The 60,948-nt window shown below is 42.1% G+C and overlaps 2 protein-coding genes across 8 annotated transcripts; one reads left to right on the forward strand and one right to left on the reverse strand.

Annotated features, from left to right (window-relative positions):
- Positions 1-19,243: 19,243 nt before the first annotated feature.
- Positions 19,244-40,874, forward strand: YTHDC1 (YTH N6-methyladenosine RNA binding protein C1). Of its 5 annotated transcripts, XM_074589309.1 has the most exons (19): positions 19,285-19,375; positions 20,979-21,113; positions 22,325-22,401; positions 23,323-23,424; positions 24,042-24,370; positions 24,499-24,853; positions 26,119-26,208; positions 26,707-26,760; positions 27,367-27,461; positions 29,410-29,518; positions 29,617-29,734; positions 30,948-31,032; positions 32,954-33,120; positions 35,658-35,740; positions 37,191-37,227; positions 37,320-37,359; positions 37,464-37,526; positions 39,044-39,178; positions 39,877-40,874. In XM_074589309.1, the coding sequence occupies exons 5-19, from the start codon at positions 24,065-24,067 to the stop codon at positions 40,099-40,101; spliced, it is 1,962 nt and encodes a 653-aa protein (XP_074445410.1). In that variant the 5' UTR covers positions 19,285-19,375; positions 20,979-21,113; positions 22,325-22,401; positions 23,323-23,424; positions 24,042-24,064; the 3' UTR covers positions 40,102-40,874. The 5 variants fall into 5 exon arrangements, with proteins under 5 accessions (XP_074445408.1, XP_074445409.1, XP_074445406.1 ...); XM_074589305.1 differs by lacking the exon at positions 22,325-22,401 and having other exon boundaries at positions 19,260-19,375; XM_074589307.1 differs by lacking the exons at positions 20,979-21,113; positions 22,325-22,401 and having other exon boundaries at positions 19,244-19,375.
- A 2,622-nt stretch (positions 40,875-43,496) lies between these two features.
- Positions 43,497-59,448, reverse strand: LOC141744059 (UDP-glucuronosyltransferase 2A2-like). Of its 3 annotated transcripts, none has more exons than XM_074589311.1 (6): positions 58,713-59,448; positions 50,649-50,797; positions 46,791-46,922; positions 46,170-46,257; positions 45,197-45,416; positions 43,497-43,872 (listed from the first exon to the last, which is right to left on the reverse strand). In XM_074589311.1, the coding sequence occupies exons 1-6, from the start codon at positions 59,446-59,448 to the stop codon at positions 43,596-43,598; spliced, it is 1,602 nt and encodes a 533-aa protein (XP_074445412.1). In that variant the 3' UTR covers positions 43,497-43,595. The 3 variants fall into 3 exon arrangements, with proteins under 3 accessions (XP_074445412.1, XP_074445413.1, XP_074445411.1); XM_074589312.1 differs by lacking the exon at positions 58,713-59,448 and adding an exon at positions 56,251-56,980; XM_074589310.1 differs by lacking the exon at positions 58,713-59,448 and adding an exon at positions 52,792-54,614.
- Between the last annotated feature and the right edge of the window lie 1,500 nt (positions 59,449-60,948).

The following is a 60,948-nucleotide window of genomic DNA, read 5'->3' on the forward strand; positions in this document are numbered from 1 at the left end:
GATAAGCCAGCTCTTGTGTTGCACCCGTGCAGCAACAAGTCAGCAAGATCATTTCCAAGCCCATCTAGGTAAGGTTGAAGACCTTGGTGAAATAGTCCTCTGACATCTGCAAGGGATGCAGGGACAACAGGTCTGAGCCAAATGGGCACAAGTCATTCCTCACTTCTCTGCTCCAGGTTGACAGAGGAGCAGAGCTGGACTTAGTGGATAGTCAAGGGTCTGCTGAGGGGCCTGTTGCTGCTGCAGTCATTAACCCATGTCCTCCACTGACAGCAAGCAAAGACGGTATACACAACATCAGAGACACTGAACCCTCCATCCTTTCTGGAGGCACAGCCCTCAGTCATCTGCTTGTAAACTTACATCCTAAAGACCTTAAAGAGGTGATACACCTAACTGTACAGCCCCACCAAAATAGTTACTACAAGTAAGGACAGAGGAGAAAAAAAGTCATATCTGAAAGCTGTCAGACTTACGTGAGAGTACAGCAAGACTGAAGTGGGTCCTAGGTATGTGGAAACAAATCAGGATTTAATTCAGAAATAAATCAAGCAACAAATACAATAGTATACAACCGGGTGAAGCAGAAGATCAAACACTTGTAGACTAAACAACAGCGCTTAAATTCTCAAAGATCATCCACTGAAAAAGGGGAAATACATGACCGTGCTGTAGGCAATCCAGAAATGGCTTGGAGCCAAAATTGTGATTCAGCCATTAAAAAGGAAAATACAACTCTAGCCAGTACTGCGGATGAGCTACTATGAGACAGTAGTACGCCATGCACAGCAACACAGACTGCCTCTGGAGCATCATGTACAATTCTACTGCTACAGATGAACTACACCTAGAACACATACAAAGAAGGCTGTCAAGAGAATGAAAGCAATGGAAAGCTATTCTTACAAGAGGAGAGTAAAAGCTACAGAAGACAGAGCTCACGGTCTATTTTAAAAAGAACATGGAAGACAAGAGCCAGACAATCAAAATCTGCTTGGGCTGTTACTCTGAGACTTGGCTGGAATTAGAAACAGCTGCAGTGTTGTAAACACCAAGCCACCCAGTGGAAAAACAGCCACGAACTACATGGCAAGCCATGCATTTTTCCTGGAAACAGCCATGCTTTTACATTCACCTGATGCAATCATTTTGTTTATGACACTTTAAGAGCTCTTTTGCCTGGCATTACTCACATTCTGAAAGACAACAGTCTTCAATGGCAGGGGGAAAACACTCCTTGACTGGTTTCAGGAGATTAGAAGGAGGAGAATGTCTTACTGGCCCTCCTGGATGGTAGCTCATCCTTCAGTAGTCAGCTTCCTCTTGACTAGTCCTTTTTTCCCTAAACTCTATGGACTTGAGTGGAGTGAGCAAGAGGAAGCAGAGAAAAAGAAATACATTTGGAAGGGAACAAACTGGATACATGATGTTTAAAGAAAACTGACTGCATGGTTTCTAATTATATAAACTATCTTTCAGCACACAGCTGATAGCTTGAAGCCACAGGGCAGAAAGAAACCACTCCATATAAACCCATCTCAGCTCATCCAGCAGTTTTCTTTCCTGGGCCACAGACAAAAGTGCTCTGAGCTTTGACAGACTAACTACAGTGCTTTTCAGGAGAGGAAAATATGCACAAAGGGTGACTTTTTACCCTTCATCTGTAGGCTGCCTCTCTAAAAGGCTGGCTTTCCTGTAGGATGACACACAGAAAAAAAAAAAAAAAAATCAATTTCCCTGCAGGGTGAGCTCAGGCCATCACATAGCCTCACAGTCTGCTGAGCAACAGGAACATCTGTAGAGCTCTCTCTTAAAAACTTTTTACACACTGAGATAGTCTTGAGGTGAACATAAAGGATTTGTCAGGGTCGGTGCATAATATTCATTAAAAACTGGTCTTGCACCCATTCTAGAAGAAATGCTTTGTAGGAACATCCGTTGCAAGATATGTTCTAGCCAGGAGCATTCACAACTGTATGATTTAGTTGCTAATATAAACAGGAAATCCCTTTCCCTCCACACTGAATGATGCTTAGTAAAGATAGCCAGTATTGTTAGAACTTGAAGGCATGCAAATGCCCTCTGTGCCTGAACCAAAGCTTGTTAACACTAGCAGAATGCAAAAATCTAGAAATTTGCATAATTTTTAATTCAGGAAGTCAGTAAGACTCACTCACACTGACATAGTCCACAGAACAAACACTTTGCAATGATGGTGACTCTACAAGGGTTTGGCAGTTGACTTTGCACAGGCTAGTGTTCATCTATTGCAAACGCAAATACGCAAGAACTCCCCCAGCCTAAATGCTTGGGAAGTGCTTGGCAACCCTAAATCTTACGCTGGAGATGAGGAAATTTATTCAAGATGTTCAGCCATACAAGACATTCCCACAGGAGTCAGCAAGACATGGGTTTTGGAGAAAGAAAAGTCTTCAACAGAAAGTCTTCAATAAAAAAAAAAAAAAAAAAAGAGACAACTTTTCAAAAATATCTTAACTCAAGTTGTCTCTGCTACCAGCAAGACCAGAATGAGTGTTAATCTGTTTGAAAAGGAAAACTGACATTTCAAACATCTCCAGCAGCAGAGGAAGAGAGAAACTGTCTTACTATTAGCCATACTTCAAAGATTGACACACTTATGGTAAAACTACTAGTAGTTGACACGCACAAGTATCAACTCCCTCCCTTGCCCCCTTAGCCTAGCAGTCAGGTGCTGCTGTACTGGCTCTTCTGCCTCTTTCTTCAAGACAAAGCAGCCAACAGCAGGCAGCTCTATGCCTGTGCTGACATCCGTATCATGCACAGGCTCCAACTGCTGCTCAGGAAGGGTGAGGTTCTGCCTAAGTCCTGTGTGTGAGACTCAAGAGGACATCTCAGATAACCTAAGGTGCCTCAGACAGCGTTAGAAGCCAACATGATAACAACTAAGTCCAATCCAAGGGGACACTGCTCTTTCCAGTGCAGGGACAGGGATCTCCATTATGCTGGTGGTATAACACGCTTCAAGTATTCTCCCTGAAAGTTCAACGCTGCTGGAAAAAAATTAATTCCCAGACATGACCAGGTAGGAAACTGCTGTTTATACCTTAAGTAATTCAGGATCTTTACACTGAGAGCAACCTGTGGCTAAAGTCATTCAGGCTTATATTTCCACCAAACCCAAAAGCCTTCACCCGGTAGGCATTTAAGTACACATTTGTATTTACACAAACAGCTCCAAGGACTTCTGAAAGAAACAGCTAGCTCCATGCCTAGCACCTTTAAGAGCCCTGTCTTTGAACACATAAGCTTGCCTTTCGAAGCTACCAATCTTTAACCCCCGATGTTGGCGGTTAGGGTCACAAGGGACAAGTGTTGTGAGGTGGTCCTGTAAGGAGCTGAGGCTAAGGAGAGATGACTGCTAACAGTCAAGTCACCACATGTTAGCTAGCTACCAATTATCTCCTAAGCTGTATTAACCAGTCAACTGCCAATTGCAGGGTAACCTGCACTTGCTTCCAGGTGATTTATAACAACATGTTAAGCTAATATAATCTTGCTTTGTGCTGTGATGGGATAGAAACAAGCATGCAGTCAACATGACTCAGCTGAGCTGTACCATGTTTAACAAAAGCAATCCAAAGGTCACCCCTTTTTCCGGCGTCCCTAACCATCCTTCCTGTAATGCTGGGGTGCCGCACCTTTGCAGCATTACCAGTGGTTCACTATTAACCCCTTCTCCTATCCTGATGGAGCACACACTTTAAAAAAATTAGAAGAGAACCTAAGAAACCTGTTAACCATGCATCTTATCTTCCTTCCCTCTCCCCTCCATGTCCTGTATCTTTGTGGTCATCCGCAAAAATAGCCCCAGGACCAGTTTACTTAAATTGTATGTAACCTGTCCTAATTAATGTTGGAAAGAGGTGGAGCTGCTGTTGTAACAGCAAGAGGCAGTCTGTCACTAGCCACAAGATTTAAGATAAAAACCTAACAGGTAGAATTCTCCCACACACTCTACCAAGGCCTGACAAAAATCTAAATATAGTCAGTTCGAGGAAATGTAAGCTCGTGTTACTCTACTCCAAGTATAATGTTTGCCAATAACATGGAAAACTTAATTGTGTGAAGAGTGAAGACTCATTTATATAATTTAAGCTACGAGGTCTTCATTAGACATTCCTAACTGTTAAGTAAAGCAGCCTGCTTTGTTCTAGCTATAACCCATGACTGGAATAGCATGTTATACTTTTTTATATTCCAGATAAAGGTCTCCACCTTTCTCTCCTGAAGGACAGTTTCCCTTGACCTTCCCCCTACCTCCACTTCTGGGGACAACCACACTTCTTTCCTCTGTAAATTGCAGGTTTTAAAATGACAGCTTGATTACCAGCTATATCCAGTTGCCACCTCCATGATGGAGAGGGCTAACTGCCTGAATGTATGTCTAAGACAGGGCATCCACCTGTGCTTACCTGTCCTCAGCCGCTCTAAATGGGTATTTAAAACCTGAACTCGCACAATATGTCTGCAAAGGATTAAGAAAGACCATGTTTGCTACTGACACAGCTCACACTTACTGTTGCACAGCCACAGCTTATAGAAGGAAGAACTGTACATCCCCCATGGTCTGAGCATCTTATGCACACGGTAGAGAAGTTTTCATAGGAGCAAAAAAAAAAAAGTTCGGACATATTGTGAGTCCCATCTGCACCTAAATGAATATATTAACTTTTTCCTTCCCAACACAATAGATACAAGGCAGTTTCCTTGCTCAAGTTCTCCAGTGCCACACCAGCCATGCTCTTCCTGTTTCCTCCAAGAGTCACCCCTTCCTCCTGCACATGGGCTACCACCAGTAATTCCTTCCACACCCTTATGAAGCAACCAAGATTGTCCACGGCCATCTTTTGCAGTAGTTTTCCACAGCAGGCATGCTGCAAAGCTGTCTGGAAGGCTAAATCAACCTTTGATTCTTCCTAACAAAGGAGAGAACAGGAAAGAAACAACAAAAAGACAGTGCTGGAGACAAACCCCTCCACCCCCATGAAGACTTTTCCAAATATGAGACAGTGACTGTACAGATCATGTACCCATGTGTGTGGAGAACTTTCCTTAGGCAGCTACTGGTACCTAAACCAAACCATCTCAAACCACAGTGGCTCAACCCAAACAAGAAAAGAAGCAGACACATAGCACCATTGCATGTTAACTGCTCCATTTATTCCCTCAGGCTCTTAGGCAGCTCTGGCAGCTTCTACTGAGCTTAGCTGGTCAGACATCTTCCAGAATGCAGTTTAACCAATTTAATGCTACCTGCAGGATGTCTGCCACACATCCGGTCCCGTGAGTGACAGCAGCGTGGGCGTGTTAGACCTATTCTTAGTCTCTCCCATCAAGTCTTGACAACTAAATGGGTTAAATATTTATAAGAAGTACGAAGGTTGTTTAAGGTCACCAGGCTGGAAGCCTGGACCAAGTTTATTCTCTTGTGACAAAAAAGGCTTTAGAAACAAGGCAAGAAAAAGACAACACAGAGAGAGGAAGATACAGATGCAGAATGCAGATGACAAAAAAACCCCTCTGGTTCATAAAATGCCAACACAACATAACAAAGGCTGAGGTAAATATTCAAAGAACAGTGTGATCAAGACATAATCTGAGTAATAAATCCTTTTCCAGCATGTCAGAGCAGGAAGTGCATAGGATCAATAGACTATGAGACTATTAAAGGAGTATTGACGGAAGATGCATTCAAAACAAAAAGTTAAGGAAGTTCTTCACACCAGCCTGAGGAAATTCATACTCTGGTACCTCTCTTTAGAAACAGATTATGTCCTCTGTTCTCTCCAAACTAAGTGTCAGCAGAACAGAATTTGATTTTATTCATTCTTCCATTATTACTTGCTAAGGTCAGGTAATATTCGCCCAAACATTCAAAGAGAACTCCTTCAAAGATAGCAGGAGGAAGGGGAGAACAGAAGCTTCCCCTTCTGAAGACTGGGACTAGTGAGGGCAGCTAGGAGAGAGAGTTACTTGAGCTGGTTCTCAAGATACTACTTCCACGCATATAAGGCAGCTGGCAAATCACAGAGACCACCAGCATATGGCAATAAACACGAGAACAGTAGTGGGACAGGCATCAAAATTTGTCAGGTTCTTAGCTAAACCTCAAGAGGGAATGAGATGAAAAATAAGAGGCCTGAAAATCTCAGCAGTTCACCTAGCAAGGTGACAAGCAATCAAATGGGCCTCCAAAACAGCATGGGACCATACAGTGTGACAGTTTTAGTCAGTCTGTATTTTCTGCTATCTTTGACAACATTTCTGAGCACCTGTAGTCAGAACAAGCCTCACCCTTTCTCAAGAAAAAAAGGAAGTACCTCCTTTCAGATTTTTCTCCTTAAGAGAGCATGACAGACAGGCAGACACACTACACTGGAGAGGAGTTGGGGGAAATGCACACTAACTCCACTAGGTCAGAAACTGTGCTGATTTAGACAAGCCTGTACAGCATCTGGCCTTTCCCCAGACTGTTGAAGAGGCTGCTTCAACCTACTGCAGTATGTGCAGCCACAGACTTGCCTTGTCCAGGATAGGGCTGGGATTTCCATCTAGATGTCATAGAACAAAGTTAGCATGGAAACACTATCAACTACATACACAGCCCAACAATCTCATTCCGAGCATAATTCAGAAGAGCTAGTAATGACCAAAGACCAAAGAATTATTATTATGATTCTCATTTTTAGGTCTTGTGCCCCCAGATGAATAGAGCCAATATGAATTCCCACTGTAACACTAGCTGTGTGGAAAAGGGGAAAACAGCTTGCCTGCTCTTTTATGTCCTTTAGTCTTTCTAGAGGATGATTATAGAGCTGCAGTATGACAGAATCACTCTCTCTTTAAGTGGCTGAACTGTTTAGACTGAGTTTGCCTCAAACATATTACTGGTATTAAGACCAGACAGGGAAATAAATCACATACAAAACTGGAAGACAAGTGACTCAATATAGGCATTTACAATATGAAATTCTAAAGTGCCTTTATCTGAAACACTGAACGCTCTGCTTTGTCTCCACATACTAGCGAAAGACACAACTTAACCATCTACAGACCAGGTTTGAGTTCTAGCACTTGGAAAATTATCAAACAATGCAAATGCTATGTGCATTTAGCAAAATTAAAAGTAATGAGTTTACAGTGGTTTTTTTTTTTTTTTTTTTTTTTTTTTTTTTTTACACAATATACAATTACAACCTTGCTGCAGGATATGAATGTGACAAGCAGCTTTGTAATATTTATGAAAAATATAAAGCAGTTGACTATCGGGCTTTAAATAACAGGCCAGATCTGGGCTGACACCACTCTTACTTGTAACTGGAGGGAATTTGTCTCCAACTGTGGTAATACTGCAGAAATCCTCACTTAGCCTGTTGCAAAGCAATCAGCAAATGGGTCATAAAAACAAGGATCTCCCAAGGACATAATCTCGTGCACAACTGGTATTGGCCACTGAAAGACAAGCTACCACATTAGTTAAACCTGGATCACTGTAAGGTACAACCTGCACTTAGATTAATGCATTACAAAGCTGTAGAGGAAAAGAGAAAGAACAAGCAACAAGCCTATCCTTACAGTATCTCCCACGGCATCACTCCTGAAATGACTTGATCATTCCACTACATCCACCTCTAGTATTTCCATTTTTCTTTTGAACTGCAAGTGAAATAGCAGATCTGGTTTTGAATCTGTACCAGACTGGTATCGTACCCATCCTATGTGGTATGGGAAGAAAGATATACCACAGCCTGGTTTCTTATAGGAAAAATTCTTCTGCAGTCACACTTCCTCTGTATTTACCCTCAATAGTTCAATGCCACCACATGTTAATGAAAGGGAGATGATATTTACACCTTTACTAACAGACAGGCGGGAGTTTGAACTTGGGTCTTCTAGACACCAGGGAACCCTCATGAGTGATGTGATCAATGACACAGCCAACACCACTGACCAAAAGCCAGTCGGATAAAGATCTGTACATACCCAACTTTCTCAGTCTCGATGCACACAGCTGGTGTTTTGAGAAAGTAGCAAAAATCCTGACCTTGGCTCTGTGAGCAGTGCTAGCCACCTGGAGAGACAGACAACAGAAGCTAGGACACGTATGATGGTATTGCTTACTGGCTAAAGCCTCCAATCCAAGAATTAAGCAAAAGCCTCTAGTTTGTTCATACACTAATAGTGCCTAGCTTCTAATTTGGAAAAAAGCCGAGTCCTACTCTCCTGTACCATAGCAGAAGGGAAAGCCATCACAGTGCACCATTCCTTGCCACCAGCTTCTCAAGAAGTCAGCGTCTATGCACCCCAGGCTAGCTGGGGCTGCCAACTGTCTGCTGCCATCTGTAACAAGTCTCACCTGGCGAGATAACCTCTCTAGCTGCACCTGTCTAGACATCTCTTGGGTAACAAGCTCTGCAGAAATTTAAGAGACTTTTCAACTCAAAAAGACAAGTTTCACTAGAACCTAAATTAACTTTTTAAGCAGGAAAAATGAAATGCCTATGCAAATCACAACAGAAATCAAACAGATTTATAGACAGGTCTCTCCTAAGAGACTTCTCCCATTCTGCAGGTTTGATTCTGGTCACTCTAGTAGGTTTCTGGATCCCTCCCCAAAGAAGTTGCTTTTTCGATCACAAGAGGTCTGGCTATCTGCTTTCCAACTCTATAGCGTCTCCCCACTGGTGGCAGGCTCCAAGGGCTCTGACATCCTTTTTGCCACTTACCAATCAACCAGAGATTATGTCCTAAGCATTAGGCTTCATGACCTTGTACTGTTCCCCTCTTTCTTTTAGGAAAAATCAATCTTCATGTCATCTGGGTTGCCTTGATACTGCCCATATTTGGTTACACAATCTAACTCCATCCATTTAAGAGTTTTTAATTCACTACCCAAATTAAACTACCTGGATGCGATGTGATCTGCTTGGTGGCACAGGAACTGAAACCAGTACCTCCCAGAATCCCATATGCAGTGTAAGATGGCTGAACCACAAAGTAGGGCCCATGCACTCTACTGCAGAAAAAGGGCAGCTGAGAACCAAGGCGTCCCCCAAAAGCTAGGGAAGTGTCCATTCCTAGGAGAGACAGCTGTCATCCAGCCTTCCAAGATGGGGCAAAACACCGATCAGGAACCAAGTCTGAAGGTTCCTGGCTTCCTCAGGGTCACAGCCTCCTTGTCACACTTGAGGCTAGGAGATAGTTACTTAAGTTGAACAAAATATCCTGCAGCCACATCTCAAAATTATAGGCATTACAAGCAGAATAAATGGAATTGATTAAGTTGAAGTGAGTAGCTCAGATATTGAATTTTTTTAAATGCTTTTGCCCAGTAGAACAGCTTAAAAAAATAAAATACGGTTTAATTTTGTTTTGTTTTTAAGTATAGAAGCCTTAAAATTGAAGTAATCTGAATGACCTTGAACAAAAAAAAAAAACCACCCAGACTTTTTTTTGTTCCCAAAATTGTCAGGTTTATCTCTAATATATCCACATTTGAAACAACTGTAATACCCAAGGAAGCCATAATTAAGATAATTAACCCATCATATACACATAATTAATATTTCTACTTCAATAATCTGAGGAAGAACTAACATGTTGTTACACGATACAAATTTAAAGAGAACTTCAAAAGTAGCTGTTAGTAGGCTATAAAATAAAATAGGAGGCAATTAAAACAGCTTAACTCTCTGCAGAGACTACTATCACAGAAGAGTATACTTGGTCTGGTGGGTATGGAATTAATTTTCTTCACACTAGCTCATATAGTGCTGTGTTTTGCATTTGTGACCAAAATAGAGTTGGTAACACACCAATATTTTAGCTATTGCTGAATAGTGCTTGCACAGCAACAAGGTCTTCTCTGTTTCTCACTCATTCTTCCCTTCCCTGCCAGCAAGTATGTAAAGGTAGGCAAAAGACTGGGAGGTGTCACAGACAGGTCAGCTGACCCAAATTGATCAAGGGGATATTCCACACCACATAGCATCGTGCTTGGCAAATAACTGGGGGGTAGTATTTTCTGAAGCAGTCATTGCTCAGAGACTGGCTGAGCATCCCACCTCTTGTGGAAAGTGGTGAGTTATCGCCTGTTTAATCACTTGTTGTCTTCCCCACCCACACCCCATCTTTCATTTAAAGGAACATGCCTTGATCTTGACTCAAGAGTTTTTCTTGCTTTTGCTCTTCTGATTCTCTCCCTCATCCCACTGGGTGGGCCTCAGCCATCAGCTGATGGGTGATTAGTTACTGGCCAGGGTCAGCTCCCCTCAGAGTCGTGCAAGACAGAGTTATCCCTGACAAACCAAGAAACTGGGAGTCATGCAGGTCAGATTAAAGAAAGTTTAGGATTACTTAAGGTATCAGAAAGAGAAACTACAGGTGAACTGAAATTTTATTGTAATAGCTACGGATTTAAAGAGCAGAGAACAAGAAGAGCATGTAGTTTTTCTATTACAACAGAAGCCAGCTAGCTGAATGGTTTCTAAACTACCAAGACAAGGATAAAGCAGATAAAGTCAGTGCGGTAACACTAGATATTTCTGCCCCTGCTTTCACTTTAGGAGATGCGGAACAGAAGATCCTCAGGCTTGTGTTAACGGTTTTCAGGAAAATGCAAGCGAAATGAGCGAAAACTCAAAGTACCAAAACCCACAAATATGCTCATTTGGGTCCTGCAGTCCATGCCTCAGGAGTCCAAGACCTGCAAAAGTGTCCTAAAAAATGAAACATTAAATCCTACATCAGAAACAAGCAGACAAGTGGAGCTTCTGACCCAACGGTTCTGACAAACAAAAAAACCCTGCAGATTAAATTAGACTTATGTATTATGACTCATCTGAATGATTGCCCAGCAAGCTGTGCCTGAAAAAAAACACCTCAGCATGCAAGAATTTCTACACCTGGGTCAGAAAAGGTGAGCTGTACTTATTCACCTTGCTTTGCAGCAGAACTTGTCAGTGCCTTGCAGAGAAAGTCAGGTAGCAGAGGAAGAGCAGAAAGGAGACAGAACAAATGACAGTTCACAGTACATCTGCAATGAGCTGCAGAAGCAGATTACTCCAACAACAAACAGATAGAGAACCAAGGCTGAGAAGAAAAGGATAAGTAATATTTCATATGCATCAACACAGAGCTGTATGAAGAAGTTTGATGAGTAGATGCTGTCAGAGAACACCTGAGAGGCCACGTTAAATTCTTAAGCTTTTCTGGAATGAACCACCGTTGCCTGCATCTCAAATCTCTTCTATTCCATTTCACTAGCTACTCCCACAACAACTCCCCTCTGGGACAAGCCCTGCCTGTGACTGCATAGGAGTTGCCTAAGGCCCCTCCTGCTACCGCTGACACATATGCAGTCTCCCTGAAAATCACTGCTTTTCAGCAAGGCTTACCAAGCCCCACAGGAAGCCTTGACAGACAAGTGGCACCACAGCTTCCGGCAGCAGGACTCAGTCTTTAAGAATTAGCTCACATACATTATCCAGCCAAAGCACAGTACCACAAACACACACTGTACAAGAAGAAGGGGTCATCCACATTGTATTCTGATTTACAATGGTGGGGTTTTGGTGGGAGGGGGAGGCATATGCGTAATTGGAGAAAACTTAAAGGCTCCAAATGTGCAGAAGCCCTTCAGGACATAATTTAAAATATTGTTAGTTTGTATGATTCTAGAGGGACGTATGCATAGGCTGAGAAGGCCTCAAATACGAGGCATTTCATGAATCAAATTAATGGACAATTTTCTGAGAAGGATGAACAATTTCTTTGAGCTTCAACTTCTTCAGTGCTATACTGAAACCTGCTATATGACATCAAGGCTTCAAACACATGCAATCCTGTCAATACTGATTATGATCAATGTTTTCCTTTCACCATTACACCTCTTCCCACTTGTCTACTGTGGACAAGATACTTCCTGGTAATTTGATTTCATTCCTTTAACATTTATGGTGACGCAGAGCACTAAAGTATGAATCCTACTTCTAAAACGCAAAGGCAATAGAATACCCACCCTTATGGTATCTGAGCACTTAATAATTGTCCAACCTGTTCTTCCAAGCTTCGGTTACAGATATTCTAAAGCTTCTGTAAATAAACAATCAGGAGCACTTAAATTGTAGTTGATCATGCCTGTGGTGGAGGAGGAATCACAAGACCCACCAATATCCTTTCAGCCCCAGCTTCTATTATAGGTCTACCATTTATCTATGAAACCTCATAGTTTTGCTATCTGACTCATGATTCTAAGCATCCAATGAGAGCAACACAGATAAACAGAATTGATAAACATGCAAACTCACACAGAAAAAAAATCCACAAAACTCAAAATAATTGAAACAGGACACGGAATGAGTAAGCTTAAACTCCAATCCTGTGAAGCAAAAGTATTCCAGCAGCCCTAGAAACAGAAAAGCATTGTGGTTTAAAAATAGGGTGTGATACCAGATAACAGCAGTGATTCACCTGGAAAGACAAGGAGAATACAAAAGCAAGAGACAAGCCAAAACCTGCACTATAATGACAACACACTGAGTCAGCTTTAACAGCTCCTTTGGTGTTGGAATGAGAGGTTAAGAACAGGGCAACCTGGCTTTCACGGGAACAAATCATAGGAAAAACCATATCTATCACAGATGCAACAGACACCACAAAAACAAATGGCTATTACCAACTTCTCTACCAATAGTGATGCACACTGCAGCCATCTGCAATTAAATACAGTATGCCACTTTTTAAATCCGCACAGCTTTTGTAATTTGAACCAACAGATTTATTCACAACCAAGAGTTTAACCATAGACTGCAGATGCACAGAGGGAACAATAGTGGGAACAAAGGAATTTCCTGCCACAGTAGAGCATGCATATATGTCTGAACTTCACCATTATCCGCATGCTTACATGTGCGGAATGAGACAGTAACTCCTTATGCAATTTCTAATGTCTATTTGCATATTACCCCCCCCTTTTTTTTTTTTTTTTACAAATGACATAATATTTGGTCCCATTATACTGGGGTTCATGTTTTTGGTGTCAAGAGATAGATACATACCTAACCTTTACCCAAACACACAGATGTACATGCTAAGCACACAGTTCTACAATTATGAGACGGATTACATTTTTCTTAGCTGCTTCCTGCCCTTCAATTCCCCTCAGATATTGCTTCTAATAGTGTAAAACTCTGAGCAGCTGCTGCTTTGAACCTGGTTTCTTAAAGAAATACCATTAATGCAGACAGTGTCTGCCAAGAAACCCAAGAGGCTCTGAAATTTTAAAAACTTGAATGGAGGTGGGGGGAGTAGGGTAGAAAAAGAGGCTACTGCCCCTCTTTAGAGAAAGGCATTTATGCTCACACCTTGTTAGACACCAGAAACTCCACTAAGGACAGATGGGTAATTGGGTTTTACTTTGGTCAGGCTTCCCAAAGAACTACTTATTAACAGAAAGCCCCCTACAAAATCAGCAAACACAAGCTTTCTTCTTTCTCGAAAGATGACTTCCCAGCAACATTATCCCAATGATTATATTCAGTCTTTAATCAAACCTCCAACCCTGAACAGCTCTCTGCAGCCAGAAACTAAGCAGGAGATGTTCAAGACTGTCAGCACGCAGAAGGCCTCACTGTACATGGCTCCGACTGCGAGAGCTCAAAAATGTGACCTTTACAGCCTGTTACCTAAGAAGAACACGGTGCTCCCTCTCTTGCAATTCTTGTTTGAAAGTCTGTACTATCAGAAAGGAAAACCCTCTGCATTTCTTTCTCAGAAAGGACAGAATGGAGGAAAAATGCTGGCATGAGACAGGGAAACTTGACACCTGTTCTCTCCATTATGTTACTGAAAGCTATCTGTCCATCACGTACAGCTTTAAACTACGCTGCTGCCAATGGGTGTGAATGCTTACTGTATGCAGAGTACTGGACACTATTTTTGTGACGAACAAAATTCCTTGGTTTGCATCAGGGTGCTATTCATCTATTTCAGGATAAATTAAGGTAGGGCTACCCAGATAATGATAGGGTCTATCATAGTACCATGCAGACACCTAGTCTTGTCAAGCCTGTTCTTTAAACCCCTGTCTAATTGGGCTAGACAGTTTGTACCACACAGTAATTGTTCATACACTTCCAGTGAGATGACAACTGAGAGATGTACTTTTCAGCAACTATAAATCATGGCAGATAGAGGGGAGTGAATAGAGAATATCAAATACATTCCTCATCCCCTCAGTGCAGCATAGCATATAAGCTGAGCTCCTAGTATAGGGCTCATTGTCAATAAAGAGATAACTGTAACACAATTCAACAAGAAGCATAAGGCCATGCTTAACTTCAAGTATCTGGTTAGGTCCTCGTGGCTTTTGTAAGGCTCAGGCAGGAGCTCTCATAGTTCTGTAAATGCCCGACTGAACTCAAGCATATACAAATGTCAAAAACAGGTCTGAGAAATACATCTCAGGGATGACCTTAACTGCAACCTTACACCCTCTCTTGTTTACCAGGAAACCAGACACAGCACAAGGAGCAAAAATTTACCACTTAAAATATCATCCAGAAAAAATCCTGCCATCTGCAGACAGTGTCTAGCTAGGCCAAGCAGCACTTTCATGCCAGTGCTCTAGAGTGGACCTTGTATTTCCCTTCCTCTAGCCGTAACCACTTTCCTGCAGCAAAGAAAATAGTTCACATTGGTCTGGGATCAAAATATGCACCAAACGCAAGATACTGCCATCTCCTGATTCAGTAGGGAACGGACCTGGAAGATCCCCAAAGCTGTATCGAGCTGCAGCTGGTCCGAGTGCATCTAAACACTATTCACTGCTGCCAAAAGGAGGCAGTGGCCTTTTCTCTGTGTTCATCCTGACTCTTGAAAAGACATTTTAGCTCACGTTCTGGAAGGTTATCCAGGAAAGAAAAATGGAGCTGTTCTCTTTCAGATTAGCAATTTAAATTAGGCCACTGATGGCTATGAGAACTGGGGGCAGCACGACTGAAAGCAAGGGGCAGGAGAGAGAGAGAACGGACAGTCGTCACATCCTGGAGCGGAAATACACCGACTGCCTCAGCTATATCATCTAACTGTACTTTAGGGTACTTTAAAAGGCAAGTTTATGGAAAAATAGTCTACCCTTTAAAGTGGAAGCGTTCAAATATGTGAAAATTGCAGCGATGACTATGAAATGCAGATTCTTCAAGTCTCTCTGCAAAACCAGAATCAAAGAGACCACCCAAACAACTCACCTTTGTCTTAACTTACTTATCACTGAAGTGACTAATCAACTCTCCAGGGTCAGTGAAGACTGCACAACAAGCACTTCCAAAAGCATTTCTCGGGTTTTATTTATTCATTCAGAAAAACCTCACCTTCCTTGAAACCCAGTGCAAACAAATAGATATCACCCTTAACACCATCAGCATAAGAATCACATTTCCTAAGCGGAGAAGGGGGAAGAGAAAGCCTGGGGGAAAGAAGACAGTCAAGGAACACGAACAGGAACAACGATGGGAAAAAAAAGCAACCAAACCCATATCTTCAGGGAGACAGGAGAAAAACCTGTTGGCTTCCAAGAACTTAAGTTTTCTTTTGGTTTTCCCTCGTCCATCTTACTAACTTACTAATTAAAAATATATTTTTGAGTAATAACTATAGGGAGTTTCCTGTTTACACAGCAGTAACTGTGTGGGCCAATAAACTCAGTGGCCTGAAGTACCGGGCCTTGACACAGTCAGTCCAGAAGACACTAATTACCTTGTAAACAGGAAGCACGCTACTGCCAATGCACCAAGGCACAGGAACATAAGACACACAGAAGTTATACTTCTGCACTAGCACCTCCTGCAGCACAGGTGCAGCATGAAGTGCAAATCAGAAATTAAATCAAATACAAACAATACTTCATGGCTACCTATGTAAACATCTTCCATGGGCTGACAAAGCCAAAATACTTTCAGGCATCGCAGGGTAGCTTTAGAAAGGCTTTTAGGCATAAGCAGATTAGAGCAAGGTAGAGGAAATTTTTGTTATAACCTACACCTTACTGTTGCAGGGTTGTAAGCAGACACAAGGGTTCGTGAACATACATTCTGAAAGGTATCAGACTTTATGGGAATCATACACATCGCAACACCAGCCAAACGTATGGGTGTACCAGTAGAGACTTATATACCAGGATGCAGCTATATGAATGTCTCCCTGCTGACTTATATTATAAAAGCCTGCCTTTTGAAAGAGCAGGAGCAGTAACAAGTCTTATCCTCCAACCTGGAAGAAAAAATCTCAATCAGTGGATTTTGCATTTTAATCTAACTTAGATAAACTAGCCTACTTTACAAAAGTGATATCCCCACCTCATCTTGGTTTTCCACAGTTCCAAGTTATACAGGCTGCAACAGCCCTACAAAGAAATCATTTTCAGAAATACACCTCTTGAGCAGTCAGCAACCATCCCTACTCAGTCCCTTGATAGGCAGCAGAAGGCCTGGACAAAAGCAGGGCCAAATTTTGTCTCTAACATAGGACACGATTATTCTTAGTCACCCTAGTCATTCCTCAACAGTGGCCCATCTCTAATACACAGTCTTCAGAGAATGTCCACCAGCAGTCACTCACATAAAAAACATGGACAAATGGGCTAACACTAAGATATTATAAAGACCATTTTAAAAGGAGAACTTCCAAGCAACAATTGTAACCCAGTTCCAAAAGACATTCTGCGGACACCAAGGGAATTCTTCAACATTCCTTTTAAAGCAGATTTGGGCAAAGCAATTATCTATCCCTTAAAAAAAAAGTGTATCTATCAAATCTCTGGCACAGCAAGAACTAAAAGGAAACACACTACCAAGCTTAGCACTTCTTTTACCCCCTCCTTGCCATTGGGATTTGCTATATTGTAATCTATGTGGGAAGCCACAGCTACCAGCTGCTTTGCTACACTAAGGAATCTCTCTTATTCTATATAATTCTTGAACAAGAGCCCATCAATAACAGAACAGAAGAATGGTTAAGGTTGGAAGGGACGTCTGGAGATGGTTTAGTCTACCTAGAGCCACTACACCCTTGAGAAGAACATCAGCAGCTATCCTCATTTGCAGACACCCCCACCCCACACCCCCCAAAAAAACTACAGCAAAGGTGCTAGACTCATACTACTTTGAACAAAGTTTGACTCATGCTGCATGAACTTTGTGCCACCTGAAAGGCATAAAAGCCACCAAAAGCACCAGACTTGGTTTTAAAGCACAGCATTCTCTAAAGTTGATTCAAAGAGAAGCGCAGAAAACTGACATAAACTGCAGCTCCGGTTTATTTCATTCCAGCCCTTCCTTTTAACTCATGTTAAGGACACCATCTAGTGGATTACACGCAGATAGACAATTATTTTTTTTTTTTTGATCGGTAACAAACCACCCAGTAATACCACAGGGTAATTTCTAGTAAAATTAGAGAATGCAGGTGTTGCTTATAAATAATGCATGCTAAATAAACTTGTGTGCATGCCAGTCGCTGAAAGGTCACTGCAGAAGCAGCTTATGCACTTGATGTGATAGGAACACAGACACACAAGAATTGCTTCAGTTTTTGGGTACAGAATCAAGTACCAGTAAAACTACTAGTGTCAACTCCTGCATATTTAACAAAATAAAATTCCAGAGAACAGATTAAGACTTGTGGGATGAATAATTTGTAGCACTGTGGCAATAATAACCTTTAATCAGATCAAGAAGCTAATACAAAGTTGAAGAACAGGTATCTTTATCTCTTTCTGTAGACTTCACAGTCACTTCCGTCATTTTCACCTCCTCACATAATTCCAACTTTTATCACCTCTGTGCAGAAGTATTTCGGTTCTTCAGGGGATGCTTTTATCCTCTTTTCACACTTTGCTTTCACAGTTTTGAAGCAAGATAGACAATACCAACTGGTGCTATAGAGTGTCTTTGGCACTCCAGCCTTCATCACTGGAAAGGAACAGTGCTTCATCAAGTTAGCCAACAGACACTTATTACTAACTTGTCCACTCTACAAGCACAAGCAAACACACATCCTGGAACTGCATTGTTCTGGAGGAAAGAATTCAAGGCAGAGTTGACTGGCTGCACCCATCAGACTACACTAGCTAGTATCTGCAGCCTTAAAACAAAAATTATCCTTTAGTCTACAGCATCAATCACCTTGCTATGCATCCACTCCAGTTAAAGGGGGGTGGTGTGAACAAAAACAAAAAAAAAAACCCAACCAGGTAGAGCTTTTATAACAGTAGCATGGCAGCTAATACGATTTAAAATACCACAGCAGACAAAACAAGCTCTTAATTGATAATTCCAAGTTACACACAGCCCTAATAAACTACCTAAGGCCACTCAAGTGGCCAGGCCTCCTCACAAGCTGCCTGAAAGGGTAACTAAGATTAGGTGGTAAATTTTCACCTAGGTTATAGTAGGAAAGAAGAACAACCTAATCCCAAATTTCTTTAAAAAATAATTTGGATTGATAAAGCACAATTGTTTCATATTTGAAGGCATACATCAGAAAACAAGCTGAATCACAGAACGGTAGGGGTTAGAAGGGACCTTTGGAGATCACCTAGTCCAATACCCCTGCCAAAGCAGGTTCACCTATAGCAGGATGGACAGGAACACATCCAGGCAGGTTTTGATTATCTCCAGAGAAGGAGACTCCACCACCTCTCTGGGCACCCTGTTCCAGTGCTCTGTTTCCCTCAAAGTAAAGAAGTTTTTCCTCACGTTAAGACAGAATTTCCTGTGTTCCAGTTTGTGCCCTCTACCCTTTGTCCGGGTGCCACTGAATCTGGCCCCATCCTCTTGACACCTACCCTTTAGATATTGGCCAGCACTGATGAGATCAATGAGCATAAACAGGAGCAAGAAAAAAAAAAATTGCTTAGGGGAAAAAAACCCAAACAACCAGCCAAAGGAAACCGGGGGAGCAGCAATACCTAACACGGGGGAAGACCACGATTACTAAGACCCACAGCAAGAGCCCCAACGCCTCACACAGCCGTCACAACAGCACAGGAGCACCAAAAGACACAGGCTTCCCCTCAGCATCCCTCTCCCCCTCCCTCCAGCTCTTCAAAAATGGCGGCCGCCCCCCACAGCGCCCGGCAGCGCGCGCGCGCCCTCGCCCCGCCCCCGCCCCGCGCGTGCGCCGCCCGCGGCGCCGGGTGACGCGCGGCGCGTAAACAAAGCGGTGCACCCTGGGAAGAGGGAATCGTTACGTACAGGAAGAGGGAGCCTCCATCTTAGGCGCTCGACGCGTCGCGGCGGCGGCGGGATGGCGGCTGATAGCCGGGAGGAAAAAGGTACCCGGCGGTAAGGGTGGGGGCGATTGCTAGGCCTCGGGGAGGGGGGATGCCCCCTCCCCCCCCGGGGGATTCCCCTTCCCCAAGGCATCCCCCCTCCCCGAGGCCTAGCTTGGTTGCTGGTGCTGGGCCTTCACTCTGGGAGACGTCTGTGAGGAGAGCGGAGGGGCCGGGGGGCCCTTTTGGAGCATAATTTCCGTCGTCTTTAGACGCGGCGTGTGGGGCCATCCTCCCTGTTGTGCGCTGGAGGTGGTGGGAGCCATCGTCCCCTAGTGCGGTGCCCTCTCGGTAGTGGTCTCAGGGCAAGGTGACTTCAGCAGCGGGGACAGGAAGAAGTTCGTGGGCCGTAACTTTAGCATTATTGGTAGCCAGGTAGTGCTGGTGATCTTGCCGCAGAAAACATCTGCTTTTCTTTATTTCTGCTTGGATCTTTAGCCGTGATTTTTGCAGGATTTTCTGCTGTGGGATGTAGTTACTTTAGTACGCAGAAGCTGATTGTTGGAATATTATTTTGATGATTTTTTTTTTTTTTTGCTTGTCTTTTTGCAGCCAGTTATGCTTTCTGGGCACTGTGGGTAAATAAGTTTGAATTAAGGGAATTGAACATTTCCAGCATAATGTATGTTCACAACTCATATAACTGCATGTGACTGTATGCAGAAGATGAAGTGATCTGCATGTTGTCTATGAGGTTATATGAGTCAGTCCTTCTAAAATAGTTCATTTAAGAAATAAAAACAAAGTTTAAATGTAGAAGACTGCTGTTTGGTGGTTAGTGCAGATAATAGCAGCGTTATAAAAAAGGTAAGGGATCACTCTGGTGTTGTGCTTTGTTTTACCTTGTTTTGGATTTCTATGGAATACATTTTATGACAAGTTTTTTGCAGGATAGATGTCCATAAAATGTCTTTTGTCAGACTGCTGGTTTGCTGTCTCTAACATTTATTGTGAAATTAGATCACATGGAAAATTCCCACTAAATTTTGTTAGAAGCTATAAGCAAAATTATTTCTGGTGCTTGATTCTTGATGGTATTATTGTAAGACTGGTGGGATAGGGTACGACCAGCTTGTGTTGAAACAGGTGTTAGCTGCCACCATCGATGAGCAGTGACATTGAAATGCTTACTGTTGTCATCTATAAATTTCTGCTCATATAATCATTTATCCAGATGGACTTGAATTTTTTTATTCTCTGGGGTTTTTGTGTTTGGGTTTTTTTTTTTAAATCACTGACAGTGGTCAAGTTGTGAGTAGCAGATAATGGTTTTTTATGTTTTGTATTTTAATTTGGTTATATTTTTCTGTCCTATGGAAGGGATGATTCTGACTGAATAGTAAGTGTTAGTGCATGTTTGTAACTGAACTTATTTCTGCTGTAAACGCGACGTTATTTTTATGGTCCTTTTGGAAGAAAAATGCTGTTTCACTGCTTAAAAAAAGTGGAAATAAATCTTGCGCACCCTTTTAGTTTGAAATTGCCTGGTCTTATCTCTTCTGTTTGCCAAATCAGATTTTTGCTTGGACCCTTCCTTGAATAGATCTAATGCTCACGGCCAGCAGAGGAAAAATGGCCTCCCCAGGTTACTTTCCTGCTGTTTCAGGTGAGTTAAATTTGTTCATGGAAGGATCCAACACACCCCAGAGCCAACAAAAGATGAGTTGCAGGAGAGCCCAGTTGCGAGTGCCTGTAATGAAAAGGACTCATATGGATCTTCCCCCTTCAGCAATGATGAACTGTAAGAAATCTGTCCTGTACTGTTTTTCTGTTTCTTTTTTTTTTGTTCTTTTCCTGATCGTTATCTTGATCTGTCTGAGATAATTTAGCTCATCAGGTTGAACACCAGGGGTGACAGTTCACTGAGTGGAATCATCTTGTGGAGGTCAGTTGAGCAGTATACCTGATGCAAGTGAGAGATGAGAACTGTATATTCATATTGCCCTTTTTGCATCACCAGGCTGCTAAATAAGTTTGGAAATTTATTTTTAAATAAAGTAGATAGATGTATCCACATAAGGGGGTGGGGAGAGAGCTCATCCTGCTCCTGTCTTTTGCATACTTGCTTAAGGTTTCAGCCATAAACCAGGCCCACCTAACCTCAAGGGAATTATCAGGACTATGTGTCAGATTTGCTTATGCCATTAGATTTTCTTTATCTTCTTATTTATTTCCGAACCAGACAATATATCAGTCTTTTAGCACCTCTGAATGCTACTGCAATAGCTATGCTAACTGTAGTTTACTCAAGTATGCTGTTGCCTCACCAAAAGGGAAACAAAGCCGAGGTTCATTATGTGTGATATGTTTAATATTCTAATCCTAGTGCAACTCCTTTTCATCAGTTTCCAGTAAAAAATTCTTGTGCTCTGAACTTGCCTAGTCTTCCGTGGGGAAGCAGAATGCAAGCCAGGAAATTGCAGACCGTTTAACAGTTGCACAACCATGAATCTGACTCTCATCAGTAACAGTAAGAATATTTTCTGGGATATATAGGTGCCTACAAATACAAAGAGCTGATCCCAAGAGAATTATGATGCAGCCTTGTGTTACATTTAAATGCCCTCTAACCATGAACTGCCAGGGAAAGGCTTGATTCACCTCTCTCTGCACTGCTTCCTTTGCATCAGCTACAGCATTTGTGCAGTTCAGGGACCGCTTCTGCATTTCCCTACCACAGAAAATGTGGAGAAATGCCAGCAGGAAAGCTAGCACACATGCTGACTTCAGATTCAGTAATATATACTAAAGATATAATACTAACTTTTTTTCTGGTGTGGATTGTGTCTTTTTTTAATATCAAGCTGTAAAACTTCTCTTGTGATGCAGCTCAAGATTTTGAGATAGACAAGTTGCCAAACTCTGGAGGACTTTGCTGCCTTATCCCAGTCTCACCCAGGAGAGGAGGCCTTACCTGCTGCTTTATAACATTGTACAATGTGTCTTCTACAGATACTGTCAACTAGCTGAATCCTTGGAGTTTGTTCTGTTTTGCTTTTCCTCAACACAGAACACAGAATCAATCATAGGTAATATAAAGGGGAAAGAGCTAAGGATTCCACAGTTTAGGAGAAGAATACGAGAGTCCAAAATTAGCACCTTTTCTATTATTTTTCTCTTTGCGTGCTTAGGCTTATTTCGCTCTTATTTTTAAAGTGCTTGCAATACAGTTCTGCTGTCGTAAAGCAGGTGAATCCTTCTACTAGAATCACCATATATCCCCTTTGGTTTCAGGCAGAGTGAAACAGAGTTGCAAACAGTGGCAAATTTTAAAAGTATTGTGACAGAGTGTGGTCATTTACTGCTTCTGGCATGAATGTTTAGACTTTTGCCCTTTTAATCAAGGTGAATTAGTTGTAGCATTTTTTTTCAGAGCAGCTCAGAATTAATTATGCAGCAAATAAGTACTACTTTTCCCTTTATCAGTGGGATGACCTAACTTTATGTTCTTGTTGCTAACTTGCCCTATTGTATATTTTCTACTTGTAGGTGAACCACAAAATTCTCCCTCCTAACACAGAAACAACAACAAAAATAGCAGGGCAGGAGGGGAGAGAACTTCAGGTGCAAATTCTTCAGGATTTTGAGGAGAGAGATCTCTCCTCTTACAGCACTCAGACTACCTCCCAGTCTCCTTTTACTCAAATTTTTTGCAAGCTTTTTTGTTAAGCTTTCATTTGTAGGTCAGCTTTCCTGCAAAGCTTGTGTGACATGAGGAGCCAACTTGGACCTTATTCAGGGACCTAAATGCATCCTGTGACGTATTTTAATTCTTTTATTGGCTTTGTTTAATCCTTCCAACTGAAATTGTGGAAATAAATCAAGAAGACGTTAATTTTTGCCTTGTGGCAGATCCGTAACCTTAAAGGAAATGTTCGGATTTGTAAATACTAGTTCTACTGTGGTTTACGTATCTAGACTTTTTATAGTTGTTTTTTGTTTGTTTTCAGATGGTGAACTGAACGTTCTGGATGACATTTTGACTGATGCTCCTGACCAAGATGATGAGTTGTATAACCCTGACAGCGAGCAAGATAAAAGTGAGAAAAAGGGTAGGTGGCTTTGGTAGTGGACGCCCTGCAGCAACATAAATGGTAAAACCTGTCTTTCTTATTAGGGTTAAGGTCTTTGAAGTAGCAGCTCTTATAACCGATTCAAAGAGTGGAAGAGTTCCAAAAGTCTTTATTTCATGGAGATCTGCTTTTTCTCCGGACCTTCCAGGCAAACAGTTAACTAGGTTTCCTTTTGTCTCAAAAGCAGTTGCTGAGTCTGGCTTGTGAATTCATTTGCTGTTAGAAAATGACTGTTCTTTTTGGTTGTTGAAGTAAAATGGAAATGGAGCAAGAGGGTCACAAAGTCTCGTTCCAGCTCAGTTCTTGATTTGGCTTCAGGCCAGTCCGATAAGCATTTAATGTAGCATTTCCATATACAAAATTCAGAAAACACCTACCGAAGCCTAAAGGATTGCTCTTTTAAAGTAAAATACATGCTAGAGCATGAGCTGTTCCTAACAAGTAGTTTTGAGTGTTGTTGCAAAGCCTACAACTGGGAGATGCTGCCTATGACTGCAAGAGGGGAGTTGCCCAAAGTAGAGAAAGTAGGCACCTCTGCACAGTTTTTGGTTTGATATAAAAAATAACATTGAACTTGATATCTCTTTCTATTTAAGGATCAAAAAGAAAAACTGACAGGATGGAAAACATTGAAAGCAAGAGACAAAAACCTTCTGTGCATTCATCGAGGCAAATGATGCCAAAGCCTCCTAGCTCATCAGTTAGCAATAACAAGAGAATAGTGAGTACGAAAGGAAAACCAATATCAGAATACAAGAATGAGGAGTATCAGAGGTCTGATAGAAACAAGCGCCCAGATGGTGATCGAAAGACGCGCATATCAAGCAGTTCCAGGGAACCTTATAAAGGACAACCAGAAAAAACTTGCATGAGGAAGAGGGATATTGACAGAAGGGCTAAGTCTTCTACACCAGATGGTTCAGAGGTATTAAATATTCTTGCTGCCTTATAAATCAGTTATACGAGACCTTTATAAGGCACATTCTCTTAGGACTGTGTGCGCATCCTGACAATGTTATATGACTGCTGATTCACTTTTTCTTTAAACATCAGAGAATCAGGCATGAAGTGGATAGAAGACCAAGCAGATCCAGCCATTCTTCTAAAGAAGAGGTGAACTCTGAAGAATATTGTTCAGATCACGAGACTGGCAGTAGTGGTTCCTCTGAACAAGGCAATACAGAGAATGAAGAGGAAGGAATGGAAGAAGAGGAAGATGATGAAGGGGAGGAGGACGAAGAGGTGGAAGAAGATGGAGAGGAGGATGAAGAAGAGTATGAACAGGATGAGAGAGATCAGAAGGAAGGAAATGACTATGACACACGAAGTGAAGCCAGCGATTCTGAGTCTGAATCCGCCTCTTTCACAGATGGGTCAGTCAGATCTGGCACTGGTTCAGATGCATCAGGTAGGTAGCATCTAGCATGCTAATCTGAAATATCTTGCCATTGAAAGTTTGGCTGCTTTTAAAAATATTCAATTCCTGACTATGTCAAAAGTAAGCCTTAGTACCACAAGTCAGTAAGATATTAATAGGCAAGGAAAAAGTGTACAGGAAGGTGGCAGGATTACCATGCTGAGGATTCATAGAGTTCTTGATTGCTTTGGCCTTGCTGTTCGATGGTTTGAAACATTAGAATTAATATTTTCTTAGCTATCTAGTGGCTTAGTTTCCCATATGATTTGTTTTAAGTTGGTGTTGAGCTGTTATGTATTCATCAGATGAGTGACCAGGTAGACTGATGTAGTAAAAGCATGGTCTCCCCAGGGAAGGATAGTTGAATAGTGGCTGCCTTCAGCATAGGAAATCTAAACCAAAGTTGAAATGATTACCTATTAGGATGAACTTAGAAAGGGAGAAATGTTTTAAGCAGAAACTAGGGAAGAATGCTTCACAGTTGTCTATTATAACTGGTCCTAGCTTACAGATGTGACGTGTTAATAACGTAAATGCTTCTGGTTTTGGCTGTGCAGTTGTTTGGGTGTCTTTTTTGTGGTGTGGTTGATGGGTTTTTGGGTGTTTTTTTAAGAAAGCAGGTTGCAATCCTGTTAAGATTTCTTTTGTGTATCTTCCTTGTCTGAAGTCTCCATAGGTGTCATCCTGCTTAACGTAATGCCTTTTTTGGCTCAGCCCTGCTGTTTGGAATTGGAGGACAGAAAAGTGTAACCTAAAGACAAGTGAAGTTGTAATAACTGTTCTAAAAAGCTCCATAGTGTAACATAACACTAATGTGTTATGTAATGTTCTACTTTTAAGAGTGGAAATATTTGCCTATGTACCACAGTGTTTTGTTTTCATACCTCTTGCCATTTTGTTGAGCTGTGAATAAATAAGCCCATATCACTGTCACAACACAATTTGTGCTATGTGTTGCAAATGTGGCTGCAGGCTGGACAGAAGAGCTAAACCACCCTTACTAAAACACCTAGGAGATAAATTCTGTCTCTAAACTTTGCATAGAACTCCTAAATTTGTGGCATTTGTCTTCCTTTTGTGAATGAAAAGCTTCTTTTGTGCAGGATAGTTTTGGGGCAGCAACCACAATTTTCATGTGCAAGCCAAATGCTAACTTCACTATTACAGATGTTTTTCTGTCTTAGTACTTGTTATCTCAATTTTATCTGCCACTTGGTGTTTAAAATATTGCTTTTATTTGTTATGGGTTTTTTTAGATGAGAAAAAGAAGGAGAGGAAGAGAGCTAGAGGTATCTCTCCAATTGTTTTTGACAGAAGTGGAAGTTCTGCATCAGAATCATACGCAGGTATTTTTGCTTTTACTGCTTGTCATCCTGACTTGCATCAAATCTTAATGTATAATCTAAAATAAATGTAACTGGCTGTAGAGATTTATGGGGTATGTAGCTTTGTAAAATTTGTTATTGACTTCTGGCATGTTGTGTGTGGATACCTTTGGGGGGAAGTAGGCTTTCTTGTTACTTTAATGCTATTCTGTTGCTTAAGTGGAATTTTCACTTTTTTTTTTTTTTAAACTTGGAAGATGATGATTCAGTGACTAGTTTTCTGAGTAGGAAATTGTTCAAATACTATTTTAAAAAAAAAATATCCAAACCAAACAATCCAAAACCAAAAAAAATGAAACAAAACACTCGTGCACATCGAATAGTATTTTTTGTGTGTGTGGGTGCGCGCCAGAAAGCGTAATTTGTCATGAATGAAAATTGTATGGGACAAGGCTGTAGAAATTGTATATTATCTCTATTAAGGCTCAATCTGAACAAATGTACTTTGGCTAAACACAGGTTCAGAAAAGAAGCATGAGAAATTATCATCTTCCGTTCGTGCTGTCCAAAAAGGTATCATTTAAATTTGAATTTTTAATGCATGCCCCATAGCAAGCCATTGTCTCTGTTCATTAAATTACCTGTAAATAGTGATGTTCCGATATAAATCAGTTTGAGTGCATAATTGTTCTGAGCATAACAAGTGAATCTTGAGCTACTTTTGCATGTGTTGAGAGCGATATGCAAAAAATCAGTTGCTTTGCTCCTTGCAGAGGCAGTTAAAGAAAAATTGAAGTGCTTACATCTGAAAAAAAGAACATTTCAGCATTCTCTGTTGGACGACTTGTGCTGATATGAATGTTACCCAAGATTTATGCAAAAATTCTTAAGCAAGGAAATAAGTCCTGTATATCGGAACATCACTGAATCATGCTGATTTTATTTTATTTTTTCTTTACCTGAATATCTAAGTTTTAGTTTTAATTTGGTTTCCCCTGGCATTTTGTGCTCTACAGCTTAGACTTCAAGTTGGGTGGTTGACTGTGATAATCTATAGGTAGGAACTGGGTGGGATGTAGTATATTTTGAAGGAAACAAGCAACTATCTACACTCAAAGCAACATTTTTGACAGTTGTAAATATTTACAGTTCAGCTTATTTGACATTTTGTTTTTTCAGACCAAACAAGTAAACTTAAATACATTCTCCAAGATGCAAGATTCTTTCTCATCAAGAGTAATAACCATGAAAACGTATCACTTGCTAAAGCAAAGGTATGTTGAATTTTCTTCGAACTGATCATTTTATTTTCAGATACACCCACCTTACTATGGAAAAGCATATAGATAGATGCATTCTTTTCTCCATCAGTCAGATCTTGGTAGAGGCAAGGATGAAAGTTACTGCTCTTTGATTCTTCAAGGGTATCTGTTCTTCTTCCACTGTAACCTAGAAAAGTTTCTAGACCATCAGTCATTTATCTGGATAAGAGTTGTGTTTAAAAGGAGGCCTCAAGGTCCATTTGATAATGCCCTAAGCCAACCTCCATTGGGAATGTTGTGATGACATTTCCTCCCTTTCATCAGCACCTGTGTTCATTTTGCTGTACTGCAAGGAGGTTCAGAAGGTTGTTTTGACTTTCATCTAATGCTATAAAAGTAATTTTTTTTCAGTTGATTCAGGGATCTAAAGCCTTACCGCAGCAATGTATGCCTGGCAATGCTGGTGTAAGGGAGTTCTTTGGAAAGGATTCCAGTGCACTGGACTTGAACTGCTGAGGAATGGCAGTAGGCTGTTCTGGTGGTTTTGTGTTTGCATGTGTTACTTGGAAGAGCTTGTAGAGAAAGTAATTGATTTGCTGTTACACAATATACACAGAGTACATGATTCTATTAATGAAGATTTTCTAAAATAGAATAGCATTAAAATGATTAAATGAATCTTAAAATTCCTGGACAGCCTTCCCACCAGCTCTGAGTCTGATCTGTGCAGCGAACACTGTTCTGACTGGTGTTTGCTTTAGCTCTCTAGGGGAGTATAACCTCTCTGTGCCTCATCCACAGTTGGGGCTGCAACAGTATCCTTGTTCCTAAAGTTTGTGGAGTGGATGCTTTGTCTCTCAGTGTATAGGCATCAGTGCTTCGCCAGTGCACTTTGAAACTGGCTTTTGCAGTGCAGTTGCAGTAAGTTGTTCTAGTTCACAGCAGGGCTTCACCAGCAGCCTAAAGCAAAATACGTCTGCCTGAAAGCTAGTAAAGAAACCCCAAATAGTTCTCTGGTGAGTACTATTATAGTCAGGCAAGCACTAATCTCTGCATAGAGTAGAGTATGAGAACATGTCTTCAATGAAAAAAGCAAGAGGGAGGAACAATTTCTTCAGTAGATCCTAGAGCATATTCTGAGGCTGAAGTTTGAACATATTAAACCAGTATAAACTTCTCCTCTGAGTTTGCCCAGAGGATGAATATGGGGGCTGATCTTGCTGAAAAGTAATACAGCAAACTGGTATTCTGTAGCTCAGCTCAGCTGTTACCATAAAACAGATTAGGTTTTATTGTGTTTGGCTACACAATGGCTGGTGAAAAGGAAAAGGTAGGAATTAGTAGGTGGGGATGTGGGAGGCTGAACAAACTGTTTTGAGTTGTCGTGCCATTTTAAAATGTTGGTCTGGGGTCTTCATGTTTCTGGCCTTTCACTAAAAGAGTTTTAAAGTCTGCAAGCTGTTGTCAACAAATCTGTCAAACTAAAAAGGTTACTGAAGTCTATCTGCCCAGCTTTCAGGATATGTTTGCTGCTGGGTTGTCTTAATTTTTGTCTATTATATAAACATGAACTCACAAAGTCACATAAAACATACATTAAAAATACGAAAGGCAAAGGTTTTCATATATCTGTCCATCATTACAATTAAAAATGAAACCTTAGAGGTGATATAAATGCATCTGCAGTGTTTAAAAGAAGATTGGAAACCCAGTATTTTAGAAGGTTCGTCATGGGGCAGGCTAAAAATATTTTCTGAAGGAACTGAATTTAGCAATACCTTTCTCTTTCCATTATCTTCTATCCCAGAACACTAGTTTGGTCTTGTTTTCCTCACCTGCACTATATACAACATGTAATAGTATACTATATATAACAGTATATGTACTATATACTGTTAGCTGGGTCACTTGAGATGAACTCTTATATTTTGGTGGTGGGGTCGGTGTTGTTTTGTTTTAGGGAGTATGGTCGACGCTTCCAGTGAATGAAAAGAAGCTTAATGCTGCATTTAGATCAGCGAGGAGTGTTATTTTGATCTTTTCTGTAAGAGAGAGTGGCAAATTCCAAGGTAAGGGAAAGTGAGCTGTTACCAAGGTAAATGGAAGTGAGTTTTATATGGAATAGCTTTCCTGTTGTCTTTGTTACAATTAATGTGAAATTCTTCAGGATTTGCAAGGCTGTCTTCAGAGTCCCATCACGGAGGGTCACCTATACACTGGGTGCTGCCTGCAGGAATGAATGCAAAAATGTTGGGAGGTGTCTTTAAAATTGACTGGATTTGCAGGTAAATAATTGTTCATTTATGTTACTGTTTAGTAACAAGGCATTATAACACCATTTCTATGTATTTCTCACTCAAGTGCTGACAGCATCCTTTTGAAGACTATTCAACCAGAGATCTGTTCTTCAATCTTCCCAAATCCACACCTCCATGTTACTGAGCTTGGGAGTCCGAGTCAGTACCTGACATGCATTATAGAATTATTTTTTTTAATGTTGACAATTAATTAATTTAGAGATTTTTTTAACACTTGGTTGTGTTTCTTCACTGATCTCTTGCGCTGAAACTAGAAAACTGTATTCTGAAATCTTAGAGTAAAAACAACTGTTCACTTGAATAGAGAGCTGTGGATAAAAGGGGAAAAAAGTCCTGTAAGGACAGATCTGTCTTCATCTGACATCTTGGACTGAACAAAGAAAATGCTACTGCTCTGATATAACCTATGAAATAATACAGGTATCTTGCATAATGTATAGGTGGTGAGCAGTATTTTCATTGATTTAACTGAGTATGTCTTACAGAAAAGTTTTTAAACCTCTCAAGAAAAAGATCTGTATCAGTCCTGTGAGATACGTTGCATGGTTGTATAAGCACTTTGGGCTGCCAGAAAGACTAAATACAGGGAAGGTGAGACTTCAAATGGAAGAAAAATCTAGGTTGGAAAGGTCCTCTGGAAGTTACTGACTCTCACCTCCAGCTCAAAGCAGTTCTAACTTCATAGTTAGGTCAGATGCTCAGGGATTTATTTTGGTAAGAAATGGCCTCAAGGTATTTAAAAGGTGGGTAGATATGGTGCTGAGGGATGTGGTTTAATGGTGGTTTTGGCAATGTTAGGTTAATGGTTGGACTCGATGATCTTAAAGGTCCCTTCCAACCTAGGCTATTTTTTTGAGCTACCACCTCAACATAGAGACTGGTCGGCGTATTCAGATGGTGGGATAATAAGCAAGCATGATCTTGATATTGTACAAAGACCAAAAAAAATTTTTTAATAAGGTAGGCTGTCATAGTATGGACTATGCTAGTTAATATTGTAGTAAGTCAGAGTGAAATTTTCAGTTACTAATGCTTAATATGTACTAATACATTCATTCAGACCTGACAGTGCAAAATGTAACAGGATTATTTTGTATGTAATGTCCTGCTGTATGTATTGTTAAATTTCTTTTACAAAAAACGGAGGCAAAACTGTAAATGATGCCACTTGCATATTTAGGCGTGAATTGCCATTCACTAAGTCTGCTCACCTGACCAATCCTTGGAATGAACATAAGCCAGTAAAGATTGGACGTGATGGACAGGTTTGTTAATTTATTTATCTTTTCTATAACCCATGTCTTCTAGTTCTTGCTTTCAGCTTTGTATGTACAGAAGATTGTAATCTTTTTAGATCAGCTGTTACTTGCAGTAGAGTACTGTGACAAAGGCATTTGGCTTATTTCTAATATTGTTGTGGAAGAAAGAAAGAGAAAACAATACAGTACCGATTCTGTTGTCATCTTTGTGATAAACAATGTTTGTTGCTTCAAAACTATTGATATTTTGGATTTGAAATGTAACATCCCTTGCACTGTATGGTGTGCAAACCCATATAGCATCAGTTTTTTTTAAGAACAAGTTCTGGTGTTTCCAGCTGTGTTCTATGTTGCATTTTCTTATATACTGTATTGTTTAGGGCATAGACTCTACCATTATAAAGTATATGCTAAGTAAACTTTAAGTGGGGTGGCTCTTTGTCTTGTCAGACATACCAGAGTGCAGGTACATTGCTGGTGTCATCAAGTAACCTAGCCTTGACTAAAATAACAGGGTCTGCTTTCTTAAGACAAGATGGGAGTTGCATAATCCCCATACTGTATGGAAATTATAGAGTGTGCATTGTTTTGCCCATAGACATGTTCACTTTGTTGGGTAGCACAAGTAAAGCAATATTTTTAATCTTGTTTTTAATTTAGTGTGAACTTCTTAAAAAAAAAAAAAAAAAAATTCAGTTAATTTCGTTTCTGTTAAATGGTCAAGGAAACAAATTTTTTTCACGTTTTGTCCACTTCACTATAGAATTGCAATCCAGACGTGAGTTTCATCTTTTTTTATAAAAGTGCTGTACTGCTGGGTACTGGGCAAGCGTTGTCTGATGCTTGCTCTTCCTGCGTTTCAACTTTGGTTATTTTATGAAGTGGTTGTTCTCTATCCATTTACATTTTGTGTAACCCTGAGTGGATCTCTCTTCTGAGGATATGTATGCTGAGCTGCTTGTATTTACAGCATCCTTTGGGAAGGCGTTCTACAGGCTTCCTAGGCACCGGCTTGAAGAAGCACTTTTTTTGGATTGTTTTGCTCCTGGCTCCTGCTAGCTTCATTTGATGGCCCCAAGTTCTTGTACTGGAAGAGGGATTCAACAAGTTGATCTCTGTCCCTCTCCTGCAAACAGCTTGTGGTGTTGGACACTCCCATTGTATCCATCTTGTCCCCCATACACTACGATTTCCTCTTTTATTCTAGGCTAGAGAGACCTGACCTGCTCAGCCATTGCATGTAGGAATTGTTGCACTCATTCAGTTATCCTTGGTGCCCTGCTTTGAAGCTTTTCCATTTCTACTGTCCCCCTATTTTTTGAGACAAAGGGGCCAGAACTGCACGCAGTATTTAAAGTGTGGATGGAACATGGACTTTCAGTGTGATATAATGACCTTTCTCATTCTGTGTTCCTTTCCTAATAATCTTGAACACACGACTTGTTTGTTTTGATTGCTGTCAAGCATTGAGCTGGTATTTTCATGGACCTGTCTTTCATACACTGAAGAACTCACTTTTGAGTGGTAATAGTCAACTTCGTCAGGCCATGGCTTTGTATGTGAAGCTGGGGTGGATTTTTTTCCTACGTATGTCACTTTTCTTTCTGTAATAGGTGATCATTTTCTTTGTGATGAAAAACAGTCCTCTGATTTTGTAGCAAAACAGTGATGTGGCCTGTATGTCTCATGGGAAGATATGATTGCCCCAAGTATTGGACTATTTTATGAAAAGTCTAAGTAGTGCCTAAAGAGTGAAAGGTAATGTAAGTGAATTTTGCTCTGTCTCTAGTGATACTGAAATCTCTTCAAAGTGTCTTTCTTTTTTTTTTTTTTTTTTTTTTTTTTTTAATGTATGTTGTCAGTGTATTTGGGGAGAGTTTCATTTCTTCAGTTTATAAACCACTACTGAACTTCTAACTAATTCTAGGAAATAGAGCCGGAATGTGGAACCCAACTTTGTCTTCTCTTCCCTCCTGATGAAAGTATTGACTTGTATCAAGTCATTCATAAAATGAGGCACAAGAGAAGAATGCACTCACAACCCCGATCAAGAGGACGCCCATCCCGTCGAGACCCTGTTCGGGACGTGGGAAGGTTAGAAACGTTCTTTGGACTGATAATAGGCACATGTATCAGAATAACGTGATGGAGGAATATGATTCGTCAAAGCTTTTCCTGCGATAAAGAAGAGAGAAAATCCTCAAATCAAGCTGCATGGACAAGTTTGTGGCTTCATTGAGGATTTCACATGGTTCCCCGGTCTGTCATTTTTCAAGAGGAAAATGGGGGTCTTTGCTTTTGCAGAAAAAAAGCTCTTAAAGTGCTCTAGTTTAGACTAGATCATTTATTGAGATAATACAACATGTAATGCTAGCTGTAGGTGAGCTTGGCTTGATTATGAGCAGGCTAGATGGAGAGAAGGAAATATTTATATGCCAAAAATGTGTTAATATCTTGTAAAAGCCTTTTCTTTCAGGTGTGTCTCTGGATAAGCCTTATCAAATATGGGACTTTTATAAGGATCACTTAGAATTTTTCAGAAGATGCCGCCTCATTTTGAGGATAAAATATTTTAAGTTATTTTGATATTCAAGAGGAGCATTATTGGGACTGTTTCAAATTGTGTCACCGTGATGTGTTAACCCCATTGCCAAATATTCTCTAACATGTAACCACTGAATTCACACATCTTGCTGAGCTTCTGAAAACAGTAGGTTCTTTCCAAAAGGGATCAAGTGGCCCTTGGAGACCCGGCAACAAACCAAAAAGAATGGCTGTTGCTGTGTCTGTATATACAACCTTTCCAGATGCTGGCAGTACCTGTGGACTTTAAAGTATTTTTAGAGGATCGACATGGTTATTGATCACTGCTATATGAACTTAACATCATTTTCCAGAAAAAAAGGGGGTATAACTTGTTACAGAATTGGAGAAGTCTTTGCAAAGAACTGATATTAGCCCTTCTGCCAAACACCTTTTCCCTGTGTAGCCACTTTGCATACAGACTGATGTATGGTTTGGGCTGAAACCTTTGGTTAAGTTTCCTCTTTGTGGAAACATCCTGTGGTAGGTACAGATACCCAACAAGAGTCCCCATTTCCTTGAGCTTAAAAAAAGGACACTGTCACGAGTAGGTAGGAGGAAACCTGGCAGCGCCCCCCTATTTTTGGCTTTAAAGGACTGAACACCAAGATGGCTTTTGAAGTTAAGCTAAGAGGTTTCCAGTGCAATAAAGTATATACAAGTGAAGGTTTTGCAATGGACTGCAAACTATACATATAACACCATCACACCTTCTCAAGCCTGCCAGGGCCTCCATTTATGTGTGTGGCTTACAGCTTAAAGTCAGTAGTTGGACTACTATATGAACTGTTTCTATCATATTTTATACCGGTCGTAAATGCACTCTCAAAACTACAAGAAAGCGGTATGTTTATTCTTTACACCAGCTTTTATTTTCCTTGATCTGATTTTGCTGTAGATGAAACTGCTTTGGTTTTTGGGCTTTTTGCTCATAGTAAAGAATCTGCTTTCATTTTAAAAAACTTAGTAACTGGGTATGGTGGGCTTTAAAGACTGAAGTCGGGAAGGGGGAGGAGAAATGACTCTATAAAACTAAAAGCGACATGAGCTTGTTACTCAACAAGCAAGTTGCACAGTAATTAAGCGATTTAAGAAAGTGTTAATTTCATATCTTGTCATAGGGAATTTTATTGCTGGGAGTGGGGTGGGGGCGAAGGGAATGGGTTTGTAGCTGCTTTCTGTTTAGAAACACTGTTGTGTTAGCATTGGAGTGTCCCATTAATGTTTATGTACCTCAATGGAGCAAAATTAGCAGACAGTTTTCAGTTCTTTATTAAACATAACAGCAACTGGAATGTAACTGTTTTATAAACAAACTTCCTCCCTCAGAGTGAAGTTCTTAAAGATAACACCTCTTCCATAAAAGAGCTCTTGGTATAGAAAGGAGCCCCAATTGTTTTTAATTATTAGGAAGCTTAAGCATTCTTAAACGTTCTGTAAAAGGCACCAGTGCATTGCTGGTAAATTGTTTAGAACAGAAATTGTTAGAAATAATGTAACTGGCCTACCCAGTTGGAAGAGCTACAGTGAAAGAAGCAATTTCATAAAGCATGCACAGTTTTATTTATAAATGTTACGGAAATAGACCTTTTATGGAGTTCTTTACCCCTGAGCTAGCACATGCAGCAATGTCCATGCCTTCTGACTGTGATGATATATTTTGATATCTATTTTCACTGTATTTAGTTCTGTAAATTCTTTTGTTATCCAATAGGTTGTTTCAAAATGTAATGCGGGAAGTATAATGTTAAAGCCTAAGTCTCGGTTTGGTTTAGACAAATTTGTTACCCTTTGGTACGAACGTACGGTTGAGTAGAGTTCCTTCCTTAATTACCAAAGCTCCTGTAGCCAGAAAGTAACAATGAAGGGTATTTAATCAGATTGTTGTTCCTGATTATTTGAGTTCAAATTTAAAGCTGTAGAACGTTTTGAAGCAGATGGAATGATTAATTTGAGATCTGGGCAGCTCAAGGTATTCCTGTGAGGTATTCTGCTGTGACGAATGCTCCAAGCCACTTTGTTTAATCTTTGATATCTAATTTGTGTAGGCGTCGACCAGAAGATTATGATATTCATAACAGCAGAAAGAAACCAAGGATTGACTATCCCCCTGAGTTTCACCAAAGACCAGGTTAATATCTTACTATGAAGATTTGTGTGCACCAGTTCACAAGTGTTTTCTCTTTTAGTGTATCCTCATTTAATTCAAAAGTAAAATATTGATATGACTAAGATATAAAAACGGGACCTGTCCGAAGTGCTGACTCCTGGTTTAACCCACCTCTCACAGAAGTCGGTGACGCTGTTTCACTCGTTCGAGAGAGAGCTGAGTTGATCTAGGCTGAGCGCTTCTAAGACCCTCAGAATTGTGTACATTGCTGTGAATGACCCTTTCAAGCGCTTTGTTAATACGGGTAGTTGAAGTACCTGACAGGCACAAGAATTGGTCTGACCTACTTGTCAATGCACTAATCATCAAATTAAAAGGTTTTTCTGAAATTTCCAATGGGGAAATTCAGCAGAGATTGCCTGGCTAGCAGCCTGTGTTTAGAAAGGATCGTAGATGTTCAATTATGTTTTCAGAGAGAAATGTTTTACAAGCTTGACATGAGGAATAGAGAGGAAAGTTTACCTGTGTTTTACAGAGGGTCTAATGATGAGTTTGAGACCAGGAATTTTGTTGTGCTCCAGAAAGAAATGTTTGCAGTGGCAATATTGCATATTTCTTTTCTTCAGAAAGCAATTATTAAGAAATTGTCACTTTTAATCTACCGAATCTTGCTCCGCTGCTGTTAAAATACATATTCCATTATTTCAGTAGTAGATTTCTAAATCTTTCTTAAGAATGTGCCTTCATCTGTTCAGCTTGACTGCAAAGTCTGTCCTTTGATGCAGAAAGAGTGGTGTTTCTGCTCCCTGGCTTTCCAAGACCATTGTTTAGAGTACAGAAGAAAATTTTTTAAAATAGTGAAGCTTGGAAGCATTATTTTATCATATAAGCATGCCTGTTGGTTTGCACGATTTTACTGAGCTCTTTAAAGTTTATTTCCTTGGATTTACTGAAGCTGCAACAATTCTTTGTCCTGTGGGGCTTTTCCAGATGTTTTTTAGGTTATTTTCAAATTTCTGTGTAACATTGTATCCAAAACCTATTAGGAAATAAGCCTTAAGGGTTTCCCAGATGAACACGTTCTAGGGAATATGTGACTAATAAGTAGTAACAGCTGTGTGCTGACTGTCTCGGGATAGTACTGTTCAAGCTTGTGGGCATTCCCAATTTGTTTGACTAAAATTCAAGCCTTTATTTGCACAGATACCCCCTTGCACATTTGTTTGTACTGCGTGCAAGTTCCTATGCGTATATCTGTATTATTTTTTTACTACTGCATTATATTATATTTCTGTACTGTCTGCAAGAAGTTGTAAGTTTTTTGAGAGCTATTTCGAAAGCAAGGGTAATGGCAGCTAGACACAACTTCATAGCTGGCACAGAATGAAAGGACAGTTTCTAATGAGTGTACTTTTTGAGACTGTTACCATGCAATAGTAAATCGAATTAATACTGCTTGATGTTCGAACAGGGTATATAAAGGATCCCAGATATCCTGAAGTAGACAGGTAAGGTGTGTTCATGTTATTAATTTTATGCCCTCGTAACTTGTCTGTATGGATAAATTGGATTTAGTTCTACAAATTTTTATTCCCAACAGACGATTTTCAGGAGTTCGACGAGATGTATTTTTAAATGGGGTAAGTTGGTGCATGCAGACTTTTGGGCAACTTCTTATATTCAGCTTTCACCACTTCCAAAGAACACTCATCACAAATGTTGATATTACTGTCTTTCATTTTAGTCCTACAATGATTACGTGAGAGAATTCCACAACATGGGACCACCACCACCATGGCAAGGAATGGTTTGTGTCTTGTTGAATTCAGTTTTTCTCTGTAGAATATGGCTTTTTTGTTCCCCTCTAGAGGACCCTAGCATATTTGGTGTGCGTGCAACTCTTCCCTTTTCCTAAAACATACCTTTGCTATAACTGTAAAATTTTTAGGGGGAAAATTATTTATAACAAGTATTTTGTAATTTATTTCTCTCTTGGCAATAGTCCAGCATTCTAGTAAGCAGTATGGCAGCAGGAGTCTGGCTTGGTTTGAACCTACAAGAAACTGAAAGCTCTGAGGAAATAGCAGAACCCTCCTTTAGCCTACACAAAAGGGTGTGATGAAATTTTGTATTTCGCTAAATATTTGTAGCGATTGGCTGTCTCTCAAACAGCAAATGCATCAAATGGGTGGACTTGCTGCAGAGACTCATGGAATGGGCTGGCATGCTCTAGTGTTGCGCATTGGCTTGCTTTTGGCTATGGCAGCAAAGCATACAGGAAAATAGCAGGATGTACTGGACACTGTAATCAAAATAACTCTTACTGTATTGCAGCCTCCACTGAAATGCACTTTTTTCCCAGTCAGATAACCCCATGTATGAGTACAAGTATCTATGGGTACATACATGGAAATTAACTGATAGTTCAATTGTACAGCTGTGATTTTTGCCATCATGTCAGGAGGAATAGTCATAAATAGAATAAAATAGAATAGTTATAAACTAGTTATTTTGCTTATATTTAGTAATTCTGGCCCTGAGGGTCCTGATTTTGGATAACTTGTCTCTGGTTGAATGAGCAAAAGGCAATGCCAGATGTAGAGATGCTACTATAGCCTCTCATTTTTCTCACCTGAAATACAGCTCTGGTTTGTTGTAAATGAAGGAAGTGAGCAAAGTTGTCAGGCTGTGGCCTCCAGAATCTCCCGCTTTTTTCTACCCCTCTTCCCCGTTCTGCATGCTGTCCAAGTAGTCATCCTAAAATCCAGCACTTCCACCTACTTCCTTTGTGACAGCAATGCAAGCAAAGATGCTTCAGTAATATGGGAAAGAAAGGAAAAAAAATTATCTGCTAACCTTTTGTTAAATAATTTGTCTTGCAAAGTAAGTTCATTTAAAATAGGAATATATTCATAAGGAATGGCACTAAAAAGACTTATTTCTGTAAGACCTCCCTGGTTTGGACAAAATTCACATTCTGTATGTATAGATTTAAAAAAAAAAAAAAAGCCGCTGCCACCATGTTTAAGTAGCAGAAGTTTTATGTACAGTATCACTTTGAGGCAGACACAGAAAAAAGGCATGTTTGGGGTTTGAGGAGGGTGTTGGCCAAACTTCTGAAGAAACAGTGGTAGAGAAGTAGTAAAGTATGCCGACAATGAAAAATAGTTTGCCATTCGGTTAGGAGGCTGTGATTGGATTTATTTAGATGTCATGTTTTCTATCTGAATGAAAGTAACCTCTGCTCTTAATTCCCAGGACTCAGCCTTGTATGCATTCCTTTGTTTTGAAACACTCAACAAACTTACTGTAACTTTCTTGTAGCCACCGTATCCAGGTATGGAGCAGCCTCCACACCACCCTTACTATCAGCACCATGCACCTCCACCTCAAGCTCACCCGCCATACTCAGGACATCATCCTGTACCACACGAAGCAAGATACAGAGACAAACGAGTAGTAAGTGTCCACAGAGACAGAGGGGGACACGAGTCTGCAGGCCAGATTAGGAACATGAGGAATTTGGGTTACGGATCTAGCCTAGCCTGAGATTTGTTGACTTTGATAAACTGCATTTTTAAGAGCTGTATTAGTTTTCTTTGGAAAGATCAGTTATTTAGATGGACTAAAGACTTCCAACATCTTTGAAAAGCCTCTCTCTCCCAGGTGATGCAGAAGTGCAAAATTCTCACAACATGCTCTTAAAACTGAGGTGTGTGCTTAAAAATGGCGTCCAGCTGTCTAGCTCTGAACTTTCAAAGCTGAAGCCCAGTTTGAATAAGGACATGCCTGTAACATTGCTTGTGCTCATGTACAACAAATTATCAGCAGAAAAGTTTGTGGTTTATGATTTTTTACAGGCACATCAAAAAATGGCAAGTTGTTAAATAATTTCTGTTAGCTGGCTTTGAAGGCTGCTTCAAGCTGGTATGTGGCATTTGAACCCCAGCTTCTGCAGAGTGGAAGCACAGATGTGGTGCTGCCCTGAAGATGAAAGAAGAAACTTGTGCTTATGGATGCTGGACATAATGTCTTTTTTTCGTTGTGTTTTTTAAATACTGGGCTTTCCCAAGAGTTATGGCCAATCGTATGGGTAAGGGGAGGAAGGGGATTTTAGTCTGGGAATGGAAATAAACAGAGCTGTCCTTTCATCACAGCACGACTACGACATGAGAGTAGACGACTTTCTTCGCCGCACACAAGCAGTTGTCAGCGGTCGGAGAAGCAGACCTCGGGAGAGGGACCGAGAGCGGGAACGGGACCGTCCTAGAGATAATAGAAGAGACAGAGAACGTGACAGAGGCCGTGATCGGGAAAGGGAGAGAGAGAGGATTTGTGACCGGGACAGAGACAGAGGTGAAAGAGGTAGATACCGAAGATAATCTATCTGGAACCAGTGCTCACTTGAAACAAAAAAAGCTTGTATTTTTTTGTGTGTTTACAAGTAGTACATTTTATTTTCAACTGTCTACTTAAAGTTCGTTGTGTAGAAGGATTTATAATGACCCTCTCTATTCCAAGCATGCAGTGAACTCTGAACTGGAAAAACTGAAATCGGCCAAAAATAAAATAGCAAAGCTCACACTCAACTTGGCGTTTCTATTGGAACAGAATGGGAAACAGCTAAGAATGTAGATATTCTCAATAAGTGTTCATCTACTTAGTGACTTCATTCTAGGTTTTTGAATACTGATGGATAACTGCCATATTTTTTTTTGCTTTGATGTTTTCTTCCTGTAGTTTCACATGGTTCAATGGGAGAATGCTGCTATCAATGCAAATATTGAAGTATGATTTTTTTTTTTTTTGATGGTATGGCAATGTTGTAGCAGCCTTTTTTTTTTCCTCCCTCTCCTTTCCTCCCGACCCTGTTTTTTAACCCTATCTGTAAAGTCAAGTGTTTCTTCAGTCTTCAGTAATGAAAGCAATATTAAGAAGACACTATTGATATCTAATTTTTAACCTTTTTTAAAAATCTTCCCGTGTTCAGTAACATTTTGGTCAATTCTCTTGTCTAGTCTCCTTCCAAAATGTACACATTGCTTGGAATGTTCACAACCTGCGTGTGTGGAACCAGAAAATATTGCTGTATTCTACATTGCTACCATTTTTTTATAAAAATAAATTGGTAACTATTGAAATGATTAAAACTCCAGATCGGGTTTCTTGGTCTTCTGAGCTTGCCAGCTTTGATAGATTCTGGCAGTTCTAGGAAATTATTTGTGTTCAAAAATAGTTTAAAGTTTCTTGTGATAGATGAAATTGATGCAAAGCCTGAATTTAGGAAAAGGACTGCTGAAATAAAAGGTAATGGCTTTTCTCTTTCCACAGTGAAGTAGTCAACTTACCGCTCCTGGAGCTAATCAGACTTATTAAGGCCCTACCTCTTCAACTTAATCAAATGATCTTTGATCTATTGATAGGCTGTCCTCAGCCATAATCATACCTGTTTCCCGGGAGTGTGTTAGTCCTGCAAGATCCAGACTCTCCCCATGTCGTCTTTGTAGAGATTACTGCATCAATTGTTATTTCTATTAAATAAGAAAAAATTGAATCTAAATGCCAGTGGTAAAACTGTGAAAAAAGACAAGTAAAACTTGTAGTGGAAGTTGTTAATTTTCTCCGGCAACTTCCTAGTTCTCAAAACTTGTATGAGTGCCTCAGTGGACTTCTTCATAACCTTTCTTCAGTGTCTTCTATGTAACAAAGCCAGATTGTGGCATGTGCTGTAAAGACCACCAACTCACCAGTGCCGAGTGCTGTAGCTGTTTTTATGAACTGCAATATAGGATTGGCCACGGTGTGGCAGTTGTGGAAACGCATGATTTTTAGATCAGACAATAATTTGGGCTCTGTATATTTCAGTCTACAAAGCTATAGTAAACATCTACACGTGCTAAGCAAAATGTTTTACTTCCTGCAAGCATGTTGGGATTTTTTTAAACACTACAAGAAGTTGAACGTATGTTTGCATTCCTCAAAACAGTTTACCATGCACTGAGCAGTATGCCTATTAGCAGTAGGATTAGATCAGCCTGTCAAATTTGGTACACATACTGGGTCTAATTGGAGAAATGCATCATAGACCACCTTCATTCTTTGTTACCTTTCTCTGCTTTATGTACAGATTCTAGAAAGAAGAGGGGGTTTTGGTTGGTTTTCTTTTTTACTTTTTAAATTCAATACTAGGTAAGCCAGACTTCTCTGAGTAAGTTAGGAAAAAAAGCAACTCCTTAAAGTGACTGCAGAGCACTTTCTCTGTCCAACTTTTCCCAGCTGTCTTGTTTCCTGTGTCTTTTGTTAGCCCTGTCTGACCAGTGTCTATGCAGTATGCTAGGAGGCTTACTGGCCTTCTGGCAGACCAACTTGACATCTCAGCAAACCTTCTGCTTGCAGAAGCTGGATGATGGGGACTGCTAGTGATCAAGCTTCATGGAGCTGTGGCTAGGGAACGAGTTCTACAAATGGTTACAGCAAAACCTTTCACATCTGGGGCCTGAATGTCGTGCTGTTCCACTTTCTGTTCACCGTGTATATTTCCATATGCATATGCCTGCATAGGATCCCATCATGACCACAGAAACAGTGTACCAAAAGTTACCGTGAGAACCACTAGTCTTGTTCTAACCCTCTGTAGTTTGGAAGCAACTTACTTGAGCTTTTGTAAATGTTGTAGTATGAAGAGATTTAAGCAGATGTTGAAACTCTTGACAATGCTAATAAAAAAGTTAATGTAGGGTAGGGAATTTTATTATGTAAACGAATATATTTTCTCAGCCTGTTCTGTTTGAAAACAATTCTGCAGCATCCAAGATACAGCAAATATCAGTTAAAATTATGGCAGGTTTTTTCTTGAGTAAGCTGGCACAGCAGTGGAATTACCTTACCTAGAGCATGAGGTCTGAACTGGCATTTTATTAGGCTTTCATCAGTAAATGCACCTGGAACAGTTTCAGGAGTGCTGCATTTACTACCCTTCTTATCTGAGCCAAGAACAGCATTATTTCCCCTCACAACTTTCAGGCAAGGCAAGTGACTATTGCATTGATCTCACATGTAATAGTACTTTGCAAGTTCCATCTCTAGAGGTTTTTTTGCGTTTACTAGTTAGCATGGCTCAGAGGCATTTGGGGGTTAAGATGGGCAAGTTACTGACAGAGGTGGTTTTCACACCCCTGTAGTGTTGCAGTTAGAATGATGACCTGTGCAGCAGGACTCCACTGAATGGAAAAGAGAAGTGGTTCTCAAAAAAGTAATTTCTCCGCTGGTTTTAGGGTCTGGTTTCCCCTCAGCCCCCAAGTAATTAGTGCATTTGTGAGAATGTGATGATACAGCCACTTGCAGCTCCCAGTTTTTCACGATCTTGGCCATTCAGATGAGTGCTTTTTAGGAGCTTATGATCTTAGCTTCACTTTCCAATCTAGAGAGGGCTGTTCTGACAGGAGAGACATTTTGGTTGTGAATGGTCAAGCCTGGGTGACATTACAGAAAAGGACGCAGTTAAGGTAAAGAGACTAGTTGCAGATTGAGAGACCCAGAGTACCACAAATGGGAAGGCTGGATTTATGAAATATACTAAAACGAATTTGAAAAGTTAGAGCAGGAATTACTGTTCTAGGGGCTGTGTGTGATCAGCTAACAGGGTCCCAAGGGATAAAGCAACTATAATTCAATCTTATTTAGGCCAGAAGGAATTTGCTGGCTAAGCAAGCAGCTCTGCCCACAACAGCTTTTTAGCATGATCCAGTTCAACAGGGTGTTTCATGATATGTCCAGCTTAAAGCACAACCTAATAATTTTATTCACCAAAGAACGTGCATAAATGCCTTGCTGAATCAGCCTAGGAGAAGAAAAAGTGCTGGTGGGAACAGGATGTCTATTCTTTCTTCCTCTTCGCAATCCTGCCACATCTCCTACAGCAAAATAAGCAGCACTTGACAAGAATGAAGATAGCAGTGGCTGCACAGGTGAACAAGAATGCCAGAACGTCCAGGCAGTGGTACTGGTACCAGGTGAGATGGTGAGCAGCTGGTCTCAAGTGCTTTGCTCCTTTGTGACGCATGACAAATTCAATCCAGAAGACAGCTCTGTCCAGAGGCTTAACTGGCTGGTCATGGTGTATCTTTGATAACCTTAGAGCATTTTCCTTATAGCTGCGGAAAAAAAGAAGAAACCCAAGATTTGTCACTGATGCTTGAAACAACCTGTTCAGCACCTGGAAGTCCTCTTGAGGAAGGTAGACAGCCTTGCTTTTACTTTCATCAATGTTATTTAAATATATTTGAAACAGTTGGCCCATTTGACCCCTATCTGCATAAAATTGGGTTACAAACAGTAAAAGAGAAAGCCAGTATTTTGCAAAGAAAAGTTATTCAAAATTATTCCAGTTACTCCTTTAAAAAAAAGCAACATGGAAACATTTGCAGCATTTTCTGTTCCGGTATAATACAGTGTGCTGGTTCTGGCTGGGATAGAGTTAATTTTCTTCACAGTAGCTGGTATGGGGCTGTGTTTTGGATTTGTGCTGGAAACAGAGTTGATAACACAGGGATGTTTTCCTTATAGCTGAGCAGTGCTTGCACAGTGTCAAGGCCTTTTCTGCTTTTTACACTGCCCTGCCAGTGGGTAGCCTGGGGGTACCCGAGAAGTTGGGAGGGGACTCAGAATGGACAACTGACCCCAACTGACCAAAGGGATATTCCATACCATGGCAGGGGGGTTGGAACTAGATGATCTTTAAGGTGCCTTCCAACCTGAACTATTCTATGATTCTATGTGATGTCATGCTCAGCAATAAAACTAAGGAGGAGGTTGACAAGGGGGCTGCATGCACCAGATTTCATCCGGGTCTTTGGGTGCCTGGTCATCATCCAGGTTGTTATAGATCACCTCCACCATGGCTAATTCCCTCAGACTCTGGATTGTTTCCATCAGTTTGCTTTGGCAATTTGCAAGTTCTTCCTTGGAGGGATACCTGCCTTTTTTCCAAGCCCTTTGTCAATGGCCTTATCCTTACCAAGTGATCCCAGCTACCAGGCTTACTTACCCTCTGATTCCTGACTGATAGGTACGGTAGCCTAAGGATATTGGTAACTCGGGGTAGAAGAAAGAGTTGTTGTGGCTATGGACAGAGTAGACATAATACAACTAGAATTGTCATCCAGAGCCTCCAGAGGATTTATACTTGCAGAGAACAAGGAAGAGAGAGAGAGAGCAGAAAACTGTCTCGGGTGCTGCACTGAGCTTTCCAAGAACTATTTTTCTCAAAGGAATCATAAAGTGTGGTATAAGGAAAATCAGATTACTCGTCTCTCCGTTCTGAGAAATGCTGATTCTCAGAAATGATAGTTTTCATCTGAAACCCGAACTCCAGCTACTCTGTATTTTTGGTTCCCGGAAGAAACAGCAGAATTTCTCATATCAGCAGCCAAAGATTTTAATAACCTCATCCTACTGTAAGGCAAGAATAAAACTTACGTGGAATTGTTAATGACTGTATTCAGTGCATCAACTAGGTCCTGCGTCTTCAGTGTGCTGAAGTCCAGCTGAACTGCAGCTCCCTTCGCCCTCATATGAGCAATGTTGTCATACTGGTCAGCAAACAGGGGAATCCCAACCATCGGGATCCCATGGTAGATAGCTTCATAGATCCCATTGGTGCCACCATGAGTGATAAAGGCCTTCGTCAAGGGGTGGCCTGGAAGGGGGAAGGAGAGGCATGTGTAACAGCAGCTGTGGCAAACTGCGTTCACTGGGACAAACCTCACTGCAAACTACCCAGGCAAATGCACTGCTAGAGAACAGTCCAGCCCTCTGGATCAGCATCAGAGATTGCACGCTTAGCTTTCACACATTCATATTCATTTTAATGCAATGTGTGAATTGGCATATTCCTCCAGACTGCCTCGTGTTACTTCAGCCCTTCTGCTGTTGCGCAGTTCTAGTTTTTACATGGTATCAGATTCACAGCTGCCCCCTGCTGCAGCCTTGCTTAGGTCAATCATTTTGAAGGGTGAGCCCTGGATATTAACTGCAGAGGACAAATCCAGCTCCAGAGTACATGTCTACGTTGATATTTACTCCTGCCTACTGGTGGTTCTTAGCCCTGACAGACAATTGCCACCAAGTTCTGTAAGACAGAGGCATTTACTCTAGAGATTTATCTTTCTAGCTAAGCTCAAGTTGCTGCCTTCTTGAGCCACTGCTCCTTACTCCCTTCAGAGCCTGGCTGTATCTTCCATGGTTCTTCTACAGCCACTCACCTTAAAGTAAAAAGCAGGCCAGGAAATTAAGGCTCCAAGAGCAAACCTCTGCTGCTTAAGCTGTGAAACTAATTGTAGCCACAAGTATTATGTGGTTCTTTTGCCTGAATAAGCCATTATAGTGGAAAAACAAAGAAGGAAACAGTTTTTCCAAGGGCATAATGCATCCCAGACAGAATCAGTCTCACCAAGTAGGTCATTCTGGGGTATCCAGTCATAAATTCTGGTGTTGGAGCCCAGAGTTTCTGGTTTTGTTCCTTTGTACCGCCAGATGACCTTGAACAAAGGAAGAATAAGATAAACATAGTGCATGTGACATGTTCTTCTGTATTATTGCATGTAATGTAGGGCTTCATTCCTACCAAAGGTATGGATATTCTATACTGTATGACATCATGCTCAGCAATTAAACTAAGGAGGAAGTTGGCTGGGAGTGGGGGCGTGTGCACCCCTTTTTAGGTACGCATGTGTACCTTTTCACAGTAAATCAAATAGCTTTGTCTCCAGTTTAGCTCTTTTAGTTATCAGTTATTACGTGCTTATTATAAAAATATCAGAGTGATTTTTATATTTTGGCCTATGGATACACCTCCACGGTATTTGATTCAGAGAAGGGGAAATGCCAGAACTCCGCATGAGGTGACCCATCAGTCTGTCTCTCTGCAGAGCTGTGAGCTGCTTCCCAGCTGTGGTGCATCCAGCAGAGATGCAGATAAAAACCAGGCCAATCCAAATGTAAAAGGCTTGCTGAGGGCAACAGGAGTGACAAAAAACAAGGCAAGTCGTTTTAGACTCAAAAGGAAATTCACCTTTTGTGGAAGCTGGCTGAGGGCTCTGGCAATCAAATTACTTTTTTCATCAGTTAGGTTGTAGACCATTGACCCGAGAGAGAATACCACGATGCCATGTTCCCCTGAGCTTTGAACAAATTCTTCCATTTCCTAGGAGAGACAGGAAACATACTAAGAGTAGTTATGCTCCGCAGATTACACAGAATAAACAGGAGGAGCTAGAGACATGAGCATGCCTGCAGGGCTATGATCTTACTGGCATCACGGAGACGCGGTGGGATGGCTCCTATGACTGGTGTGTTGGAATGGAAGGACACAGCCTTTTCAGGAAGGACAGGGAGGGGAGAAGTGGAGGGGGTGTCACCCTCCATGTCAATGACCAGCTGGAGTGCATGCATGGAGCTCTGCCTGGGGATGGATGAGGAGCCGACTGAGAGCTTATGGGTCAGGATTAAAGGGAGGACAGGGACAGGCGACATTACAGTAGGGGCCTGCTACAGGCCACCTGACCAGGAAGACCAAGTGGACGAGGCCCTCTTTAGACAGATAGGAGCAGCCTCATGTTTTCAAGCTCTAGTCCTCATAGAGGACTTCAGCCACCCCGATATCTGTTGGAGGGACAACATAGCAGGGCATAAGCAATCCAGGAGATTCCTGGAATGCATTGATGATATCTTCCTTCTCCAAGTGATAGAAGAGCCAATAAGGCGAGGTGCTATGCTGGGCCTTGCTCACACCAACAAGGAAAGGCTGGTGGGGAATGTGAAGCTCAAGGGCAGCCTTGGCTGCAGTGACCATGAAATGGTAGAGTTCATGATCCTTAGGGCAGCAGGGAGGGCATACAGCAAACTCACTACACTGGACTTCAGGAGAGCAGACTTTGGCCTTTTCAGGGATCTGCTTGGTAGAATACTGTAGGATAAAGCCCTGGAGGGGAGAGGGGTCCAGGAAAGCTCAATTCAAGAATTACCTCCTCCAAGCTCAGGAGTGATGCATCCCAACAAAGAGGAGATCGGGCAAAAATGCCAGGAGGCCTGCATGGATGAACAAGGAGCTCCTGGGCAAACTCAAACAGAAAAAGTAAGCCTACAGAGGGTGGGAGCAAGGACAGGCAGCCTGGGAGGAATACAGAGAAACTGTCTGAGCAGCCAGGGATCAGGTTAGGAAAACTAAAGCCCTGATAGAATTAAATCTGGCCAGTGGCATCAAGGGCAAGAAGAAAAGCTTCTGTAGGTATGTTGGTGACAAAAGGAAGACTAGGGAAAATGTGGGCCCAGGGAAGTCCCAGGGAGCTACAGGCTGGTCAGTTGCACCTCTGTGCCTGGCAAGATCATGCAGCAGATCCTCCTGGAAACTGCTAAGTCACATGGAAAATGAGGTGATTAGTGACAGCCAACATGGCTTTACTAAGGGCAAATAATGTCTGAAAAATTTGGTGTTCTTCTACAGCGGCGTTACAGCATTGGTGGATAAGGGAAGAGCAACTGACATCATCTACCTGGACTCGTGCAAAGCATTTGACACTGTCCCACACAACATTCTGGTCTCAAAATTGGAGATACCTGGATTTCATGGATGAACCGTTCAGTGGACAAGGAATTGGCTGGATGGCCACGCCCAGAGTTGCAGTCAACGTCTCGGTGTCCAAGTGGCGACCAGTGACAAATGGCATTTCTCAGGGGTCAGTACTGTGACCGGTGCTGTTTAACATCTTTGTCGGTGACATGGACAGTGGGATTGAGTGCACCCTCGGCAAGGTTGCTGGTGATACCAAGCTGTGTGGTGCAGTTGACACGCTGGAGGGGAGAGATGCCATCCAGAGGAACCTTGACGGGCTTGAGTGGTGAGCGGGTGCAAACTTCATGAAGTTCAACATGGCCAAGTGCAAGGTCCTGCACGTGGGTTGGGGCAATTCCAAGCACAAATATAGGCTGGGCAGAGAATGGATTGAGAGCAGCCCTGAGGGGAAGGACTTGGGTGCGTCGGTGAATGATGAGAAGTTCAACATGAGCCGTCAATGTGTGCTTGCAGCCCAGAACGCCAACCGCATCCTGGGCTGCATCAAAAGAAGCGTGGCCAGCAGGTCGAGGGAGGTGATTCTGCCCCTCTGCTCTACTCTGGTGAGACCCTACCTGGAGTACTGGGTCCAGCTTTAGGGCCACCAACATAAGAAGGACAAGGACCTGTTGCAGCAGGTCCAGAGGGGGGCCATGAAGATAATCAGAGGGCTGGAGCACCTCTCCTATGAAGACAGGCTGAGAGAGTTCAGCCTGGAGAAGAGAAGGCTCCAGGGAGACCTTATTGTGGCCTTCCAGTACTTCAAGGGGGCCTTACAGGGAAGATGAGGAGGGACTCTTTGTCAGGGAATGTAGTGATGGGACAAGGGGTAATGGTTTTAAACTGAAAAAGAGTAGATTTAGATTAGATATTAGGAAGAAATTCTTTGCTGTGAAGGTGGTGAGACACTGGAACAGGTTGCCCAGAGAAGTTGTGGATGCCCCATCCCTGGAAGTGTTCAAGACCATGTTTGAGCAACCTGGTCTCGTGGGTGATGTCCCTGCCTGTGGCAGGGGTGTTGGAACTAGATGATCTTTAAGGTCCCTTCCAACCTAAACCATTCTATGACTCTGTGATTTCTGTGAACAGAGCATAACCTTTTAAGCTTATCAAGGAGATATCATGGTGTATGAGCACCTCTGCTGACAGAAGGGTATTACAAAGATAGACCTGGCCCTGTGCAAAACAGAGTTTCTTATCAAGAAGGAGCAGAACAAGTTGAGACAGGTGACAGAAGCTTTGTCTTTTTGAAAGCAACTCAGGCATTTTCAGGACACATTTCTGACAGAGCACAAGCAGCAGGAATGGAAGCTGGCACTGGTGTGAGAGGGCCATACCCTGTGCCACCCTCCCTAGCGTAGTCAGTCAAGGTTCTGGATTTTCATGGAACAACTACGTTGCATTTCATAGCTCGGTAGGAAGGGAGTGTGATGAAAACTGATTAGTGTTTTTCAGCATCCTGATCAGAGATTGCTCAAGTCGCTGCTGTCACTTCAGTCAGACAGTTCTCTATTTCTTGCAATATAGCATATGTTGCTAAACACATTTTCTACAAATGAGACCAATAGGTCTTCCTGTTCCTTTTTTTAGTTAGTGACATGTGAAATGGAGCAATAGCACCCAAAAGAGAATGGTTATCCATTTGCCCCAACTCAACCCCTGCTACAGGGGAGTGTGATGAGTTAGAAGGTTTCTTTTAGTGGACAACTTGTACTGAAAGTACCCTGCCTCCTCTAAGGCTCCTGCAGGAGTGATAATCTAGACCAGAGCTTGTCGTGTTGCCATCATCGGTATCTGGGAGTTTCAAATTCCACCTGAACATTGCCAGTCACAGCAGAGCTTAGGCTGGAGATGCTGAGTATTTTTCTTCCTTTAAGTTGGCTTAAACTAGGCAACAATGGAAAAAGCATTTATCACTCATCTCTTTCGTGACTCCATTTTGTCTAAAGAATTTGTCCTGTCACAGTGCCTTTTTGCATCAGGTATTTCAATGGTATCATGGGCAGCAAGTCTGTACCTTAGAATTAAATCTTACACTTAACTACTCCAAGGTAGCACCTGTTTTTCCTAAAACAAATGCTGTATTCCCTCCTGCTGAACTCAGCTATCTTCTTTTAAGACAGCAGGCTCTAAACCCAGCCCTCAGTTTGCACGATATGGGCAGATTGGTAAATATCTCTGTGCTCCCCACCGGCAGGAGAGCATCTTCTTTAAGAATGAGGTTTCTCAGGACACGGCTTGCGTGGTTGATCAGGGAGAGAAACGGCTTTTGTTCTGCTGGGCACTCAACCAACCAACGTCAGAACAAAGTTGGGATACCTTTGATAGTGGCTTTGCAGGCTGGCAATGAAGTCCTCCAACAAACTCAAAGTTGGGCAGGAAAGGGCGTGGAAATTCAAAGTCCCAGTATGTTCTGATTAACCATATCTCTGCTTTCCCCATCGTCTCACACAGGGTTGTGGGCCTTCCTATGGACAAGGTACAAGGGGTTTACAGCATACACAGGAGCAGTTTTGTTTGTTCTAGATTGCAAAATAGGAGACTTACCTTTGTCTTTTGGCACTCCCAGTCAGTATAGTTTAGCAAATCACGCATTAAATGAATATATGGACAAATTCAGACCTATTCCTTGCCCCGTCCTGTGTTTGGCTTTGACACGTTGCCATGAACAAGGTAATACAATCTTTAAAAGAATTTTGAACCTTCAGGGTGAATTAAGAGCAGTACAAGACTAAGTGGGAAGCACTTAGTTTCTGTGATACAGAAGTGCAATTCTTGTACCGCTGAAAGACTTCATTACCTGTGCTTGTAATAAAAACGCACTTTGGGGAAGAGAACAATCACGGAAAATTTAGTTCTAAATAAAAAATAAATGAATCACAAAGTGATGACCACCAATCAGGGAGGAAGAAATTTTTTAAACAAAGTTCTGTGGCATTTTTCAAGTGGTGACTCAGTCAGTAGCTGCTCAGACTACAATAGCAGACAGGTACAGCCATCCCTAGTTCTTTTGGGGACTGGGTCAGCCCCTTTTGATACATAATGGGAAAATTTGGCCAAATCCATAGATGCTCTGAATGTCATTTTATGCAAAATTAAATGTCTCTAGAAATCCATCTACAGAAAATAATCCAATTGGTAAAACTGTGTTATAGCTTCCCATTTGGAAAAATATATATTCACAGGTACATGTTGCAAGTTGTCTCTGCAATATTTTCCACACAAAGTGGAACTGGGGAGTAAAAGGGTTAGCAGTGTTGGTAAATCATTGTCCAAAGCCTGCCGAATGGAAGCAGGAACGAAGCAAAATAAGCAGCAAGATAAAAATTATTTGTAGGGCATCTTCTTATACTACTTGATCAGCGTTACAATTTACACTAGTAATTTTTTTTATTTTAAATAAAGAACAATGTTTACTTAATAAGTACTCTTTGCTAAATAATAACTAAATAATATTACTCTCTACTAAAATAAGTAAAAAGTAAAGTCAGTTACAAAGTTACTGGAGTGAAAATTAAGCCTGCATTACAAGTAGAGGGATATAAAGGTGTAATTAAGTCTTACATAGTATTTAAAAAAAATAATTCAATCCATGGAATAGGGACTAGTTTGCAGAGCACAGTGGTGTTTTTGGGAAATGCAGGAAGAGATTGGAGGACAACAGAATAGATGTCCTTGTGCTTGCTGTTCACTCATTATCTGCTTAAGCATAGATATTTTGTACAAGATTCAAAGTCCAAAGACTTTGAATCAAGCCTGAGTTGTACTAGGTTGGAAGAAAAATTTCAGATACGTATGGAGTTTAAGGAGACTATTTCAAACTCCAAATGGTGTATGAAAGGGAAAGGTGACAGTTCTTAGCATTTATTGTTGGAGAACATGCACTATGCACTCACGCTTAGCATCCTGTACTACACAGGGTTGCAAGATGATACCTCCAGATGATGCACGCAATATGAATGAGGAGTGCTTTTTTGCTCTGCAGTTGTCCAGAAGCAGGCAGCGTTCCCAGTTAAAACAGGTTTAACTCCATCCCTGTGTTGTCAGTGGAGCTGTCTCCAGTGCCTTACACTTAATTAAGGAATGATTTTGCCCTCCAGCTTTTATCTGCTACCATCCTAATTGTAGAAGTGCCTGTCATCAAGAGGCGACAACTGTCCTCTGAAAACACTAAAATGCGCATACAGCTTACTGCAAGAGCTCACCAGCAGTATCATCACTGGCAAAAATTAGAACTATGTGCTCTAAAGGTCCTCAAGAGGAACTAGAACAAAACCGCACTAGTGTCTGTTAGACTAGACCAGACCTAAAATGGAAAGCACAGCCTTCATGTGACCAAAATGGGAGTGCCATCTCTGCTGGCCATTGAGATAGAGTATTTTGAGACAACAGCATTGAGCTCCCAAAACATTCAAAAGGTACAACCTATGCAAGAGGAGAAACCACTCAACAGCTGCCTTACCTAAGACATTACTGTAGTACCCATCCAATTCGTCTTGCCAAAACTTGGAGAAAAATAAATCCATGTAAAAGTAAAAGAGGAAGTTCTGTAGTCGTTCCGCAAAGGACATCTGGTCTGTCAGCTGTATTGTGCTAGCAGGCACATAAGAAGGTGGGGATGGGAGTCCACCGCACAGCCGCTCTGCCACATTCCCAAAAGAGAAGCGGAAGCTGTAGACAAAAGGGATCTCTAGGATTTCTGCTACAAGCTCCCCACCTGCAGACAGGGGGTCAGCGATCAGAACATCAAACTTGGCCTGCTGCAGCTTTGCTATCAGCTGAGGGTTCATCACCAAGGTGTCACAGGTCTGCTTTGACATTTTGATAAAGACTTCCATGTCCTCTTTCATCCTCCACATGATCTCCCAGGGGAAAGCATTAGAGATCTCATTCATCCAGAAATTGAGGAAGTCCTCCATGACAGCATCCAGGGTCTTCTGGGTAAAGGGGACTTGCAGGACCTCAAAGGTGAAGGGGGAGGAGGTGTCTTGGTAGTTGATGAGCAGGCTGCTTGAGGGCACCAGCACAGTCACTTCATGACCCCGGAGAACAAGCTCTTCCAGCAGCACTTTCAAATTGATCCAGTGACTTGCATCGGTGGGCCAGACCACCACCTTCCCACAAAAGCCAGCACTCCAGCAGCACGCAAAGGCCCAGAGCAGCCAGGGGAACCTTGGCCTCATCATCTCAGCAGTTCATGTACGACTCTGGTCTGACCAAGCTGGAAACAGTTTAGTGCTCCAGTGTGCAAACACTTTAGAGCCAACCAATAAAAGTGAGATCCACTTGGTGCCAAGCTTGGCAAGAGAGCATGCCAGAACACACTCATGGGAGGGCAGGGCAAGCAGCAAATCCCGCCCTGCAGTTTCCTGCAGAGCCACAGCTGATCTTGAAATGATGGCAACTCCTGTTTCTGCTCACCACAAAGTGCATTTTGCAGCATGTGAGGACCAGAAGCCCTTTCCCTGTGCTGTGGTTCAATCTTGATAGGCAGCTAAGCACACAGAGCCTCCCACTCCCCCACAGTGGGAGGGGAAAAGAATCAAAAGGGCAAAAGTTAGAAAACTCATGGGCTGAGATAGAGACAGCTTAATAAGCAAAAACCAAAAATAAAACCAAGAAAAACAAGTGATGCGAAAAGGAAATTGCTCACCTCCCTGACCAACGGCAGCCCTGTCAAACTCCACCCCCCCATACCCCTCAGCTTTTTTTGCTGAGCACATCATATGGTACGGGATATCCCTTCGGTCAGCTGGGGTCAGCTGTCCCGCCTGTGTCCCCTCCCAAGTTGTGCACCGCCAACCTACTCTCTGGGAGGAGCAGTGTGAGAAGCAAAAAAAGCCTTGATGCTGTGTAAAAACTGCTCAGTAATAACTAAAGCATCCCCGTGTTATCAACGCTGTTTTGGGCACAAATCCAAAATATAGCCCCATGAAGAAAATTTCTACTATGAAGAAAATTCATTCTATTCCAGCCAAAATCAGTATACCCTGATACCAGATCTTCAAGGTGAAAGTACACATTCCGGTACCAGGCAGGAGCTCAGGCTTGGGAAAGCATATGAGCAACCCATGGGACTTCTTTGACAACTACAAGATGAACCCTGTCTATCACTTGACTACAGCCTAAATTTGTGTCTTTGCACTGTAAGAACCAACCTACCTGTAAAGCTGGTTACAATTGTTATCTCCTTCTTTACTTGGTGCAAAGTGTCCTGCAGTGAATCACAACTAGGTCACCGGGTGCTCTTGTTCTGTCCTTTCTATAACTAGATGCTGTGGACACACAGGACTGCCGCTGGAAGGACACAGTCCTGGTAGAGATGACTCCAGCATCAGGCCAGCCCAGGAGAGAAACAGGAGGAGGTGAGGAGCACAGATTTTGCTCACCTTGCTGCTTCTGTGCCTTCTCTTGGGAAGATGCTGCAAACTGACATCAGTGTATCCGTATCATATTGCCCAGGACAGATAATGCCAAGACAAGAGACCTGACTTCTCCTCTTGACTGTATCCCGCAGATGTAGTGGAGGTGCTTGGTGCTGCTGATGTCTTGAGGGAAAAGAACAGGCAGCTTCTCTCTCCTGAGCAGAGGGCGAATAAGGCTGAGACGGAGCATAAACAGAGCCTGAGCACTAGTCCAGGAGCTCAGCACCACCACATGAGCTCCCCTCACAAGACTGACAGTGGAGCAAGCAGTCTTTCATCATGCTTCAACCTCATTACTTGAAAAAGCCTTTAGGTAGCTCTAGGAAAGCAGCTAGATTAATAAGAACCCTGAGGAAGATTTTCCAAAGAGAAAGAGAAGATGCATGTGTACGCTGCAGGAGCTGGGACATTTCCCCCATTTCTAAGAGATGCTTGCCCCTTCCTTTCACGCCTCCTTCAGGGCTGGATACACTCCAGATCAAAGCGTGTCACTGTCAGGGCAGAGAACAGCTAAGCTAACACAGCTAACAAAACAGGTATTGCACATGGAGCCTTAAGTGCTAAACCCCACATTTAACAATAGAAAAGACAAGACAAGATCCAAGCAGCTCTGAGGCTTACACAGCAGGATATCAGCAAACCATGCTTCTGCCAGCACAAGGTTTTGTACTCTGTCAAGCATGATAAGAAACACCAGTAAACACACAGCTAGGTACTCTAATAGTAGGACATCTTAACAACTTAGCTCTCTTAGCACAATTACACCCTACTAGTGAAATATAAATAAAAACACTTAGAGTCCTATATTGAAATAATATCCATTTTATCTGCCCACCAATAGATGTCTTTGCCCGTTTCCTTTTAAGTATTACAGTAATTGCTTAGAGCAAAAATGTGAAAATAATTATGCAACTATTATTTAAAAAAGAGAAAAACCTATACATAAATACAACTATCTTCTCATATTTCTTTTAGACACTTTCAAAAAAGCAAGGAACCCTTTATCACTGCAAATTGGAGCTCAGCTGCTCTCCCAAATCTTTACAAAACCGGAGGAGGCCATTATCTGTCATTTTGAGATAAGCTGGCAAGCAAGAAGGGTACTAGGGGAAAAAGATAGTATTGTTGTATAGCTTACCAAAACCATTTTTTACTTCTACTTCAAAAGGTTTAATTCAGTACTAGTGTTTGGTGGGTTTATGGTATTAGTCTTCTGTTCTTAGTGTTTGCCATGATTCATTTATGAATGTGACTGATGAGCTCTGTTCCCAGTGGCTTTAGCACTGTTTTAGCTATCCTAGAAGTACCTGTACAGACTTAGCTGTAGTAGTGTAGCAGGTCGGGATTAACAGGTAACCTTTGTACTCGCCTGGATTGTTTGACTTGACTTGGAGGAAGGAGCGTGAGTTCAGGGCTGTCTTGCTCCTAATTTCTGGCTTAACCTCTAAGCTCTCGTGTGTGTACAGCAGATGTAATTTCTAGAAGAGCAGCCTTACCTAAAACATCACTGTAGTATTGATCCCAACTTCCCCAGAAAAGGTAATGGTATACGATGTCCTGCACAGTGTAGGTGAGGATGTTTTTTAGCCTTTCCAGGAAAGTCATCCGATCTGTTAGGCAGCTTACAGTGGCTGGTACGTAGGAAGGAGGTGCTGGGAGTGTCCCACAGAGCCTCTCTACGGTATTGCCTATGGAGAACCGGATGGTGTACACGAAGGGGATACCCAGCTTCTCAGCAAACAGCTCCCCACTGGGTGACAGTGGGTCTGCCAAGAGGACATCGAAGCTGGATGCTCTCAGTCTCTCCAGCAGCGCCTCATTCTTCAGGACTTCATCACAAATGATTTTGGTTACGTTTTCCAGCTTGTGCACCAGTTGAGCTATCTTGTAAAGACTTTCCCAGACAGGTATCACTCTCTCCTGGTAAAACCAAAAATAGAAAGCTTCTTCCAGTATAGTAGCCATCTCTGTTTTGGTGATCGGCACCTCAACGACCTCGAACTGGAAGGGTGAAGGCTGTGTGGGGTCAAGGATGAGGAAGCACGAAGGCAGCAGCACAATCACCTCATGGCCCCGGACCACAAGCTCCTGGAGTATGTACTTCATGTTCAGCCAGTGGCTGTTGTCAGCCGGCCAGACCAACACCTTCCCCCCCGACCCACAGCCCAGCACAGCCAACAGCCACAGCACCGCCACCTCCTTCCCAGCCATAGCCTGCCCTGTGTGGCAATGCCACTCTGGCCCTCCTTCACCGGGAGCTGCAGCGCTCCTGAGCTGGGCTGGGCTGGGCATGCGTGACAGTGGTTTGCTTCAGAGGGCAGGGAGACAAGTTAGCTGGTGCAAAATCCTGTCCTGGATAATGGCATGTGACTGTGACCAGCTGGCACCATCTGGTGGGAAATAGCTTGCTGAAGCTGGAAGATACTCTTCCTCTGGAGCAGTGGGGAGAGCTGTCAGTCCTGGGGGGCTCAGTCCAGCGAGGATTGTGTCCTGTTGGTCATCCTGGCCCTCTTGCCTGTCTAACTACAGTCTCTATGTTATTTGTTTGGTAGAAGAGGTGACTTTCATTCTTCTGGCTCTTTGAAGCACAGCTGGGTATGCAGAGAAGATGTTCACCCACTGCATGGTCACCCTTTTGCTTTATAAAGCCCCTGAGCGTCCATTTACAGTGTACTTAAGTTGGTGATCCAGGGCTGCAGCTAAAAAGTTGTGTCTCAAAGCGGATGTAACTACAGGGCAAGTGACTCCAGGATTAGAGTAAGACTATCCTCATGTGAACTTGCCTTCTCCAGAGCATGCATCGCGGGAGGCCAGAGCTGGTAGGTGATGGTGTGGGCTGTCCTGCCTGCCACTAGGTGCCAATTATGCACAGTAAGTTGAACCAGAAAGTCTGTTAAACAGGTTTATTTATGGTCACCCTTCTGATGTGCAATTAAGAAATAATGTAAGTCCTCTTCACTGTGCTAAAAATCATCCTTACTGGGCTTCTGCCCAGCTCTGTTATGCAATGTTTTGGTAATGTTGTTGTGCAAGACTTTTGCTACAACTTCCCTGCTGCCTAGAGCATCCTTTCCAGGATGAAAATGAGGGTGATGGAAGCAGTTTGGTTGTGAGAAGCCAAGCTGAGATACCTCACCTGCTGTGTATAAGACAACAGTTTGGTGTACTTGTGGAGTCCTGCAGCATGCAGGTATTTGCAGGCAATTGACCCCTGAGAGATTTGCAGGTGCTCTTTTTCACAAGCTCAATGTGAGGTTAGTGAAAATAGCGTGTTGATCATGTGTGATTAACACTTAAATAAATGTATGTTTCTACATATTCACTCAAAGCAGTCCAGAAGAAAAGCCTGCAGAGGAAGACTTGTTGCTTTCACCGTTTGCTTGCGGGTCAAGGGTGTGTTTTAAATAAAACTTGTTTTGTGCAGAAAGGATTGGCTTTATGTGACCAGTGACATAAGTGAAGTCTCTATTACAAAGCCACAATGCATTTCAGTATTGCTGCTGAGGGAGGCAGGGTTGGCTCGTAATTCACCAGCTCCCCCCTCCTTGTATGATACTCAGGATTAGGAAAACAGCTCTGTCCCTGGCTGCTTTCTGCGCAAGCAGTCATTGGAGGGGGCAGTGTGTAAGCTGAGCTCCCTTGCTGAGGGCCCTATATGGTGTGGAAGTTGTTTCAACCTCCACGTTAAAAATAATTAATGGCAGAAGTAAAACGCACCAGTCAGGATGACCACCAATCCCCATCTCAGTGCAATGGCATAGCAGCACAGCACCCTGCAGGGGAGTGGGTGCAACTGACGGACCCTGGTGGCTCATTCCATTTTCCACATAGGGGCATAATGACAAACTTCTTGCTGACCTCTCTCAGACCTTGACTTTGCCACCCTGCCAGGTTCCTACGTCTGTAGGTCATAAGGTGGGAGGCTGTGTAATGAGAAATGAAGTAGCAGGAGGCTTACCTAAGACCTTGCTATAGTAGATATCCCATTCTCCCCAGTAGCTCTGGAAAACGTAGTCTTGCAGGTGGTAAGACACAATGTTTTTTATTCTCTCGCGGAAGGACATGCAGTCGGTGAGCTCAGACAGGGCTGCGGGTGCATAGGATGGTGGGGCTGGGATCTTGCCGCAGTGCCTCTCCACGGTGGAGGCTGGGGAGAAGCGTAGTGAGTAGATGAAGGGGATGGCCAGCTTGAGAGCCAGGAGGTCCCCGCAGAGGGTCACTGGGTCTGACAGCAGCAGGTCATAACTAGACCCCTGCAGATGGGCCATCAGCTCTTGGTTGGTTAGCACTGCATTGCACATTAGTCTGTTCATGTGGTGCCAGTTTTTGGACAGTTTTCCCAGATCCTTGTAAAACTGCCAGAAGGTTAAGGTTGTTGGCCTGTTATTCAGCCACAGTGCCACTACATCCTCGATCAGGTTCTCAATGGTGTCTTTCTTGAAGGGCACATTATAGACCTCAAACTTCTCTGTGGCCTCAGCCCTGGGTTTAATGAAGAGGGAAGCGTTGGATACCAGCACGGTGACGCTGTGCCCACGGCGGATGAGCTCCTGTATAACTATCTGCACGTTCAGCCAGTGGCTGCCTTCCGTTGGCCAGACCAACACGTTCCCACAGAAGACAGGCCCTAGAAGAGCAACCTGAAAAAGGAGCAGCTGGAGGTATTTCTTAGAGATGGTGGCTTTTGTGGCCATGGCAGGGCTAGGGGCTAGATAGTCTAGGAGTTTTCTCTTCCAGTTGGGAATGCTGCACCTCTGTGTTGTGTTTGATGGCTCCTTACTAGCACTCCAAGCAAAAGCAAGAATTTGCTGTTGCTCAGGTGGGGCCTTTAAAACCCAAATTTGGTCTCAGGTCTGAAAAGACAGAAAAGGATGTTTGGTGCTTCATTTTTCCCTTTGTGCTTTCTACCCTGTTAGATCCCCCCTGAGGGAGTTCCTTTCCCTGGTTAGCAGGGTGGCATCAATCCCTGCTGCTGTCAAAGGTCTGCCTTCAAGCTAATCCATTTGCACAAGAAGAATTTAATCCTTTATTTTTTTATATCTTTTATAGTTTTTCAGAGGAATCCTTACCATGAAATAAAAGCAAATAACAGGGGCCTCTTCTATCTGTGTAATAACCGTATCAGTAAATGCTGGCAGATTTACTATAAGTATTAGCAAATAAGTGGCACTGCTGCCAACACTGGAGAAATACTGAGATTTGCTGGAGAACGCATGACCACACCTGATTTTACAATGCCTGTTTTCAATTGCAACAGCTGTAGTATCTGTATACTGTAATGCTTCTATTACTTATGGCAGCAAACCTACCTGTACTTAAAGATATATTTCTCTTATTCTGAGAGTTTCCCAGCTTTCTCCACCATTCTTTCCAGAAGCAACACAGGGGCTTATTTAGGCAACAGGCAGCAGTACTACAGGGAGTGTTTGGTTGAAGATACTGCTAGTCTTGGGGCAAAAGCCCAGGGCAACACAAGGCGGAGGGGCACCTATGATGGGACTAGCAGTGGCAAATTATACCGTGGGCATCCTTAAGCCTCCTCAACTGATCTATAGCCATGTCCCTGCTGGTAAATCTATGAGTTACTGGCATAGTTGTGCCCCAGCCCCTGCGGAGAGCTGCTCTGCCTCTCCAGATTTCGTTAATTCAAGTTGGTGCATCTTTACAGAGGAAGAAATCGCAAGTGAGCCAGCCCCCTGGATGCCAGCTCTGATACTCAAACAAATCACTTGTGTGGCTCCCATGAACTAGCGATGCCAGAGGCTGGCCAAGGAAGGAGAGGCCACAGGGCACATTTAAGTAACTGACTTGGAAGCAGCATCCTTTTTCAGGGTGAGATGTTAGAAGTGCTGATGTTTCCCACACTAAGAGAAGGAAGCAAATCCTTCATTTGGGTGATGGTAATGTCAATAATAACATGTAGTTTGTTCTGGTATGTGACAGGTGGTTTCCGACTGCTCCCAGACAACTCAACGCAGGAAGCACGTTGCTACTGTCTAGGACACATCACCACCAACCTGGCCATGTTGTGGGCTCAGTACAGGTGTCTAAACACGGGTCTGGAGCCCTCCTGTCCCCTAAAGGTGCTTCTCACAGCAAAACCAACATCTTCTGGGGTGGCTCGTGCTTGGAAAGTCGGTGCTTGAATGTAAGGCGCTATGTCCTGGAAGGAGCTCTTAACAACTAGGAGCCAA

The sequence above is a fragment of the Larus michahellis genome, chromosome 5 (assembly GCF_964199755.1).
Source record: "Larus michahellis chromosome 5, bLarMic1.1, whole genome shotgun sequence".
Classification (NCBI taxonomy): domain Eukaryota; kingdom Metazoa; phylum Chordata; class Aves; order Charadriiformes; family Laridae; genus Larus; species Larus michahellis.

Excerpts from the sequence above, each read along its gene's own strand:
- YTHDC1 (XM_074589305.1), top strand. The coding sequence starts at position 19,348 with ATGGCGGCTGATAGCCGGGAGGAAAAAG. Across the intron at positions 21,114-23,322 it reads CCCTTCAGCAATGATGAACT|ATGGTGAACTGAACGTTCTG; the intron begins GTAAGAAATCTG and ends GTTTGTTTTCAG. Across the intron at positions 26,209-26,706 it reads TGCATCAGAATCATACGCAG|GTTCAGAAAAGAAGCATGAG; the intron begins GTATTTTTGCTT and ends GGCTAAACACAG.
- LOC141744059 (XM_074589311.1), bottom strand. The coding sequence starts at position 59,448 with ATGGCCACAAAAGCCACCATCTCTAAGAAATACCTCCAGCTGCTCCTT. Across the intron at positions 46,923-50,648 it reads CTGCAAAGCCACTATCAAAG|GAAATGGAAGAATTTGTTCA; the intron begins GTATCCCAACTT and ends TGTCTCTCCTAG. Across the intron at positions 45,417-46,169 it reads ACCCCAGAATGACCTACTTG|GCCACCCCTTGACGAAGGCC; the intron begins GTGAGACTGATT and ends TCCCCCTTCCAG.